Source organism: Peromyscus eremicus, chromosome 8a, assembly GCF_949786415.1.
Source record: "Peromyscus eremicus chromosome 8a, PerEre_H2_v1, whole genome shotgun sequence".
Lineage (NCBI taxonomy): Eukaryota > Metazoa > Chordata > Mammalia > Rodentia > Cricetidae > Peromyscus > Peromyscus eremicus.
Genome location: NC_081423.1, coordinates 66,875,377 through 66,944,881, shown reverse-complemented (window position 1 = coordinate 66,944,881; position 69,505 = coordinate 66,875,377). Strand labels below are relative to the sequence as shown.

Sequence of the window (69,505 nt, the reverse complement as noted above, 5' to 3'; positions counted from 1 at the left end):
AATCTATCTATAACCTTCTAGGCTGCCCTGATTTTCCTGACAACCACTCTGCTTTAAGCCAGGATTCCTGGGAAGGCACAATGGAACAAAGCTTTCTATGATGACTGGTGGTTCTGGGCAGTTTCTACACTAGTCCTTACTAACATGGAATGGTGTGACTGAGAAGCTGAATTCAATTTTATTCTAGTTGCATTTCATTGAAATGTAAGTAGGCACTATGACCAGTGCTAACAATTTGGACAGCTCAAATCTAGACAGAGTAAACCAGAAACCAACGATTCTAAGTCCCCATCCTCTCAGACCTGCTCTAGGTCCCTTTCTATGGAGTAGCCTGGATGCCAGGAGTGGCTGAGGGTGGGACAAGGAAGGAATTGTGCTTGTTGGCCCGAAGAGAATGAGGATCCTGTTACACTTTTATGCAGTAGGCAATGATGAAATGTCTTTCAAGGCCATCTTCACCTTGTCTATGTTTCTCAGGGGATTATCCGTATGTGGGCTACAGAAATGTGTCACTAGGAAAGATACCCAGTACAGTGTACTGACCTGAGGGTTGACATCAGCTGCAATGCCACTCTGCCACCCACTGAGTGGCCTTTCTTAAGTTATTTCTCAGTCTTTAACCTCAGTTTCCACAAAATGAGAGTTATACTGGATGGCCTAAGTGGTCTTTTCCCAGTTCCAACACACTTTCAGACTATGAACCATTGATCAGAACTACTGTTCATTCAATTCTCTCTGTCCTAGGTGGAGTAAGTGTGGCTAAAAATTATTAAGTAGACATGGCTTAGGTCCACGATGTTTTACAACCAAACCAGACACTTAAACTTTGTCATCCCATTTGCTATGTGGTTTAGGTTGCTGACCCATGAGCTAATAGGAACTTCAAAAATCCTTGTTCACACAAGGACACAAGCTGGGGTTCAGAGAAGGAGACAAACCATCTGGGGTGCTGTATACATTCCAAAACAGTGAGTACTATTACCCCATTTACAGGTCAGAAAACTTTAGCTCTAGTAAGGTAAAGTGACTCTTCTAATGTCACAGTGATAATAAGACAATGAAGTCCCCTTATCACTGAACCACATCCCTTCCCTTGGGCTTGTGTTGTCCCAGTCACAGCTTCCCTCTGTATGTCAATCTAATGAACCTTAGGATCACCATTGTTCTTATGGATCCTTCTTTTTTGATGCTTCCCAAGCAAATCTACAAGTCTCATAGAACTCCTTGTCCATGTGTTTGTTTCTTAATCTGTAAAACTGTAGGCACCGGTCCGCACCTTCATACTGGTGTTAGCATTCTCCTTAGAAGCATTGAGAGGAAATGTCTTGATTCCATGTATATAAGAGGACAGGTTAAAATCTCAGTATTTACTCATTCTCACTGACTTTACAAACCGTATTTTATCCATAATAGCACCAGGCAGTTTAAACCCAAATGAAGATCAATTTAAAATCACAAACTATATTGTAAAGAAAGATTTATTATGAAAATGCATGAAATCAATTACATAATCATATCCAGAATAGCTGAGGAACGGTAATGGTGGACCATTCCCATAGGAGATACATGTCCTTTAACTAAATATAAATAGTAGAAATAACACCAAATAAAATAACAATGTCTATATAAAGACTTGATTAAGAAGGGGGAGAGGAATTCTGAATGGAAGGAGCAAGGCACTTCTCAATGAGGAGTGACAGGGCTCAGGAGGCCTTCCCTGAAGTGGTTCCTCTTGCAGCTCAGTTCAGCTCCAAGTCATTCACATACTCACTGACCCAGGGCTGGCTGGGGTCTGCACAGACTTGCTTGCCTTTTCTGGTGAGGAATCTATAGAAGAAGGAGAGGACAGATGAGAATCCCATGGTTCCTTAGAGGACATCTAGCACTGTCCTTTGCCTATGGTAGGCATCTCACTCTGTTGAGCATTGCTTCTATGGGCAACCATGGTGGAGGGGATCCTTCCTGCATAACCTTGACACTAGACTTTCTGAAACTCTGTTCCCTGGGTGTGTATCTGTGCCCAGGGTTCCCTGTATCAGGAAACAGGGTTTCATGATCAATATGATGATGTCTCCCAATTTTTCATTGCTCCTTGAAATGGCCTTTCTATATAAGTATGCATTGTTTTGATTATTTCTGCTTTCATGGACTCTGGATACCTTCATCTCCAAGAGCTACCACCCATTTTAGTGACCATTAATTCACATTAATCAGAACTCAGAAAGTGACCTCATGACCTCACTGTTCTTTGGCACAGCTTCAACCCTTAGAACGCAATCCTTCTGTTAGCCCTTTCACCTGAACCTGGCCCTTTCTGAGTCTGGCCCTCCCCCCAGTGTGTACTTACACCACTGCTGGCTTGGAGCAAAGGCTGCTGGTCTCATAGTAATCTGTCACAAAGTTCCGAGGAAGCTTCTGAGCAGTAAAAGAAAAGCAGCAGGAAGTGGGAGGGTCAGAGCCCACTGGAAGAAAAAGCCAGGGTAAGGTCAAACCTGCTATACATTCTAGATCTTCCCTATGGACTACTAGAACTCTCAACATGGTCCCTTGAATGCATGGTCCTCCACCCAGAATGAGACTTTTACTCTAAAAAGGTATTCCTCGAAAAGGAGAAAAAATTCTAGGAGATTGAAACTGGATTTTTGTCTCAAAACACCTCTCAATTCCTTCATGTTTCAGGTAGGGAAATCAAGTCATAGAGACAGACAAGCTTAAACCAGAGAGAAAGCCAATTCTTTCCAGACCAGCATTTCCCTCTATTAGCTGTTAATTCTTAAGGAAACAGGAGCTTCAATATTAATGAATGTCTGGTAGTCTCTACTGTTAACAGCAGAGTCGGGAATCTTCCAGCTCCCTTTTGTTCCCTGACCAAACCCCACTGTTGGTCTGACCCCAGCTGGAAAACTGAACCCACTGGGTCTCCAAGGGAGCAGCTATGGCAGGGTCCACTTACTTGGTGCTGAGAGCACTGGAGCCCAGAAGGCAGCCATGACCAGCAGGAGAGAGAGAGCAGACACACACAGCTTCATGGTGTGGCTGGGGGAGAGGATGGAACAGAGCTGAGACCGCAGAGCCTAGAAGCTGCAGATGCTGGCTGAGTGTTGTGCTGATCTGAGCTAGGAACCCCTCTTTATAGGGACTCTGGGGCCTGGGACAGAGGTGGGGTGCTGGGAGGAAAATGGAATACCCTAAGAAAAGATGATGTCATGGTATCAGGAAGGAAACTGAAATTGGCTTAAAGTGAGGAGTTCCTCACAGACTGTCTTCCCCCAGCAGTGACATCACGGAAGAGAAAGGAGGGAGTTTGAGGGTAGAAGTGGGGTGCATGCTGGAGGGGGAAGTGGTACACCAAAGATCATGACCGACATGGGGTGTGTGTGTTTGTAAACCTGAGAGGAAGGATGCAATGTTCACACCTGCTGGCACGGGATGTGGATAGGAACTCGCTGCACTGGACACCTCAGGCAGTGGAGCCTTCATGTCAGTCTTTCCAGATTGTCTGGAGTCTCTGGAACAAACATGGGGTGTAACCACAGACAGAAGACACTGACCACTCCAGACTCTTCCACACACAAAAATACCATGTGATCAGCAGCATCCAGAAGGATTGGTTTAGGCTGTGTGAAACAAGGAAGGGATAGGAAGATAGAGAGTCAGAGACAGAGACAGAGAGGGACTGAGAAGAGAGAGAGAGAAAGAGATGGGGAGAGAGAGAGAGACTAGGGGTCAGGATATTTTTTGGAATGTTAAAAGAGGCAGAAAAAGAAACCAAGTTTGGGAGACCTAGACAAAGAATGTTCTAGTACACAAATAAGGATTGATACCTAGTGATGAGTATGTGCTGCAGACACAATGTGTAGCCCTTCTAAGCAGATGCACGTTGTCTAGCAAGTCCCTAGGAAATTCCTCATGTTCCTAGCCTGTGACCTGTGGAGAAGGTGCAGCCTACCAAGGCCGTGGGCACAGTCAGACTAAAAGCAGGACAAGTGAGGGAAACTGGATGATGGAACCAGTCTCGTTCACCTTTAGTTTAATTACTCTGCTTTACCTGCTTGCCCCGGACCTCCCACTGCAGCATGCTCTTGTCGGAAACAGAAAACAAAGGAGTGAAGAGGGAGCCCATCCTCTACAATGCTTCCAAGTGAAAACCTGGGATGGGTAGGGCAGCATCCTGAGATACTTTATGATCATTTCACAAAGTACAAGTTTATTTTTCCTCATTCCTCCTCTTCTCCCAAAGTCCAGGCTGCACTCACTCATCTCTGCTCCTCATTCTGCCCTCAGTCTGATCACCCACCTCCCGGGGTCTTGTGTTCTGGGTTCACTGATGGCACACAAGCTAGTCTTTCTCATGACCTCTCAAGGTGATGCAGCTTCATGGTCACACATCAAGTGCTGGTGTCTTCCTTCTTGGTCCACATGGACCTCATTTTCCATGGCATTTCAATTCAACCAACTTCCTACTTATCCTCTGTTTGTCAGGGCAGAGATGGTGGAGTAAAGCCTCCTCCTTCTCTCAAGGAGCTCTTAGCCTCTTGATGCAGGGACAGTGATGGAAACAACTGTCCCATGAGGTGGAACAAGGTGGCACATGAGAGACAGGAACGGGGCATCCGGGAGGCTGAGGATGAAGGCTGTCAATCATGTGTAGGTAGAGAGTTCTGAGGAAGGTTGGAACTCACTGTGCTAAGGAGGAGCCTCTGCCTACATCAGCGAGAGTGACCATCTCCATTTGAGTGAGGTAATCAGAGCCACCTGCTCTGGGGCACAAATGAATGGCAGATATGAATGAATGATTGGTCTGTGAGGTAGAGTCTTAATGTGAGCAGAGCATGCTCAGAGGAGGTGAAGACTATTCTAGAAGGTTAGAATTAGAGCGGGTCTCAGATTATATCACATTGCCTTCACGTTACAGATAGAAAAATTGGGGCATGCAGAGGACTCTCTTAAACCAGTAGTGTGGGGCAGAGCCTGTCAGCAGTCTGACTTCATGCTGGGCTCTTCTTCCAGTGGTTGTCAACTCTTGGAAAGTGGGAACTTGAGTATTATGACTGTCTACAGTGTACCTAAGTACAGTAGACTCTTGGGAGAGATTAAAGATCCATGGAGGAAACAGAAGATATGTTCATGTGGATAGCCTGGCCTCTCCTCTAGACAGTGGGAGGGTTAGAACTGTTAGGGTGACCACTGAGCATTGGGGGTCAACAGTGGGAGCCTGCTTGGAACTAGGGTGTTAGTACAGGGCAAATCCCAAGATGGGAGAGGTGAGCTGGGACACAGAGCCATTTTCCAAAGACAATACACCAAGAAGAATCATTGCCAGTTTGGTATCTAAGTCACTTTGGGGAAATGGGAGCAGACATTGATTTGTGGTTGGAAGAGACAAGTGGATGGTTATGCAGTGTGCAGGTTCAGAATGGCATCTGTAGCAGAGGGCCCCAGCTGAAGGAACTCATTAGCAACCTCCAGACCCTGGTCACCAGTCCTTAGTCACCACCACAGGCTGCTTCTCTGCTGTCAGGCTGTCTGGGGTAGAGGGCAGTGACTTCAGAAGGTGTTACATTCCTGAGAGAAGCACCAGTCTCACCAGTATTTGGTGAATTCAGGAAACTTTCTGCATTTCTTAGGAAGTCTCTCCCTTTGATCTTGTACATGTGTTTCTGCCTCTTCCCATTCCCCTGAGACAAGACAACAATCCAGTAAACCTTTACTGAGCACCTACCATGTGACAGGCACTGTATCAGTGTTAGAGATCCTGTAAAGGTTTACTGAGCACCTACTGTGTGACAGGCACTGTGTCAATATTGGAGATCCTGTGAAGCTTTACTGAGCACCTACTATGTGACAGGCACTGTGTCAGTGTTAGAGATCCTGTGAAGCTTTACTGAGCACCTACTATGTGACAGGTGCTGTATCAGTGTTAGAGGTCCTGTAAAGGTTTACTGAGCACCTCTGTGTGACAGGCACTGTGTCACTGTTGGTGGTTCCTTTTCTAAATGGTTGTTGACAAGTGTTGAGAGGGACTTTCAAAAATGTGAGTCCTGAGGAGAGGGACAGCAAGAGAATAACAGCCAGAGGGTGGGAGGAACGTGGTGGCCGACATCTTTGCTCTCTTGGTTCCTGCACTCATGAACTCACTGCGATTATGGCTGCCTCCACCAGATCTGCTAAAGGTCAAGCCACCAAAGCAGTTGAAATGTCAGCAGGTAGGCACTCATGGACTTAGAGGACTTCCAGTGGGAAGGAGAGGAGTTGGGGGGAAGGAGGAGAAAGGATTTGGTAAGGGAGGGTTGAGGGGAGGATAAAGGAGGGGAGAGGGGAGGCAATAGTTATGTCGGTTAGGGGAGGGGACATTTTGAGGAATTGTCACAGGGGTAGGGGGGATTATGTGTGGTTAGGAGCCATGTGTCCAATATGACACGTGTCAAATTGTCAAAGAATAAATAAAAGATAACAATATGAACTGTGAAATTTGTTTTAAAGGTTTATTTATTTATTATGTATACAATGTTCTGCTTGCACGTATGCCTGCAGGCCAGAAGAGTGCACCAGATCTCATTACACATAGTTGTGAACCAACCTGTGGTTGGTGGAAATGAACTCAGGACCTCTGGAAGAGCAGGCAGGGCTCTTAACCTCTGGGCCATCTCTCCAGCAGGAAGATGCAATTTTTAATAGAAAATTACATTAGGTTGTTTTTCTTTTACCAAAAGTATGAGTAGTTGCTCTAAAAATTTTAGAAATAATAGGATGACATGAATCTTAAAATTCTTAAGATTTAAGACTTAAGACTTAAAATTCCTAGGAGGAGGGATGAGAGGGGTATCTGTGGTTGGTATGTAAAATGAATAAAAAAAATTCTTAATAAAAATAAATAAATAAAAGACTTAAAATTCTCTATCATTAGGTACCTAGCTGTTAGTACTTAATATTCTTTCTCACATCAGCATATCTGCATATTGTAGTTAATATTCACCAGAGTTACTAAAGACTTAGTCTTTACTGAAATACAGCATTGATGAATACTTGGCATTCCATCGCCTCGAAGTACTAACACTTGTATTTAAAGCGTCTAGTACTTAGATAGGTTCATCCATTCTATTGTTTTGAACTTTTCTCTAAACTGAGCTGAGAACTGGAAGGGTGATTAGCTAGTCAAAGAGTAGGTGTTGGTTATCCAGGAAAAATGTGCTCTTCTAAGTGAGATGTATTTATTATGTCCTGTTTCACAGTAGGGCAGGTAAAGACAATGGTAATGAACTGTATGTTTCAACAGAGTAAGAAGAAAGGATTGTGAATGTTTTCACCACCAAGAAATTGCCTGATAGAGATGCAGACCCTGATTTGGACATCATACAGTTATACAGATTAAAATATTACATGGTGCCTGTAAACATGTAAAGTCTGCGTTTCAATATAAAATTACTTTTAATTAAAAAACTGGGGATTTACAAAAACATGTAAATGAGAGGAATTGTGTTTTACACTTAACACAGCACTTACCATGAGCCAGTACTATCCTAAGTACTAATCTGTTTAATTCTCCTAGTGGTCCTTTGAAGTGGGTGTCATTATTAGTTCCTGTTATACATGTAGGCACTGAGCACAGAGAGGTAAGTAATCTACAGAAAAACACACAGCTGATACACCGCAGATTTGGAAATGAAACCAAGGAAGTCTGGCTCTAATATAAGTAAGTCTGAAAAAGGAAACTTGCTTCATTATAAATTTCTGTAGAAGATTAAAGGCGATGTCCTGTCAGTGTGCTGCAGACTCTCGGGTCACATGATTTTGACTAATAGAATCCATCAACTTTCTCTCTTCCTCTCCTCACCCCCCCCCCCAGCCCATCTTAGAAGTTTGGTAATTTTAATAGTAGTCTTCAAGGAGATGGGGGTGGGGCAGCACACAGACACATGTGATGTGAGAGCAGAGGGACACCAGGGAAGGATGGGGGAGCAGGAATGGGAGAGGAGCAAACTGATTTACATTTAAGGAATGAAGATACTGGGGGCTGGACAGATGGCTCAGTGGTTAAGAGCACTGACTGCTCTACTAGAGGACCCAGGTTCAATTCTCAGCACCCACATGGCAGGTCACAACTGTCTGTAACTGTATGGGGTTAGTTCCCTCTTCTGGTGTTCAGACAGACATGCAGACAAAACACCCATATATATAAAATAAATAAATCTTTTTTAAGTATTGAAATTATATGTAAACTAAAAAATAGAAATTTTCTTTATTGACTTAAATAAGGATCTCCATGGCTGCCATGGGATGGACTTGTGCCCTAGAATTTTCACTCTGCCTTGGGCTTTGCAGAAAAAGGATACTCTGCCTTGTCAAGTTGGCCCTCATCACAGACAGCCCTGGGCAGTTCCCAGGGGCATGGTCTTGGCATTCAGGAAGTCTGAAAACAATTTGAAATCCAGGTAGGCAGGCTTGGGCCAGGTCACAGGAAAGTTTCTATGTCACTGGAAACAACAACTGAATGGATTTGAGGAATGTCACCAGAAGAGCAAACAGTCTGGGGTTTTAGCAAGAGCACTTTGGCAAAGCTGGGAGGAAATCCTGCTTCTAGTTTGTTGATTGTGGCCCTGCTGAGTAACTCAGAGGGCTGACCTCAGCAGTGGGTATGTGAGCAATATGGAGCCTCAGCTTTTTCTTCTTTCTCTCCTCCTCCTCCTCCTCCTCCTCCTCCTCCTCCTCCTCCTCCTCCTCCTCCTTCTCTTCTTCCTCTTCCTCTTCCTCTTTCTTCTCCTCCTCTTCCTCCTCCTCTTCATCTTTCTCCTCCTCCTCCACTTCCTCCTCCTGCTCCTGGTTCTCCTCCTCCTTCTCTTCTTCCTCCTCCTCTTCTTCCTCCTCCTCCCTTCCTCCTCCTCCTTCTGCCCCTCCTCCTTCTGTTTCTTCCTTTTAAAGATTAATAATAACAAGGAGGGCTCAAGTGTGTGTGTATGTGTGAATCTCCCGAGAGGAAGGAAATAGAATAAATAATGAGGATAAGAGATAGATCCAGAAACAGGTTGGGGAGGATAGAGGGAGACAGTCCTGGGAGAGGACAACTGGAATTGGGGAAGGGCTTCTCAGAGAGGAGCTAGAAAACTAGTGCAATGGAAACTCCCAGGAATGTTCAAGGGTGACCCTAGCTAGGACTACTAGCAATGGAGGATATGGGGACTGAACTAGACATCTCCAGTAACAAGGCAAAGCTTCCAGTGGAGGGACTGGGACACTGATCCAGCTACAAAACCTTTGACTTACAATATGGCCTGCCTACCAGATGTGCTAGGTGGCTTTAAACATGTAAACATGGCATTCAAATTGTGGGAGTGGCCAACCCATGACTGGTCTAGCTTAAGACCCATGTCATGAGATGGAGCCTATGCCTGACACTGCCTGGAGGGCCAAACCCAGAGGCTGGATAGTCCAGATACCTAGGATAGAACCAAACATGACTGGAAAAAAGTCAATGAAATGATTGCTATACTCATAGACTGGTGCTAAGCCCAATAGCCATCAGAGAGGCTTCACCCTTCAACTGATGGAGCAGATTCAGGGACCCACAGCCAAACATGAGGTGGAGCTCAGGGAATCCTACAAAGGAAGAGGAGGAAGGAGTGTAGGAGTCAGATGGGACAGCACAAGCAAACACACAGAATCCACTAGCCTGGGCTAATAGGGGCTCACAGAGACAGAACCAATATCCAAGGAGCCTGCATAGGGCTGATCTAGGCCATCTGAATATATGTTACTGTTGTGTAGGTTGGGCAGCTGATTGTTGTTTGGATGTGGGCTTCTAATAGTGTCCCCAACCCCCAGATCATGTAACCCAGTTTCCTGATGCCTTTTACTTCCAGTTCTTTCTCTTGGACACATCCAGTTTTTTGTGTGTAGTCAGCAGACAAAGTAACATGAGACTGTCCCAGCAAATTTCCCTGGAAACTCACTTACTCCCTTGGACATACCTTGAAGGATGTGGGGGTTTGGATGATAATGGTCCCAATGGGCTTATACATTTGCATACTTGGTTCCTAGTTGTTGGGGCTTTTGTAGAATGATTAGGAGTTGTGGCCTTGTTGGAGGAGATGTATAACTGGGGACAGGCTTTGTGGTTTCAAAGGTCCACACTATTCCTAGTTAGCCTGTTCTCTGCTTCATGATTTTGTGTCAAGATGTAAGCCTTCAGCTGCTGCTCCAGCACCATGCCTGTCAGCCTCCTGCCATGATCTCCACCATGATGGTCATGGGCTCACTGTCTGAAACTCTTTCTTCTACAGATTGCCTTGGTCATTTTTAATCAATGCTTTTCTGTAAGCCAAGCCTTAAAAGAAGGCTGAATAGGTGAGCAGAGAAGGGATGGGAGCCACAGGAGAAAATGCAGTGGCCCTAGTCCCCAAGTAGAGTGCCTGACTCTTGCTGTCCCCATTAGAGACTCTCAGAGAAGGAGCTGTAGTAGTAAAACACCAGCAGCTGCAGGAATGCCCCAGTCATTCTGTGGCTGGCTTTGAAGTCATTTCATTCTGTATGGTTACTTCTGAGGGATTTGAGAGGGGGTGTTGTTTGGTCACATGCTTTGCTCCATGTGTTTCTAGTCCTTCCTTCAGATTGAAGAGACACTCCTGTGAGCCTGTAACTCTCCCTCCCCCCTCTGTTGTATGCATACAAATTTACAGTGTCACTATTTCTGCTCTTAAAAGTAAATGAGTTTTCTCCCATGTGGTATGGGTGGTGCCAGACAGTTGGCACCATTCAATGGCCTACCCAGGTGCACAGTCATTCTTCATTCTCAAAATAGAGTCACAACCCACTTTTATAAAAATGGAGTCTCCCCGGACAGTACACAATCTGAAAAACAATTGTTTTACACAGTTTAGAGAATTTAGGATAGATTACAGCCTAATCTGAACACCTTCTAAAGAGTGAGTTTCCAGGTAGCCCTCCAGAGTCCTGAATCTTATTATGATTATAGCCCTTGCTTATTTCTTCTCATCACTGATGGTGGCTTGTTTAGCCCTTTCCTTGTCCCTAGTTGTCATAGCTGGGACCATGCTTGTTCAGAGGGGCTTGAGTGGGCAAGAGGAGCAGAGCAGCAACATGACCTCAGAGGACATGTAAAGTAACTGACAGATCAGCAGGGCTGATCCAGTGTCCCAAAGTGCTGAGAAGCATCTCATCAGATGCCAGCGGAGTCCAGGCTTGTGTGGGAGGAGTAGGAGAAGGAAAGACAGACAGGCAAGAGATCGTTCTCAATAGGGAAAAGAACCAGGAAGCCACCATGTTTATCTTGTCAGCCAGATGAAATTTTCTACCACTCGACGAAATGGAGATGGATTTAATTATGAAAAAAATAAAGTGATATTTTTGTATATTAAAGTTGCTGAGTATAGAATGCAAGAGAATCTCATGAAGTAAGACAGTCTTGTGAATTTACCAAGAATGTTTCTAGTAACTCTTATTTAATGAACTGAATAAAAGGAAGACATAGTAACATTTTAAAGCTTATGTCTAAATTAAATTTTATCACAGAGGGCCATGGGGAGAAGGCCAAACCACGTTTGGACAAATTTGAGAAAGCAAAGCTAAGGCCAGGTGAGTGGTCACTTCTTGTTGCTTACATTGTCCTGGTTGCTGACATTTTGTGAAGGTTTGCAAATGTCTGAATGCACTCCTAAGAGTGACAGCTGTCATTCTCTGGAAGGGCGTCGGATGCATAGGAGATGGAGCTGGGGGAATACATTCTTTTGGTTGGATATACTTTAATTAATAAAAACTGACATGTAGACCAATGGAATCAAATTGAAGATCCTCACATTAACCCATATACCTATGAACACCTGATTTTTTGACAAAGAATCCAAAACTGTACAATGGAAAAAAGAAAGCGTCTTCAACAACTGGTGCTGGCATAACTGGATGTCAACATGTGAAAGATTGCAAATAGATTCATACCTATCTCCATGCACAAAACTCAAGTCCAAGTGGATCAAAGACCTCAACATACATCCAGTTACACTGAACCTGACAAAGAGAAAGTAGAAAGTAGTCTTGAATGCAATGGCACAGGAGACCACTTCCTAAATATAATACCAGTAGCACAGACACTGAGAGCAACAGTTAATAAATGGGACCTCCTGAAACTGAGAAGCTTTTGTAAGGCAAAAGACATGGTAAATAATACAAAACAGCTTACAGAATAGGAAAAGATCTTCACCAACCCCACGTCTGACAGAGGGTTGATTTCCAAAATAAATAAAAACTCAAGAAACTAGACATCCAGATCCTGAACAATCTAATTAAAAAATGGGCTACAGAGCTAAACAGAGAATTCTCAGCAGAAGAATCTCAAATGTTTGAAAGACATTTAAGGAACTGTTCAACATCCTTAGTCATCAGGGAAATGCAAATCAAAACAACACTAAGATATCATCTTTCACCTGTCAGAATAGCTATGATCAAAAACACTGATAACAGCTTTTTGTTGGAGAGGATGTCCAGCAAGGGGAACACTCCTCCACTGTTGGTGGGAGTGCAAACTTGTACATCCACTTTCAAAACTGATATAATGGTTTCTTAGAAAATTGGGAATCGATCTACCTCAAGACCCAGCAATACCACTCTTGGGCATATACACAAGGAACGCTCAATCATACCACAAGGACACATGCTCAAGTATGTTCATAGCAGCATTATTCATAGTAGTCAGAACCTGGAAACAACCTAGATACCCTTCAACCAAAGAATAAATAAAGAAAATGTAGCACATATACACAATGGAATACTACTCAGCGGTATAAAACAAAATGACAGCATGAAATTTGCAGACAAATTGATGGAACTAGAAAATTTCATCCTGAGTGAGGTCACCCAGACTCATGACGACAAACATGGTATGTACTCACTCATAAGTGGATACTAGATGTAAAGCAAAGAATAACCAGACTACAACCCAAAGCTCCAGAGAAGCTAGTTAACAAGGAGAACCCTAAGAGGGCTGCATGGATCGATCACACTGGGAAGGGGTAACAGATGAGATCTCCACGAGTAAACTGGGGGTGATGGAGGGGGCAATGGAGGGTAGGGGATGGGAGATGAGAACATGAGGGAATGGGGTAGTTGAGCTGGAACAGGGACTGAGTGGGAGAGCAATGAAAAAGAAACCATGATAGAGGGAGACATCATGGGGATAGAGAGAAACTGAGAGCTAGGGAAGTTTCTAGTAATTCACAAGGATGACCCTGTAGACAAATTTCTAAATGGTCTTAATAAATAAAAAACATGGAGACAGAAATTTGTGTTTAAAGCCTGAGAGAAAGATTAGAGGAATAGGACAAACTATGAGCTAACCTCACCTCACCAACTCCACAGCTTCCAAAGAGAGCTTCTTCCTGTATACTCACGTTTATATGCCTTTTCTGTTCTGTTCTCTCATTGGCTCTCTTAGCCTAGCTACATCACTTCCTCTTCCTACACAGCTCTGTCACTTTCTGTCTGTCTATACAGACCTCCAGACCTCTATGGTTGGTACTGGGATTATAGGCATGTGTCACCATGCTTGGCTCGGTTCTCTGGTGTGGCCTTGAATACACAGAGATCCTCCCTGCTAAGTGATAGGATTAAGTGTGTGTGCTACCACTTCCTGACTTCTTTGTTTACTTATAATGGCTGACTTTTTCTCTCTGATCTCCAGGCAAGCTTTATTTATTAAAGCACAAATAAAATATCACCACATTTCAGCACAAATAAACTATCACCACATGACCCCACCTTAGACTACTAGCAAGAGTAGTACCTGAACTAGCCTTCCCTGGTAATCAGATTGGTGAATACCCTAACTGTCATCATAGAGCCTTCATCCAGTAACTGATAGAAGCAGATGCAGAGATCCACAGCCAAGCACAAGGCCAAACTCCAGGAGTCTAGTCAAAGAGAGAGAGAAGAAGGATTCCATGATTAAGGGCATGAAGATCATGATGGGGGAATGTACAGAGACAACCAAACCAAACTAGTGGGAACTCATGAACTGTGGACCAATAGCTGTGAAGCCTCCATGGGACTGGACTAGACACTCTGCATAGGCAAGACAGTTGTATAGCTTGATCTGTTTAAGGGGCCCCCTGACAGTGGGATCAGGATCCATCCCTGGTGCATGAGAGGGCTTTTTGGAGCACACTGCCTATGGTGAGACACCTTGCACAGCCTTGATTCAGGAGGAAAGGCTTGGCCCTGCCTCAACTGAATGTATCAGGCTCTGCTGACTCTATATGGGAGGCCTTACCTTGGAGGAGGTGGAATCGGGGGTGGGTTGGGAGCAGATGGCTGGGAAGTAGGAGGAGGGAGGGGAGAGGGATCTGTGGTTGGTATGTAAAATGAACAGAAAGTTTCTTAATAATAAAAAAATTAATTAAAAAAGAAAAATATTTTAAAGAGACAACAATAGGAAGGCTAGACATCAACTGTCCCTATTTGCAGATGTACTGAATCTAGAAAACTCCAGGATCTGAAAACACAATAAAGTCAGAATGTGTGTGTGTGTGTGTGTTTTGTGTGTGTGTGTGTGTGTGTGTGTGTGTGTGTGTGTGTGTGTTTGTGTGTATAGAAAGGATGTGAAGAGAAAGGAACACTTATACATTGTTGGTAGGGTGTGAGAGCCCACAGTGACTCAGTTTCCCACAGTGACTCAGCTTGAGGTTAAGTCTGTTCTGACCCAAAAGACTTCAAGGCTTGCTTGATCTAGTCTCTTCAGAAGCTGAGAGAAAGCTCTGATAAGGCTCCTAGAAAAAGTACAGGGGCTGTGAGAAAGTCTGATTAGCTTATGGGAGAGGAACTAATTATTTAGCAAATGTCCCATTCTAGGCAGGCTGCTGATGTTAGCAGGAGGCACATGTTTGAGATAACAAAACTGCCTGTTCCTTGAATCAAGGACAGGCTAGACTGCCTGTGCTGTGCTTTGTTCCACTTTAGCCTTTCAGTTTGTTTATAAGGTGGCTGTGAAATAAACTCAGGGCTCGCTTGGTATTGATCAGAAGCCCTCCCGGCACTGATTTTCTGTCTCCATCTATTCTTCTGTCTCTGTTTTTTCCTCAGCCTCACACCTACTAGGGGACCCTAGTTGACTCCTTGGCTGGCTCCTACAGTAGGGTTGTAAATTAATATAGATATTGTAAAAATCAATTTGAAATTTCTGAAAAATAAAAAGAAAACTAGAACAACTGTGTGACCAAGCTATTTTGCCCCAAGCATATACCCAGAGAATTCCATGCCATATCATGGGGAAACCTGCACCCCCCCATGCTTATTGGAAAGAGAGTGTGGGAGGAAGGCCCTAAGGGAGGAGAGCAGTACACACTAGCAAGTGGATATTGTGTAGAAGCCACAGGTCCCCTCCCTTACTCTGCCTCCCCTCTTCAGGCTCTACTGCAGACCCAGAGACCTGGAGAAAGTCCATATGTAAAACCAAGCAAGCACATAAGATATCTCATAGTAGACTAAAAAAGGAGGTCACTGGCCAAGAGGAGAAGGGAGAGACCAAAGTTTTACATGACACAGCAGGTGGAGTCCCATCCTTTGTTGTTCCTGGTCGAAGCCTTTCTTCATAGATCTGTCCCAGAATTTCTGGGATCCCGCCTCTGTGGAACTGACTTCCTCCCTCCCTGTTTGCCCCGGGTGTGGCCATATGGGAACAAGAACTAATTATGAAGGAGGAGATCCTGATTCTGGTCCTAACCCTGCTCTCTCAGCAATAATGCCAACACAAATAGGCCATGACTCTACTCTAGGCCTCATCTGCAAGTGAGAGGATGGATTCACCTCCAGGTAAGAATTCGAGATTCCCACTATGCCACGGGAACCTTAAGAGATGTTCTCTCTGAGGGTCAGGAACCCTCAGGGAGGAATCAGCCCTCATCAACACCTGTTGAAACAGAGTCTTGTCTCACTGCAGTCCAACTCTTTGGAGTATGTCTACCTCACCTTGTAGTACTCTTTGGGGATGTTTGGCTTATTTTCTAGAATGTTCCATTCTCCTCTGCGCCTGTGGGGTTGCCACAGTCAGTGAATGACTCTTCAGCTATCAATTGTACCAGTTTCCAATTACTGCTATCACACGTCATGGTAATCTTGATGTCTTAAAACAAAACACATTTAATCCCTTGAACTTCAGGGGGCAGGGATCAGAAGTCCAAAATTAGTTTCATCAGCCTGGGGGAAGAAAACATTTCGTTACCCTTTCCAGCTTCTAGATCTACATTTTTTTTTTTTTTTTTTTTTTGGTTTTTTGAGACAGGGTTTCTCTGTGTAGCTTTGTGCCTTACCTGGAACTCACTTGGTAGCCCAGGCTGGCCTCGAACTCACAGAGATCCGCCTGTCTCTGCCTCCCGAGTGCTGGGATTAAAGGCGTGCCCCACCACCACCCGGCAGTTTTTAAGATTAATAAACATGACTGGGGGGTAATCCCTTTGCGGACCTCAGAAGTGTGTCACTAGGAAAGATACCAGTACAGGGGCCTGATCTGGGGGTTGACATCAGCTGCAATGTCGCTCTGTCACACACTGAGTGGTCTTTGGCAGGTTATTTCTCAGTCTTTAACCTCAGTTTCCACAAAATGAGTTAGACAGAATGGCCTACCAACATGCTACCAGTCTATGAACCATTGATCAGAACTACTGTTCATTCAATTCTACATTTCTCTCTGTCCTAGGTGAAGTAATTTGTGGCTGAGAATTATTTTGTTATATTTTATATTTAATATTGTATTTTACAGCCAAATCAGACACTTAAGCTTTGTCATACCATTTGTTATGTGGTTTAGGTTGCTGACCTATGACCTAATATGAACTTCAGAAATCCTTGTTTCCCAGGGACACAAGCTGGAGTTCAGAGAGGGAGATAAACCATCTGGGGTGCTGTATACATTCCAATACAGTGGGCACTATTACCCCATTTTACAGGTCAGAAAACTTGAGCTCTAGTAAGGTTCAATGATTTTCTAATGTCACAATGATAATAAGACAATGAAGTCCCCTTATGACTGAGCCACATCCCTTCCCTCTGTCTTGTGTTGTTGTCCCAGTCCCAGTTTCCCTCTGGAATGTCAATCTAATGTTGACCCTTAGGATCAACAATGTTCTTCTGCATCCTTCTTTCCTGATGCTTCCCAAGCAAATCTACATGCACCGGTCCCCACCCTCATACAGATGTTCCTATTCTCATTAGAGGCATTGAAGAAATGTCTTGAGTCCATTTAGCCAAGAAGACACATGAAGGTCTCACTCAGTATTTACTCATTCTCACTGTTTCTGCAAACTGTAGTTTATCCATAATAGCATCAGGCATATTCAACCCAAATGAAGATCAATTTAAAATCATGAACTATATTTTAAAGTAAGATTTATTATGAAAGTATATGAAATCAACTGCGTGGTCATATCCACAATAGCAGAGAAACAGTAATGGTGGACCATCCCCATAGAAGATACGTGTCCTTGAACTAAATATAAATAGTAGAAATAACACCAAATAAAATAACAAAGTCTATATAAATACTTGATTAAGAAGGGGAGAGGAATTCTGAATGGAAGGAGCAAGGTACTTCTCAATGAGGAGCAACAGGGGTCAGGAGGTGCTCCCTGAAGTGGTTCCTCCTGCAGCTGAGTTCAGCTCCAAGTCATTCACATACTCATTGACCCAGGGCAGGCTGGGGTCAGCACAGACTTGCTTGCCTTTTCTGGTGAGGAATCTATAGAAGAAGGAGAGGACAGATGAGAATCCCATGGTTCCTTAGAGGACATCTAGCATTGTCCTTTGCGGGTGACAGGCATCTGACTCTGTTGAGCATTGCTTCTATGGGCAGCCATGGTAGATGGGGTCCTTCCTGCATAACCTTGACACTAGACTTCCTGGAACTCTGACCCCTGGGTGGGTGGGTAGCTGTGGCCCCTGGGGTTCCCTATGTTAGGAAACGGTGGGCTTTATGATCGATATGATGATGTCTCCCAATTTTTCATTGCTCTTTTAAATGGTTTTTCTACGTAAGTATGCATCGTTTTGACTGTTTCTGATTTCATGGACTCTGGATACCTTCATCTCCAAGAGCCACCACCCTTTTATTGACCATTCAGTCACTATCAGAACTCAGAAAGTGACCTCATGACCTCACTGTTCTTTGGCACAGCTTCAACCCTTAGAAATGAATCCCTCTGTTAGCCCTTTCACCTGAACCTGGCCCTTTCTGAGTCTGGCCCTCCCCCCAGTGTGTACTTACACCACTGCTGGCTTGGAGCAAAGGCTGCTGGTCTCATAGTAATCTGTCACAAAGTTCCGAGGAAGCTTCCGAGCAGTGTAAGAAAAGCAGCAGGAAGTGGGAGGGTCAGAGCCCACTGGAAGAAAAAGCCAGGGTAAGGTCAAACCTGCTGTTCATTCTAGATCTTCCCTATGGACTACTAGGACCCTCAACATGGTCCCTTGAATGCATGGTCCTCCACCCAGAATGAGACTTTTACTCTAAAAAGACAGTCCTTGAAGAAGAAAAAAAAAATTCCAGAAGATTGAGACTGGATTGAGTCTCCGAATACCTCTCAATTCTTTCATGTTTCGGGTAGGGAAATCAAGTCATAGAGACAGACAAGCTTAAACCAGAGAGAAAGCCAATTCAGTATCTGTCTTCCAGGCCACCATTTTCTACTATTGCTGTTAATTCCTAAGGAAACAGGAGAGTCAGTATTGGTGACTGTCTGGTAGTCTCTACTGTTAACAGCAGAGTCGGGAATCTTCCAGCTCCCTTTTGTCCCTTGACCAAACCCCACTGTTGGTCTGGTCCCGGCTGGAAAACTGAACCCACTGGGTCTCCAAGGGAGCAGCAATGGCAGGGTCCACTTACTTGGTGCTGAGAGCACTGGAGCCCAGAAGGCAGCCACGACCAGCAGGAGAGAGAGAGCAGACACACACAGCTTCATGGTGTGGCTGGGGGAGAGGATGGAACAGAGCTGAGACTGCAGAGCCCAGAAGCTGCAGAAGCTGGCTGAGTGTTGTGCTGATCTGAGCTAGGAACCCCTCTTTATAAGGACTCTGGGGCCTGGGACAGAGGTGGGGTGCTGGGAGGAAAATGGAATATCCTGAGTAAAGATGATGTCATGGCATCAAGAAGGAAACTGAAGTTGGCTGAGTGTGAGGAGTTCCTCACAGATTGTCTTCCCCAAGCAGTGACATCACGGAAGAGAAAGGAGGGAGTTGGAGGGGAGAAGCGGGGTGCATGCTGGAGGGGGAAGTGGTATACCAAAGATAATGACTGAGATGGGGTGTGTGTGTTTGTGAACCCGAGAGGACGGATGCAGTGTTCACACCTACTAGCAAGGTCTGTGGATACGAACTCGCTGCACTGCACACCTAGACAGTGGAGCCTTCACATCAGTCTTTCCAGGTTGTCTGGAATCTCTGGAACAAACATGGGTTGTGACCACAGACAGAAGACACTGACCACTCCAGACTCTTCCACACACTAAATGCCATCCAGTCAGCAGCATTCAGAAGAGTTGGTTTAGCCTATGTAGAACAAGGAAGGGATAGAAAAAGAGAGACAGAAGGAGAGAGGCAGACAGACAGAGGTGAGAGAGACAGAGAGACAGAGAGACAGAGAGACAGAGAGACAGAGAGAGATTTTATTGGAATGATAAGAGAGGCAGAAAATGAAACCAAGTTTGGGAGACCCAGACATAGAATGTTCTAGTAAACAAATAAGGCTTGATACCTAGTGATCAATATGTGCTGCAGACAGAATGTGTAGCCCACATAATCAGCTGTGTGTTTTCTAGTAGTCGCTAGGAAATGCCTCATGTTCCTAACCTCTGGGGACCTGTATAGGAGATGTAGCCTACCGAGGCTGTGGGTACATCTGCTGTGTGTCAGGACAGAGATGATGGAATAAAGCCTTCTCCTTCCCTCAAGGAGATCTTAGCCTCTTGATGCAGGGACAGTGATGGAAACAACTGTCCCATGAGGTGGAACAAGGAGGCACATGAGAGACAGTAACGTGGCATCAGGGAGTCTGAGGATGAAGGCTGTCAATCATGTGTAGGTAGAGAGTTCTGAGGAAGGTTGGAACTCACTGTGCCAAGGAGGAGCCTCTGCCTACATCAGCCGGTGTGATCATCTCCATTTGAGTGAGGTAATCAGAGCCACCTGCTCTGGGGCACAGGAAGATGGTAGACATGAATGGATGTTTGGTCTGCAAGGTGGAGTCTTACTGTAAGCAAGTCATGCTCAGATAAAGTGAAGGCTATTCTAGAAGGGATGAATTGGAGTGAGTCTCAGACTATATCATTTTGTCTTAATGTTACAGACAGAAAAACCAGGATATGCAGAGGACACTTAAACCAGTGGTGTGTGGCAGAGCGAGTCAGCAGTCTGACATCATGGTGGTCCTTAACCCTTTATGAATGGTGAGCTAAGGATGTAATTATTTCTGTGTAGCTCAGCAGCTCAGAATGAGAGTTGATGGCAAACCAGCCACTGAGGAGTGTCATGGTCATCTGGGGCTTCCTGGACATCCAGTTGTGTAAGGATGTGGCATGCTTCTGGGACAAATGGTGGCTGTGTCCTTTGTAGCTCTAAGGATAAGATTCCCTAAACAGGTGTGGAATCTGGACCCCTCTTACCTGCAGAAGTAGGCAATGAAATGTCTCCTGAAAGAGATGGATACTCAAAGATTTCAAAGTGGCTAGATTCAGTTGAAAGTAAAGAGACAAGCTCCAATATGACGGTTGGTAGTCTTTGACTATTGCTTGTCTGTAAATCGGGTCTTTACAGAAGGCTGCATAGGTGAGCAGAGAAGGGATGGGAGCCATAGGAGAAAGTACAGTGTCCCTAGTCTCCGAGTAACGTTCCTGACTCTTTTGCTGTCCCAATTACAGACTCTCAGAGAAGGAGCTGTAGTGGTAAAATTCTAACAGCTCTGGGAATTTCCCAGTCATCGGGTGGCTGGCTTTGGAGTTAACTCATTTTTGCAGCGTTATTTCTGAGGGATAGAGAGGGGTTAGTTTGATCACATGCCTTGCTCCATGTGTTTCTAGTACTTCCTTCAAATTGAGGAAACATTCCTAGGTGTCTGTAACCTTCCCCCCTGTATTATACACATGCTATGACAAAAAGATAGGCAAATATATTTGTGTTTGTTTATTTTGCCATCATTGATGGAATAACCATAAATTAACATGATACAGCAGTGGTTTCATTGTGTTTTGCTTGTTTGTTTAGTTGGGTTTCTTGTTTTCGTTTTTTCTTTTTGTAACCGTATTTTTTTCTCTAACACTGGCTATCCTGGTACTTGCTCTGCAGATCAGGCTGGCCACAAAAATCAGTGATACAATGGCCTTTGCATTCTCAGTGCTGGGGTTAAAGGCATGTACCACTACCACTTGGCTTTAGACACACCAGTTTTGTTGGTTTTTTTTTTGTTGTTGTTGTTTTTCTTTTTTTTTTTTCAAGACAGGGTTTCTCAGTGTAGCTTTGTGCCTTTCCTGGAACTTGCTTTGTAGACCAGGCTGGCCTTGATATCACAGAGATCTGCCTGGCTCTGCCTCCCGAGTGCTGGGATTAAAGGCATGCGCCACCACCGCCCGACTAGACACAAAAGTTTTAATGGAAGCAACAGGCCAGGCAGTTCTGCTTTCCATGGTAACCCTGGCCAAGGCAAACACAGGTTTTTTTTCAAACCTCAACTGACGATATTGACTCTAATATCACTTATCACACAACACACAGTAAACCCAGCTCTCTATCTCTATACACATACATACCTATATACATGTGTTACAGAAATGGCTGTCAGAGTTAATAGGCCACAGCAGAATTCAAGAGGTTTCAGAAGTCCTGAGGAGCAGAAAACAAAGGAATGTAAGGAGAATCTAGACTGATAAGATAATGAACCAGGGCAGATGGGAGAATTTGCAGAAACTATGGTGACTGTAAGTCAGGACACTTCCAGTCATCTGCTTGAAAGCAAAGCTGTGGAGTTGAGTTTGGCTGCAGAAGCCATAGCAGGACTAGACTTAGACAGATGGATGGCAGGTTGAGGTAGGTGAACATGAAGATCGACAGAGGAGAGAACTACATAAAGGAGACAGAGGCCATCAGTTTTAAGGTCAGCTGTGTGACATAGAGGACTAATACTGTGATATTGGCAGATATGGGACACTAAACTATGGTGATAAAGTTGTTTCTGGATTAAATTTTACTCCCAAAAGGATGTGTTCACTTTTCATTACTGATCCTTTAAAAAAAAAAACAACAATGCTGAGGGAACCAGACAATCTAACTTGGACATGGCTTGTAGGCCGTCCAGCTCAGGCCAGGGGAGGAGCAGAAGCACTTCCTAGACACCAGTGCTGAGCCTGAAGGATGTGGATAGCTCCAGATTCCTAGAGGTATTTCAGGTTCAGTTCTAAGTCCTCATGCAGACAGGAACTGGTGCTTCTAATCCATGCTTCTTAATGATTTGAAAATTATTTTCAATTATGTGTATTGTATTGGTGTGAGGGTAGGATATAGGTGACCTGAGGTCAGATGTCTGAGGGGGTCAGAGGTGTCAAATACCCCTTGAGCAGGAGTTTTAGGAAGTTGTGTGCTACCTGTTACAGATGCTGAGAACTGACCTCTGGTCTTCTGGAAGAGCAACATGTGCTATTCACCACAGAACCAGCTCCCCAGCCTCTTAGCTCATGCTAAACAGAACCCACACCCCAGAAGTCATGGTTGTGCTCCTGGGGGTAGAGATCCAGTCCTGCAGGATGTTGTATTGTCTTAAATGGGGAGTTCTTGAGCCCTTCCTGCTTCTCCTGAAATCTGTCCCCAGTAAATGCAGCTCTAGCAGGCCTGCTCTGTGGGACATGCTCAGGTCATTTTGTTTGCTTGGCCAGACTGATGGTCACAGAACGCACCCAGAAAATATTCTTATGTTCTCTTGTTTGGAGGTACAGTGATGGCATGGGAAGAGGAACTATTCAGAAACAACTTGTCCTTGATCTGAGGGGATCCTAGGGGCTCAGTATTATGGGACTCTCGGGAGGAAAAAGGGATGGCTCTGCTAATCAGAATAGTCAATAGGATGTGCAAAGAACTCTTCAACAAGAGAATGCTAAGGATCGTTTATTTTGGACACAGACACTAGGAAGCAGTCACCACATCATAGATCTTCATCTTCTAAGGATGCAGTTCTAGGGCTAGGGAGTCGGCAAGCTTGGGCTCCGTGGACTCAGAAGAAATCTTCTGGGGCTGGTCATCTGCTGTACTTATAAGTATCGAATCCATCTTCCTCTTCGCTGTCAACCATCTACAATGCAAATTTGATCATGATTTTCATCTCTTTAGAAAAGTCTAGCTGTTCAGCCCTCACTCTATGTCTGGCAGCTCATTGCTGTTTGGATCTTTGGCCTTGTTGTAGTATATCCCCAACCCCACCCATCCCCCAGAAATCAAAACTACCCAAGGCAATCATTTTTCCACCTTTTAAAGAGGGACAGCATATCTCCCATCTTCTGAACTTGCCTTCCTCGTCTGGTGGGCTTTGTGTATCCTAACTTAAGCTTTCTCCTCATTGACCTCCACTCTGACATCTCTCTGCCTCCCCCCAGGCAAAGCTAGTCACCATTGTTAGAACTTAGCAGGAGCTGGTGCAGAGCTCATGCTGACACACAGGCCTGCTTCTCTGATCTAGTTATGTTTACCTTTTAATCTCCATTCTAACACTTGCCTGCCTGATGCAGAAGGTGTTCAAATGAATGAATGCTCCCCCTCACTTCATTATCTCTCTGCCTCCCTGGAACACCTCTTTTCAGGGAGACTCAGTCCTTCTAGGCTGGGGGAGTGGAGGAAGAGTGTGCTATGTCCGTTTATGACCATGTGGACCTCAGTAATTGTGATTTGTGTCATTTTAGTCACTGTGGGACTGTCTTTGCAGAGGAGAGGGCCACAGATCATGTAACCCAGTGTCCTGCTGCCCTGTACTTCCAGTTCTTTCTCTTGGACACATCCAGACTCTTGTGTGGAGTCAGTGGACAAAGCAACATGGGACTGTCCCAGCAATGTCCTTGGAACTCACTTACTCCCTTGGACATACCTTGAAAGGATGTGGTGGTGTGAATGATAATGGTCCCGATGGGCTTGTATGTTAGAGTGCTTGGTCCCTAGTTGTTGGAGCATTTGCAGAAAGAGCAGGAACTGTGGCCTTGTTTGGTGTGATCTATCATAGGAGACAGGCTTGGAGTTTTTAAAGTCCCACAGTGTTCCCAGTTAGCCTGTTCTCAGTTTCATGATCATGTGTCAAGATGGAAGCCTTCAGCTACTGCCCCAGCGCCATGCCCATCTGCCTCCTGCCATGATCCCCATCATGATGGTCCTGGACTCAATGTCTGCAACTGTAAGCCCCCAATAAACTCTTTCTTCTATCAGTTGCCTTGGTCAAGCTGTCACAACAATAGGAAAGTAAGACACAGGACTATACTCACTTTGAAGACAGGCCTCAAGCAGACATAACCACACCCATTGCTGCAGCACTTCATTTTACGAGGGCATGATTCATCTCCTGAGCATCTCTTCTTACAAGATCCAACAGTATTTAAGGGCCACTTGGGACAAGCTCCAGGTTTTTGTAATTCTGAAAAAAAAAATGGTGCTTATGGAGCCTGAAGCAGTCAGAAAGACAAGACTGAGAGTTGATGCCAGAGGTCCGAAAGCCTGGTCACCTGCAGGAAACTAGCTTAATCTGTATTCTCCTTTGCACCCGGGGCTCTTCCCTCAGCCTCACCAGCTGCAGTTTCTCTCTTAGGCCTGAGAGATCCCTGGCCATTGGGGGAGTGTGCTCCCTCCCCAAGCCTGTACAGTCTCAGTAGAAAGAACTTTGTACTGTCGCAGCCTCTTCTTTACATCAGAGAAAATGCTATAATCCTCTAGTGACAGCCAGCCCTGTCTCATCCCACCATACCCCAGGCTCATCTCTGAGCAGCAACTCCAGTGAACCCCACATTCAAGGCACATCTCCAAATTAGGGGAGCTCTCCTGATCTCTCCAGGCTTCTGGGAAAAGCAACTCTCTCTCTCTTAAGAAAGATAAGATGATCACTGTTACAGGCCAAAGGAAGTGAATTCGATCCCAGCAGTGGGCACATGGCTTTCCCCTGTTGTAAATGAGCCTCAGGCCCTGGTGTGCTATGATCCCTCTCTGCTTTCAGCTCGGATCTCCTTAATACACTTACCTCCATGAGAAGACATAGCATAGGCCTTGTCCATCTCCATGGTGATCAAAGCCACCAGAACCAAGACTGTGGCTGCCTTCATGTTGGCTCTGGCTGGGCTGAATGCACAAATTAATTTATAGCCTCCATAATGCTAGAAGCATGGGTGTCACTGGAGACAGTCAATGGGAAGTCTATAATAACAAGAGCGTTCCAGAAGCTGCCTGCCAATAGCCTGGCTCCTTTTTCTATTACATAACTGATTTCTCTCCAGCTTTTCCTTGGTAGATGCAAATGATAACCAGAAAATGTCAAGACACATTATAGCACCATGTTCCTCCTTACAGCACAGCTTAACCCATTATGAATGGTGAGCAAAGGATGTAATGATTTCCATGTAGCTCAGCAGCTCCGAGTGAGAGCTGATGCTGAGACAGCCACTGTGGAGTGTCAGGGCCATCTGGGGCTTCCTGGACATCCAGTTGTGTAAGGATGTGGCAAGCTTCTGGGACAAATGGTGGCTGTGTCCTTTGTAGCTCTAAGGATTCCCTACACAGGTGTGGAATCTGGACCCCTCTTCCCTGCAGAAGTAGGCAATGAAGTCTGTCCTGGAAGAAACGGATACTCAGAGATTTCAAAGTGGCTACATTCAGTTGAAAATAAAGAGACAAGCTCCACTATTAAGTTTGGTCATCTTTAACCAAGGCTTTTCTGTAAGAAAAGAAGGCTGCACAGGTGGATAGAGAAGGAATGGGAGCCATATAGAAGAACATGCAGTATCCTAGTCCCCAAGTAGATTGCCAGACTCTTTTTTTTTCCAGTTCACTTTTTTACTAAGAAATTTTCTATTCATTTTACATACCAATCACAGATCGTCCTCTTCCCTCCTCCCACCCCTCCAGCCTCCCTCCTCACCCCACCCTCCATTCCCTCCTTCAAGTATGTAAGGCCTCCCATGGAGAGTCAGCAGAGCCTGGAATCTTCAGTAGAGGCAGGTCTGAGCCTCCTTCCTCTACCTCAAGGCTATACAAGGTGTTCCACCACAGGTAGTGAGCTCCAAAAAGCCTGCTCATGCACTGGGGATGGATCCATATCCTACTGCCAGGGGTCCCCTTAAACAGATCAGGTTACACGACTGTCTTTCTGATGCAGAGGGCCTAGCCCAGTCCCATGCAGGCTCCACTGGTATTGATCTAAATTTCATGAGTTCCAACTAGTTTGGTTTGGTTGTCTCTGCAGGTTTCTCCATCATGATCTTGATGCTCCTTGCTCATAGAATCCCTCTTCTCTCTTTGACTGGACTCTTGGGAGCTTAGCCTGGTGTTTGGCTGTGGATCTCTGCATCTGCTTCTATCAGTTACTGGAGAAAGACTCTTTGATGACAGTTAGGGAATTTACTGATCTAATTACAATGGTAAGGCAGTTCAGGCACCCTCTCCACTATTGCTAGTAGTCTAAGCTGGGTTCATTCTTGTGGATTCTGGGAACTTCCCTAGCACCTGGGTTCTCATTATCCCCATGGTGTCTACCTCTATTTTGGTATCTCTTTCATTGTTCTCCCACTCCATCTCTGTTCCGGCTTGACCATCCTGTTCCCTTATGTTCTCATCTCCCATCCCCTACCCTCCATTGCCACTCCCTCCCCAGTTTACTCATGGAGATCTCATCTATTTCACCTTCCCAGGGCAATACATGAATCCTTCTTTGGATTTTCCTTTTTAAGCTAGCTTTTCTGGAGCTGTGGGTTGTCTTCTGGTTATCCTTTGCTTTACATTTAGTATCCTCTTATGAGTGAGTACATACCATGTTTGTCCTTCTGAGTCTCGATTACTTCACTCAGGATGATATTTTCTAGTTCCATCCATTTACTTGCAAATTGCGTGATGTCATTGTTTTTCACTGCTGAGTAGTACTCCACTGTGTATCTGTATCACATTTTCTTTATCCATTCTTTGGTTGAGGGGCATCTAGTTTGTTTCCAGGTTGTTCTGGCTATTACAAATAGTGCTGCTATGAACATAGTTGAGCATGTGTCCTTGTGGTATGATTGAGCATTCCTTGGGTATATGCCCAAGAGTGGTATTGCTGTGACTTGAGGTAGATTGATTCCCAATTTTCTGAGAAACTGCCATACTGATTTCAAAAGTGGTTATACAAGTATGCACTCCCACCAACAGTAGAGGAGTGTTCCCATTGCTCCATATCCTCTCCAACATAAACTGTCATCAGTGTTCTTGATCTTAGCCATTCTGACAGGTATAAGATGGTATCTCAGAGTCATTTTGATTTACATTTCCCTGATGACTAAGGATGTTGAACAATTCCTTAAATGTCTTTCAACCATTTGTGATTCTTCTGTTGAGAATTCTCTGTTTAGTTCGGTTGCTCATTTTTTTGATTTTATATTTTATATTTTTAAATATAACTGTAGATTAAAAATAGTAATGGTGAGCATGGACTACAATGCATCAAACATGTAAGAATACATAAATTCATAGTAGACTCGAACAAAAATACTCATTAGCTGTCATTGAGTGCATAGTTCCAATTCACCATTTTTTTAGTTTACATTTATTTTTTATTCTCTGTGTGTGTGTGTATGTGTGTTGTATGTGTGTGTGTGTGTGTGTGTGTGTGTGTGTGTGAGAGAGAGAGAGAGAGAGAGAGAGAGAGAGAGAGAGAGAGAGAGAGAGCAGTAGTGGTTTGGAGTACCAGTGGAGGTCTGAGGACAACTGTGGTTTTTTTTTTTTTCCACCATGCAGGTTTCAGGGGTCTAAGTATCACTGCCAGGCCTGGCAGAAGCCCTCGCACAATGTTCTCTATGGAAATTAGACCCTGACCCTTAAGCGGCCTTTGATGTTTGTCTACCTCGCTTACGTCATCAGTGGTTGTAGAACATAGGTGTGTGGGGCTGACTTTCTTTCCATATTTTCTGTGTATTTACTAACTGCCTGTCCTCTGTAGGTTATGTCTCCCGTGCGTGCTTTAGCTCTCCCAATGAACACTTGATGAGGAAATGGGGCTGGCTTCATTTTTTCCTCATTTCACTTCATCTTAGGAAGGTTGAACTAGAGCATTTGGCTCATTTTTTTTATTGGATTGTTCCGTATTTTGATGTCTAGTTTCCTGAATTCTTTATAATTTGGAGATCAGCCCTCTGTCAGATGTGGGGTTGTTGAAGATCTTTTCCCATTCTGTGGGCTGTCGTTTTGTCTTATTGACCGTGTCCTTTGCCTTACAGAAGCTTTTCGGTCTCAGGAGGTCCCATTTATTAATTGTTGCTCTCAGTGTCTGTGCTACTGGGGGTGTAATATTTAGGAAATGGTCTCCTGTGAGTGCCTGCCTCTTGCTGTCCCAATTAGAGACTCTCAGAGAACGAGCTATAATGGCAAAGCACCAGCAGCTTCGGGAATGCCCCAGTCCTCCTGTTGCTGACTTTGAAGTTATTTCACTTTGTACGGTTACTTCTCAGGAATTGATGGGGATTTCTTTGGTTACATGCATTGCTCCATGTGTTTCCAGTCCTTCCTTCAGATTGAGTAGACACGCCTGGGTGCCTGTAACTCTCTCCCCTCTGAGATATGCATGCTGTGTCAGAAATATAGGCAAATTCATTTGTGTTTGTTTATAATGTCACAATTTATGGAATAACCATAATTCACAAGAAACAGCATTGTTTTGGGCTTATTTCCTAGATATGGTTTATCTTTGCAGCCCTGGTTTTCCTAGAACTTGCTCTGTAGTCCAGGCTAGCTTCAAACTCAGAGATCCTCCAGCCTTTGAATCCCAAATGATGGGATTGAAAGCATGTGCCACCAGCACTTGGCTCAAGACACACAAGTTTTAATGGAAGCCACTGTCCAGGCACTTTCCTTGGTAACCCTGGTCAAGGCAAACACAGGTTTTTTAATTCAACATTAATTACTAATATTCACTGTCAAATAGCATAATATACAAAACCCAGTAAATCCATCTCTCTATCTATAAACACATGCATACATATATACATGTATTACAGAAATGGCTGTAAAGTGTTAATAGGCCACAGCAGAATTCAAGAGGTTTCTGAAGTCCTGAGGAGCAGAGAAACAGAGGAATGTAAGTAGAATCTACATTGATAAGATAATAAACCAGGGTGTAGGGAGAATCTGGAGAAACTGAGGTAACTGTAAGTCAGGCCACTTCAGGTCAGCTGCTTGAAATCAAAGCTGCAGAGTTGAGTTTAGCTGCAGAAGCACAGAGCAGGACCAAGCTGGGATGAAGGATGGAGGACAGATAGATGGCAGGTCCAGGTGGGGGATCAAGAAGATAAACCAATGACAGTAGAGTCAGCTATATCAACAGCAGATAAGGAGCCATCCTGAAACCCTGGAACAGTCCTGAATTCTCTGTCTGTTGATCCTTGACACGCAAACCAAGAGCTCACATAACAAGTAGGTGGGGCTTTCACAGTGCTATATGCCCCCCATTTTATGGTTTCCAATGAGGAATTACACTCTTTCATTGGTCTAATGTGTCCTGTAAATTCTTGGTCTTGGCATTCAAATATGGTATATATCATGTGCCCCATAGAGTCGCAATTAAACTGATAAATTTATAGAGTGTCACCATTTATACTCTTTAAAGTAAATCAACTTTTTCGCCTGTGTTGGGTGGGTGGTGCCAGACAGGTGGCACCATTCATGTGCCCATCCAGGTGCACAGTCATTCTTCATTCTCAAAATAGAGTCAAAAGCCACTTTTCCTAGAAATGGAGTTTCTCAGGGCAGTTCACAGTCTGAAAAACAATTGTTTTACACAGTATGGAGAATTTAGGATAGATTACAGTCTGATCTGAACACCTTCTAAAGAGTGAGTTTCCAGGTAGACCTCCAGAGTCCTCGATCTTACTGTTATTATAGCACTTGCTTATTACTTCTCATCACTGATGGTGGCTTGTTTAGGCCTTTTCTTGTCCCTAGTTGTCATAGCTGGGACCATGCTTGTTCAGAGGGGCTTGAGTGGGCAAGAGGGGCAGAGCAGCACCATGACCTCAGAGGACATGTAAAGTAACTGACAGATCAGCAGAGCTGATCCAGTGTCCCAAAGTGCTGTGAGGCCTCTCATCAGATACCGGTGGAGTCCAGGCTTGTGTGGGAGGAGTAGGAGAAGGAAAGAAAGACAGGCAAGAGATCGTTCTCAATAGGGAAAAGAACCAGGAAGCCACCATGTTTATCTTGTCAGCCAGATGAAATTGTCTGCCACACGAAGAAATGCAGATGGGGAGCTGGATTCAACTGTGGAAAGAGTAACTTTAGAATTTTTTTATATCAAAGTTGGTGAGTACAAAATGCATGGGCATCTCCTGAAGTAAGACAGTCTTGTGAAATTTACCAAGGATGTTTCTAGTAACTCTTATTTAGTGAATTGAATAAAGGGAAGAAAAGGTAACATTTTCAAAGCTTATGTCTGAATTAAATTTTATCACAGAGGGCTGTGGGTGAAAGCTGATCCACTTCAGGACAAATTCGAGAAAGCAAAGCTAAGACCCAGGTGACTGTTCACTTCTTGTTGCTTATATTGTCCTGGTTGCTGACATTTTGTGAGGGTTTGCAAATGTCTGAATGCACTCCTAAGAGTGACAGCTGTCAGTCTCTGGAAGGGAGTCGGATGTGTAGGGGATGCAGCTAGGGGGAATACTTACTTTTGGTTGAGTATATTTTAAGTTTTTTAAATTTTATGTAAGGTCCATTATTACAGATTCTTTCCCAAGCTGTCTATCAAGATTTCTGGAAAAGTAAATACATTTTGAGACAAATACAAATTAAGGCAATCTGTAACAGCTACCCCAGCAGTAGAGAATGTTTCTAGTAGGATACTTTCCAGGGAGGAAGAAAGATGGTCCTTCTTCATGCAAACACATCAAAATGTCCACTTCATCAGCACTACAAACAGACAGATTGAACCTATCAAAGAAACAACATTGTCCAATACATGAACTCAGCAAACCCTCAATATTAACAGAAGGATAGGAATAGAAACATCAATAAGCCAACAAAACAAAACAAAAGAATCACCTAACTCAGTTCTAGGAAACAGGAACCCCCTCTCTGTAAATAACAGTAAATACTCTTAACTTACCACAAAAGATACAGGCTAATGGGATGCATGAAAAACCAAGAACCATGTGTCATCTCCAAGATACACATTCGTAAAAAAGAAGATACCAGAAATGTATTATCAATGGATAGAAAACAAACTACCAAGCAAATGGAAAACTTAAAAAGCAGGCATAGCTAGCCTTATATTAAATAAACTTTGAAACTAGAAGAGATTAAAAAGAGACAGTACACATTAATAAAAAGGATAATTCATCAAGAAGGTATAATATTTGTAATATCTATGCACCAAATGTTGGGTCTTGAATTTCATAAAACACACAATAACAGACACAAAGAGGCACATAAATCCTGACAGAATAATGGCGGGGGCTTTAACATTTCAATTTTATACTTACATGGGTCTTCTAAACTAAAAACAAAGGAAGTTCAAAGCTAAAATATACTATGAGAGTGACTAGACACACTTATCTTATATATATTTGGATCCGGTGAGAGGGAATAGGATTTTTTCTTAGCAGGACATGAAACCTTTTCTAACATCGACTGCTTCACAAGACAGAAATTAAGTTTCAACAAATACAAAAAAAATTGAGATAAATCTTTGTTTCTGGTCAGACCATAATGCAATAAAACTCGAAATCAACAATAAGAGGAAGTATAGAAACCATAAAAATATTGGAGACTAAACAATAAATGTTGAACAAACAGTGGGTGATCTAAGACATCAGTGAAAAAATAAAAAATCCCTAGAAACATATTCTATTAGAACCTCTGGGATGCAGCCAAGGTCATCCTAATAGAAAAGGTTATAGTGTTGGGCGGTGGTGGCTCACGCCATCAATCCCAGCAATCGGGAGGCAGAACAGGTAGATCTCTGTGAGTTTGAGGCTAGCCTGGTCTACAGAGCAAGATCTAGGCACCAAAACTACACACACACACACACACACACACAAACCAAAACCTGTCTGGAAAAACTTTAAATAAATAAATAAATAAATAAATAAATAAATAAATAAATAAATAAATAGATGAAAAGTTATAGTAGGAAGTGCCTGTACTTAAAAAGCTGAGAGGTAGCAAATAAATAACTGAACAATACATCCCAAGACTCTTGAAATCAAAAAACAGTCAGTCCAAACCACACTAGCAGGCAAGAAATAATAAGGATTTGAGGAGAAATTAATGAAGCAGACATTGAAAGAACAATATACAACACAAATTAAATAAGGATTTGGTTCTTTGAAAAGGTTAATAAGATTGATAAGCCCTTAGCTAAATTGACAAAAGAAAGAGGAAAGATGTAATGGGTCTTTAGTTTATTCTTTTACTCTTTACTCTTTGGGGGCCCACCACCCAGCTCCCAAATAAATCACACACAGATATAACAAGCCTTTCTTATAAAGAACTTTATAGGGATGTTTGGCTTACTTTAGAATGTTCCATTCTCTTCTGCACCTGTAGGGGCCACCACTGTCAGTGAGTGACTCTTCAGCTGTCAATTGTACCCACTTCCTGTTACTGGTATCACAAATCATGGCAATCTTGGTGTCTTGAAACTAAACACATTTAATTCCCTGAACTTCCGGGAAGTCGGAAGTCCAAAATTAGTTTCATCAGCCTGGGGGAGAAAAAGTTTCCTTACCCTTCCTAGCTTCTAAATCTACATTTTTAAAATAAGATTAAAAAACATTCCCTGTTTGCCTGCATATATATATATATATATATATATATATATATATATATATATATATATATATGCACTGTATATAATGTATATGCTACCTGTGGAGGTCTGAAGAGAAGTCATTGGATCCCCCCAAAAAAGAAGTCAGAGATGACGGTGAGCTGTCATGTGAGTGCTGGGAATGAAATCCAGGGCTTCTGCAAGAGCAGTAAGTCCCATTCACCTCGGGGCCATCTCTCCAACCATTGTCCCACGGCCTCCATTGCCCTCTGCAGAGGCAGCAGCATGACATCTCCTTCAGTTGTCACATGGCTGTCTAGTCCCCTTCTTCCAGTTTCCTTCTGCCTCCCTTAGCAGGGTGCATGGCTACACAGGGGGCCTGACTGGGTCTGTGCCCCAGGATTCTTGCTTAATCCTATCTGCAGAATGCCATCTTCCTTGTGTGGTAACAATGACAGGTTCTAGGGCTTGGGATGTGGTCCTATTGGGAAGTCATTTGTTCAGTCTTCTACAGTGAACTGCACTCACTGTCTCAGTTCTGAGGACCATCCATTTTCTCTCCTGTCCCATCCATTCAGAATGGAGTTGTGTATCTCTCAAGCTATACTATAACCTTCGAGGCTACCCTGACTTTCCTGACCATCACTCTCCTTTAGATCAGGATTGCTGGGAACGTGCCATGTAACGGAGCTTTCTGTAATGACTGGCTGGTTCTGGACAGGTTCTACACTAGTCCTTTTTACATGGTATCCTTCAGTGCTTGTAAATAGTGTGACTGAGAGGCAGAATTCAATTTTATTCTAGTTGAATTTCATTGAAATTTAAGTAGGCACTCTGGCCGGAGCTAGCATATTGGATAGCTCAGATCTACACAAAGGAAACCAGAAGCCAACATTTCTTAGTCCCATCCTCTCAGACCTGCTCTAGGTCCCTTGCTATGGAGTAGCCTGGATGCCAGGAGTGGCTGTGGGTGGGACAAGGAAGGAAATGTGCTTGTTGGCTCAGAGAAGAGGGTCTAATTACACTTTCATTCACCAGGCAATGCTGAAATGTCTTTCAGGGCCGTCTTCTCTTTGTCTATGTTACTCAGGGAATCATCCCTTTGGGGACCACAGAAGTGTGTCACTAGGAAAGATACCCAGCACAGAGTATTGACCTGGGTGTTGACATCAGCTGCAGTGCCGCTCTGTCACACACTAGTGGCCTTTGGCAAGTTATTTCTCAGTCTTTAACCTCAGTTTCCACAAAGTGAGAGTTAGACTGGATGACCTAAGGGGTCCTTTCCCAGTTCCAACACACTGCCAGTTTATGAACCATTGACCAGAACTACTGTTCATTCAATTATACATTTTTCTCTGTCCTAGGTGGAGTGAGTGTGACTGAGAATTAAGTAGTCAAGGCTTGGGTCTATGATGTTTTACAGCCAAAACACACATTTAGGACTCTGTCATCCCATTTACTCTGTGGTTTAGGTCGCTGACCCATGAGCTAATATGAACTTCAGAAATCCTTGTGTCCCTGGGACACAAGCTTGTGTTCAGAGAGGGAGATAAGCCTTCTGGGGTGCTTTATACATTCCAATACTGTGGGTACTATTACCCCACTTTACAGGTCAGAAAACTTGAGCTCTAATAAGATAAAGTGATCTTCTAATGTCACGGTGATAATAAGACAATGCAGTCCCCTTAAGACTGAACCACATCCCTTCCCTCTGTCTTGTGTTGTCCCAGTCACAGTTTCCCTCTGGAATGTCAATCTAATGACCTTTAGGATCAACATGGTCCCTCTGGATCATGTTTTCCTGATGCTTCCCAAGCAAATCTACAAGCCTCAGAGAACCCTTGTCCCTGTGTCTGTTTCTTAATCTATAAAACTGTAGGCACCAGTCCCCATCCTCATACAGCTATTCCCATTCTCATTAGAAGCAATGAGGAGATGTTTTGAGTCCATGTAGACAAGAGGACACATTAAGTTATCAGTATTTACTCTTTCTCACTGCCTTTACAAACTGTATTTTATCCATAATAGCACCAGGCAATTTCAACCCAAATGAAGATCAATTTAAAATCACAAACTATATTTTAAAGTAAGATTTATTATGAAAGTATATGAAATCAACTGCATGGTCATATCCACAATAGCAGAGGAACAGTAATGGTAGACTATCTCCATGGGAGACACATGTACTTTAATTAAATATAAATAGTAGAAATAACACCAAATAAAATAACAAATTCTATATAAATACTTGATTAAGTAGGGAGAGAGGAATTCTGAATGGAAGGAGCAAGGCACTTCTCAATGAGGAGCGACAGAGCTCAGGAGGCCTTCCCTGAAGTGGTTCCTCTTGCAGCTCAGTTCAGCTCCAAGTCATTCACATACTCATTGACCCAGGGCTGGCTGGGGTCTGCACAGACTTGCTTGCCTTTTCTGGTGAGGAACCTGTAGAAGGAGAGGACAGATGAGAATCCCATGGTACCTTAGAGAACATCTAGCACTGTCCTTGGCCTGTGGTAGGCAGCTCACTCTGTTGAGCATTGCTTCTATGGGCAACCACGGTGGAGGGGATCCTTCCTGCATATCCTTGACACTAGACTTCCTGAAACTGTGTTCACTGAGTGTGTAGCTGTGACCCAGGGCTTCCCTATATTAGGAAATGGTGGGCTTTATGATCAATATGATGATGTCTTCCAATTTTTCAACGCTCCATGAAATGGCCTTTCTATGTAGAGTGTAGATCATTTTGACTATTTCTGGTTTCATGATCTGGATATCTTCCTCTCCAAGAGGCCCCCTCCAATTTTAATGACCATCTAGTCACTATCAGAACTCAAAAAGTGACCTCATGACCTCACTGTTCTTTGGCACAGCTTTAACTCTTAGAACTGAATCCCTTTTCTTAGCCTTTTCTTGTGAACCTGGCCCTTTCTGAGTCTTGCCCTCACCCCAGTGTGTACTTACACCACTGCTGGCTTGGAGCAAAGGCTGCTGGTCTCATAGTAATCTGTCACAAAGTTCCGAGGAAGGTTCCATGTGGTGTAAGAAAAGCAGCAGGAAGTGGGAGGGTCAGAGCCCACTGGAAGAAAAAGCCAGGGTAAGGTCAAACCTGCTGTTCATTCTAGATCTTCCCTATGGACTACTAGGACCCTCAACATGGTCCCTTGAATGCATGGTCCTCCACCCAGAATGAGACTTTTACTCTAAAAAGACAGTCCTCGAAAAGGAGAAAAAATTCTAGGAGATTGAAACTGGATTGAGTCTCAGAACATCTCTCAATTCTTTCATGTTTCGGGTAGGGAAATCAAGTCATAGAGACAGACAAGCTTAAACCAAAGAGAAAGCCAATTCAGTATCTGTCTTCCAGGCCACCATTTTCTACTATTGCTGTTAATTCCTAAGGAAACAGGAGAGTCAGTATTGGTGACTGTCTGGTAGTCTCTACTGTTAACAGCAGAGTCGGGAATCTTCCAGCTCCCTTTTCTCCCCTGACCAAACCCCACTGTTGGTCTGGTCCCGGCTGGAAAACTGAACCCACTGGGTCTCCAAGGGAGCAGCAATGGCAGGGTCCACTTACTTGGTGCTGAGAGCACTGGAGCCCAGAAGGCAGCCACGACCAGCAGGAGAGAGAGAGCAGACACACACAGCTTCATGGTGTTGCTGGGGGAGAGGATGGAACAGAGCTGAGACTGCAGAGCCCAGAAGCTGCAGAAGCTGGCTGAGTGTTGTGCTGATCTGAGCTAGGAACCCCTCTTTATAGGGACTCTGGGGCCTGGGACAGAGGTGGGGTGCTGGGAGGAAAACAAAATATCCTGAGTAAAGATGATGTCATGGTATCAAGAAGGAAACTGAAATTGGCCGAAAGTGAGGAGTTCCTCACAGATTGTCTTCCCCAAGCAGTGACATCACGGAAGAGAAAGGAGGGAGTTGGAGGGCAGAAGTGGGGTGCATGCTGGAGGGGGAAGTGGTACACCAAAGATAATGACTGAGATGTGGTGTGTGTGTTTGTGAACCCGAGAGGAAGGATGCAGTGTTCACACCTGCTGGCACGGGATGTGGATAGGAACTCGCTGCACTGGACACCTCAGTGGAGCCTTCACGTCAGTCTTTCCAGGTTGTTTGGAATCTCTGGAACAAACATGGGTTGTGACCACAGACAGAAGACACTAACCACTCCAGACTCTTAACACACAAAAATACCATGTGATCAGCAGCATTCAGAAGGGTTGGTTTAGCCTACGTAGAACAAGGAAGGGATAGAAAAGAGAGAGAATGAGCATGTGAGTTGGGGTTCCTGATATTTTATTGGAATGATAAGAGGGGCAGAAAATGAAACCAAGTTTGGGAGACCTAGACCAAGAGTGTTCTAGTACACAAGTAAGGATTAATACCTAGTGATGAGTATGTGCTCCAGACAGAATGTGTAACCCTCCCAAGTATATGGGTGTTTTCCAACAAGTCCCTAGGAATTGCCTCATGTTACTAGCCTCTGGGGACCTGTGTAGGAGATGCAGCCTACCAAGGCTGGAGTCAGACTCAAAGTAGGGCAAGTGAGGGAAACTGGATGATGGACCCAGTCTCACTCATCTTAGTTCAATTACCCTGACTCACACGGTCAGCTTGCTCCAGACCTCACATTTCAGCATCCACACTCACTGACAGAAAACAAAAGAATGAAGAGGGAACCAGGCCTCTTCAGTGCTTCCATGTTAAATGCTGGGAGGGTTAGGGCAGCATCCTGGGGTCCTTCGTGGTCATTTCACAAAGGACAAGTTTGTCCTTCCTCGTTTTTCCTCTTCTCCCAAAGCCCAGACCACACTCCCTCGTCTCTGCTCCTCATTCTGCCCTCAGCCTCGTCACCTAGCTCCCTAGGTCTTGTGTTCTGGGTTCACTGACAGCACCCAGTCTTTCTCATGACCTCTCAGGGTGATGCAGCTTCATGGTCACACATCAAGGGCTTGTGTCTTACCTCTTGATCCACATGGACCTCATTTTCCAGGGCACTTCAATTCAGTCAACTTCCTACTCATGTGCTGTTTGTCAGGGCAGAGATGGTGGAGTAAAGCCTCCTCCTTCCCTCAAGGAGATCTTAGCCTCTTGATGCAGGGCCAGTGATGGAAACAACTGTCCCATGAGGTGGAACAAGGTGGCACATGAGTGACAGTAACGTGGCATCAGGGAGGCTGAGGATGAAGGCTGTCAATTATGTGTAGGTAGAGAGTTCTGAGGAAGGTTGGAACTCACTGTGCTAAGGAGGAGCCTCTGCCTACATCAGCGAGAGTGATCATCTCCATTTGACTGAGGTAATCAGAGCCACCCCCTCTGGTTCACAGAATTATGGTCGATATGAATGAATGGTTGATCTGTGAGTTGTAATCTTACTGTAAGCATGGCATCCTCAGAGAAGGTGAAGACTATTCTAAAAGGATAGAATTAGAGCGAGTCTCACACTACATCATATTGCCATCATGTTACAGACAGAAAAACTGGGGTATACAGAGGACTCTCTTAAACCAGTAGTGTGGGGCAGAGCCTGTCAGCAGTCTGACTTCATACTGGTCCTTTCTTCCAGAGGTTGTCAACTCTTGGAAAGTGGGAACTTGAGTCTTACGACTGTCTACAGGGTACTAGTGGGCAGTAGACTCTTGGGAGAGATTAAAGACTCCTGGAGGAAACAGAAGATATGTCTATGTGGATAGGCTGGCCTCTTCTGCAGACACTATGAGGATTAAGACTCTTAGGGAGACCACTAAGTATTGGGGTTCAAAAGTGGGAGCATGCTTGGAACTAGGGTGTTACTGAAACAGGAGAGCCAAGGCGAGCTGGGACACAGAGCCATTTTGCAACGACAATACACCAAGAAGCAATATTGCCAGTGTGGTATCTAAGTCACCTTGGGGAAATGGGAGCAGACTTTGGATTGTGGATGCAAGAGACAAGTGGACAGATATGCAGAGTGCAGGTTCAGAATGGTAGCAGAGGGCCCCAGCTGAAGGGCTCATCAGCAATCTCCAGACCCTGGCCACCAGGCCTTAGTCACCAGCACAGGCTGCACCTCTGCTGTCAGGCTGTCTGGGGTAGAGGGGAGTGACTTCAGAAGGTGCTACATTCCTGAGAGAAGCACCAGTCTCACCAGTATTTGGAGGATTCAGGAAACTTTCTGCATTTCTTAGGAAGTCTCTCCCTTTGATGCTCGTACATGTGTTTCTGCCTCTTCCCATTCCCCTGAGACAAGACAACAATCCAGTAAAGCTTTTTGAGCACCTACTATGTGACAGGCACTGTGTCATTTGTGGAGATCTTGTAAAGCTTTACTGAGCACCTACTATGTGACAGGTGCTGTATCAGTGTTAGAGGTCTTGTAAAGGTTTACTGAGCACCTTCTATGTGACAGGCACTGTGTTGCTGTTGGACTTTCCTATTTTAAGTGGTGGCTGCAAAGTGTTGAGAAAGACTCCCAAAAATGTGGGGCCTGTGAAGAGGAACAGCAAGAGTATAACAGCCAGAGCGTGGGGAGGAATGTGGTGCACGATGTCTTGGCTCTCGTACTCACGAACTCACTGCAATTATGCCTTTCTCCACAAGATCTGCTTAGGGTCGAGCCACCAAAGCAGTCAGAAGGTTGTCAGGTAAGCACTCATGGAGTCAGTGGGTTACCAGAGGGAGGGTGAGGAGGTGTGGGAAGAGAGTAGAGAGGGTAGGGGAGGGCAGGTGAGTAGGGGAGAAAGTAGGAGAGAGGGGTGGAGAGACATGACAGGGTTGGAGAAGGGGCATGTGAGGGATTATCACTGGGGTAGGGGGAATTAGTGGTGGATAGGATCCATGTATACACATGTCAAATCATCAAAGAATAAACAAAAGATAAAAATGTGAAGTATGATTTTTTTCAAAAAATTATATTAAGTTGTTTTTCTTTTACCAAAAATATGTGTGGTTGCAGTAAAAATTTTACAAACTATAGGAAGACATGGATCTTAAAATTCTCAAGATTTAATACTTAAGACTGAAAATTCTCTATCATTATGTACCTAGCTGTTAGTACTTAATAGTACTTTCTCACATCAACATGTCTTCACATTGTTAGTTAATATTCACCAGAGTTACTAAAGATTTAGTCTTTACTGAAATATAGCACTGATGAATACTTGGCATTCCACGGCCTGGAAGTACTAACATTTGTATTTAATGAGTCTAGTACTTAGGCAGGTTCATCCATTTGGTTGCTTGAACTTTTCTCTAAACTGAGCTGAGAACTGAAGGGTGATTAGCTAGTCAAAGAATAGGTGGTGGTTATCCAGGAAAAATGTGCTCTTCTAAGTGAGATATATTTATTATGTCCTGTTTCACAGTAGGGCAGGTAAAGACAATGGTAATGAACTGTATATTTCAACAGAGTAAGAAGAAAGGATTATGAATGTTTTCACCACCAAGAAATTGCCTGATAGAGATGCAGACCCTGATTTGGACATCATACAGTTATACAGATTAAAATATTACATGGTGCCTGTAAACATGTAAAGTCTGTGTTTCAATATAAAATTACTTTTAATTAAAAAACTGGGGATTTACAAAAACATGTAAATGAGAGGAATTGTGTTTTACACTTAACACAGCACTTACCATGAGCCAGTACTATCCTAAGTACTAATCTGTTTAATTCTCCTAGTGGTCCTTTGAAGTGGGCATCATTATTAATTCCTGTTATACATGTAGGCACTGAGCACAGAGAGGTGAGTAATCTACAGAAAAACACACAGCTGATATACCACAGATTTGGAAAAGAAACCAAGAAAGTCTGGCTCTAAGATAAGTAAGTCTGAAAAGGAAACTTGCTTCATTACAAATTTCTGTTAAAAACTTTAAGGCCACGTCCTGTCAGTGTGCCGCAGTCTCTTGGGTCACATGATTATGAACTTTAGAATCCATCAACATCCCTCTGTGTCTCTGTCTCTGTCTCTCTCTCTCTCTCATCTTAGAAGTTTGGTAATTTTAATAGTAGTCTTCAAGGAGATGGGGGTGGGGCAGCACACAGACACGTGTGAAGTGAGAGCAGAGGGGCACCAGGGAAGGATGGGGCAGCAGGAATGGGAGAGGAGCAAACTGATTTACATTTAAGGAATGAAGATACTGGGGGCTGGACAGATGACTCAGTGGTTAAGAGCACTGACTGCTCTACCAGAGGACCCAGGTCCAATTCTCAGTACCCACATGGCTGTTCACAACTGTCTATAACTGTATGGGGTTAGTTCCCTCTTCTGGTGTTCAGACAGACATGCAGACAAAACACCCATATATATAAAATAAATAAATTTTTTAAGTAGTAAAATTATATGTACACCAAAAACTAGAAATTTTCTTTATTGGCCTAAATATGGATCCCCATGCCTCCATGGGATGGACTTGTGCTCATGATGTTTCACTCTGCCTTGTGTTTTGCAGAAAAAGGATACTCTGCCTTGTCAAGTTGGCCCTCATCACCGACAGCCCCTGGTAGTTCCCAGAAGCATGGTCTTGGCATTCAGGAAGTCTGAAGAAAGGCTTGAAAGCCAGGGAGGCAGGCTTGGGCCAGGTCACAGGGAAGTTTCCCTGTCACTGGAAACAACAATTGAATGGATCTGAGGAGTTTCACCGGAAGAGCAAACAGTCTGGGGTTTTAGCAAGAGCACTTTGGCAGAGCTGGGAGGAAATCCTGCTTCTAGTTTGTTGATTGTGGCCCTGCTGAGTAACTCAGAAGGCTGACCCCAGCAGTGCGGATGTCAGCAATGTGGAGACTCTGCTGCTGCTGCTTTTTTTTTTTTTTTTAAGATAAATTATAACAAGGAGAGTTTAATGGGAGATGCATGAATCTCCCTGGGAAGTGGAAATAGAATAGATATCGTGGGTGGATGGTGTTGGGCGCAGATGGGGAGCATGGAGGGCGGGCATGGGAAAAGGAGGGATCAGGTTGGGGTGGATGGAGGGAGAGCGTATTGGACAGGGCAACTGGAATTGGAGCAGGGGCATCTCAGAGAGAAGCTAGAGACCTAGTGCAATGGAAACTCCCAGGAATCTATGAGGATGACCCTAGCTAAGACTCCTAGTAATGGAGGATATGGAGCTGAACTGGCCTCCTGTAACCAAGCAAGACTTCCAATGGACGGACTGGGACACCAACCCAGCCACAAAACCTTCGACCTACAATTTGTCCTACTTACAAGATGTGCTGGGGTAAAGGTGGCTCAGAAGTTGCGGGAGTGGCCAAACAATGACTGGTCTAGCTTGAGACCCATGCCATGAGAAGGAGTCCATGCCTGACACTGCCTGGAGGGCCAAACCCAGAGGCTGGATAGTCCAGAGACCTAGGATAGAACCAAACATGACTGGAAAAAAGTCAATGAAATGATTGCATTATTGCTATACTCATAGATTGGTGCCAAGCCCAATAGTCACAGAGGCTTCATCCAGCAACTGATGGGAGCAGATGCAGAGATCCACAGCCAAACATTAGGCAGAGCTCAGGGAATCCAGCAAAAGACATGGAGAAAGGAGTATAGGCCAGAGGGTTCAAGGGCAGCACAAGAAAACCCCACAGAATCAACTAACCTGAACTCATAGGGGCTCACAGAGCCTGAACTGACAGCCAGGGAGCCCGCATGGGGCTGACCTAGGACCTCTGCATATATGTTACTGTTGTTTAGTTTGATCTTCTTGTGGGACTCCTAACAGTGGATGCAGGGGCTGTCTCTGACTCTTTTGCCTACTTTTGGGACCCCTTTCCTCATGCTGGGCTGCCTTGTCCAGTCTTACTATAAGGGAGGTACTTAGTTTTATTGCAACTTGATATGCCATGTTTGGTTGATATCCATGGGAGGCCTGTCCTTTTCTGAAAAGAAATGGAGAAGGAGTGGATGCGGAGAGGGCTGGGAGGAGAGGAGAGAGGGGAAACTGTGGTCAGGATGAATATATGAGAGAAGAATAAATAAAAATAAAAAAAGAAATTATTTGAGGTGCTTTCATTTCATTTTATTTTTGGTTTGTTTTTTAAAGATTTATTTTACTTTTAATTTTGTGTGTGTGTGTGTGTGTGTGTGTGTGTGTGTGTGTGTGTGTGTCTATGTGTGGGTATGTGTATCTGAGAGTGGGTGCTCATAAAAGCCAGAAGCATCTGATGCCCTGGAGCTGAAGTATAGGTGGCTGTGAGCTGCCCAACGTGGGTGCTGGGAACTGAACTCAGGTCTTCTGCAAGAGCCCTTTCTTAACTTCTAAGTCACCTCTCCAGCACACCTTCACACCCCAGTTTTAATATCCAATGTAGACTAGGGTAGGTAACTAATAGATGTAGGAAGTTTGAAGTTGTGGGAGCAGAGAGAGGAGTCAAAGTGACTGTCACTTCCTGGTCTCTGGTTTGGAAGCTGGATAAGACAAGATGTTTTCTGGGGATAGATGATACAGTACTCCAGAGTGGATGGAGTCCAGTATCAAGATATACAACCTTATCTACTGTGGATGAACACATACACAGACCAGAGGAAATGGCAAGAACTTAGGCAGGAAGTGAAGGGCTCACTGCAAAAGGAAGAGATGGCATCATTGAGTCCTTCCTTGTCTCTCCTGGATGTGAGAAAGGGGCCCTCACTCTAGGATGCTGTTTCTGCCTTGATGAGTGATGGGGCCTTGTCTACTGCACCTATGGACAGCCAGAGGTACACCTAACCAGGGAGTTATTACCAGTTAGCCCACCCAGGGGCCACTGCTGCCAAACAAGAGCTGAGACTGATACCCAGGGAAGTGGGACCATGACAGGGAAACTAGAAGGAAACCAATTGGCAGAGCTGGATCATGGGAAGTGTGGGAAGTGAGAAAGGGGAACAGAACAGTTGGAGGCAATGACAAAAATGAATTTCCCCGCCAGAACTCCCTGGACTCATGTGTGGGATACTCTGCTGGACTGTGGTGGGTCCTTGAGAAGGCTGGAGTGAACTGGAAATCTAGGACACCAATTAAGCCCCTCCACACCAAGGGGGGATCCATTGTCTTGACTACTGGCTACTTTCTGTCCCAACCATCTAATCAATCTTGGTGTTTCCCCTAAAGATGAAGATCTTGCCACTATGATCTTTTTTTTTTATCCTTCTCTTCCTATCAGTATTTCAACTCTATGATGAGTTTTAAAGCATAATACATTTTATCCAATCTGCAATTTATTCACTTACCAAATATTTATTAAGCCTGACTACATGTCAGAAGTTGTGACTTGGTTGCAGATGCAGTAGAAATAATGCCCACGATGAAGTGTATTGCTGACCAGTTCTGTGTGTGACCCCAAGCAAGCCATCTTTCCTGGAAACATAGTCTGCCACCTAGAGCATTTCTAAGACTCCTCTAACTCAACCTTTCCATGACTCATCCAATGTGTGTGTGTTAAGCACATACTATACATACAAGCATTTTCCAATCCAAGTGAAAACAGAGTGAAGGGCTATTTCCTGGCTTGGGGATTGATATAAAAACTCTTACAACCCTATAGACACTAAGGATTATATATTCCATCAATCGCCTTCATTTCAAAGAATGAAATTCTAAGAATTAGAGACTAGGTCAGGAGACCCACCATGTTACATTCATCATGTGCTAGGATTTATTACCTAGACCCCACCAAGAAGACATGGTCTGAATTTGTTTAAAACCAACAGGGCATCATTCAAATTTTAAAACGAAACTTTACATAGATGACTGAGGACGCATTGCTGGAAGTGCCGTAATGCTGGAAGTAGAAAGTGTCCATTGCCGAAAAGTGACTGACTTGGCAGTTTTCGTTTCCTCTTCTAGCTCCCTCGGCTCTTAGAATCCAGCTCTCAGAAACTGAATCATAGGTATGAAGGTGGCTTCCTAAGAAGTGAGAGAGTGATGGGTGTGTGTGTGTGTGTGTGTGTGTGTGTGTGTGTGTGTGTATGACTGATGGTTGGGAGACAGAAACAGTAGATAGACAAAGAAACATGGTCTGTTCAGAAGGTCCTGATGAGATTGGGCACATTCAAGGTGGTCTGGGATGACTGTGCGTTGTTTTGAGAGACAGGGTCTCACATACCCAAGGCTAGCCTCAAACTAATTATGTAGCTGAGGATGACCATGAACCTCTGATTCTCCTGCCTCCAGCTTGAGAGTACTGGAATTACAGGCATGTCTAACCACTCTTGGTTTTCCTGGGATGTAGTTTCCAATGAAACAAGTGATTATGACACTTTTCTTTAGAACTGATAGCAAGTGGGAAGGAAGTTGGATGCCCCATCCCCGGTGAAACTGCCATTGCCCTTGATCTTGTCTTTGCTTTACGCCTCTTGCTACCAGCATTAGCAGTCATGGAAACAGAGCCTGTGTGCTTTAAAGACTAAAAGAGCCAGAGGACTGACTAGGACACGTGCTTCTAGAAGCACCAGTCCACAACCCAATGTGAATGGGGGAGATTTCACAAAGCCCCACCTGCTAGATGAAAAACTACAGGCAAGCTGTTGAGAGAGGGACAATCAGTTTTTTCCAGGGATGATCCTCCAATGGGTTATCCAAATCCAAGTGATCAGCCCCAAACACACGTACCTAAGAGCAATGCTAAATGGACCCAGTAGGTTGTATATAATATAATATAATATAATATAATATAATATAATATAATATAATATAATATAATATAATATAATATAATATATATATATGTATATAACAGTAATAATTATAGAAGAAGAGTTCATGAATTTGAGAGGGAGTTGGGGGCCATGGGAGAAGTTGAGGAGGAGTGGGAATGATGTACCACAGTATGTGGGGACCAGTGGAGTGTCAGTCCAAAGGAGGTCGGAAGGAAACCCAGTTCAACACTACTCAACAGCCCATGTTGGTTCAAACTTCTAGAGTCTGACACTGGGCACTTTATTTTAGGCACATTTAAGTATAGTACAGTTTCGGGGCGGAAAGTTTCCTGGTGTGACAATCCCCTGTGCACAAGGAAGCATAATTACATTGAAACTCTTCTCAAAATACATGTCACTTCTTCCATGAAGATGGGTTCTAGAGAGAGGCTACATGTGTTATCTTAAGGGCCCAGGGGAGAATCTGGTGTGGTCTTGGTCACACAGATAGCACAGAGGTCATTTGGGCTATTAGTCACTTCCTGTCATGGTTGTGGGATCTGGGGGAGCCCCTAGACATGCAGATTATACAAAGGTCACCTAGACTATTAAGTATCTCCAGTGGTGGTTGTGGGAGAGTTGGGGGAGCCCCTGGCCATACAAATAATTCAAAGTTCACCTACACCATTCTACCTCTGGTCTTGCTTGTGGGACCTTGGTATGGCCCTACAGAAAGCACAGATCACCAAGCTATTAACTACCTCCGTTCCCAGCCTTCTGGGTGGAAAACAGGTTATACATCTCTCCCATTGAAGAGATAACCCTGTGTGTTTAACATTTCTGGTTTCCCAGAGCTTGCCTGTGAGCACAGGACATCTGTGCTCCCAACAACAGTACTAATGTTCTCAAAAAAAAAAAGTTAAAAAATGCTATATGGTAACAATAAGAAATGTTTAAGGACATAGGAGTGAAGCACATTTTAAACCATTAAACTTAGCCTCTAGTCACTAGTAATTTATTTCCATTCCCTCTTAGATGAGAATTCTTTTTTAAACTTTATTAATTTTTATTGTATGCATATGAGCATTTTGCCTGCACGTATGTATATACACCATGTGACTGCCTTATGCCCGAGAAAGTCAGAAGAGAGCATCCCTGGTAACTACAGTTACAGGTCGTTGTGAGCTGTCATGTGGGTGCTGGATACTGAATTCAGGTCCTTTGCAAGGCCATCCAGTGCTCTTAACTTCTGAGGCATCTCTCAAGCCCCTCCTGATATGAGAATTCCTAATACGAAATCTTAGAATCAGGAAAGTTCAATCTTAGGAAGCCTTTGATGTTATAAACAGCACATCATATTATTGTTCTGATGGTGTTTCATTTCAGGGGACAGGTAGTGAAGTGTACCTCATTTCAAAATGCCTTAGAGGATGGGCAGGAGAGATAGCTCAGAGGTTAAGAGCACTGACTGCTCTTCCAGAGGTCCTGAGTTCAATTCCCAGCAACCACATGGAGGCTCACAACCATCTATAATGAGATCTGGTGCCCTCTTCTGGCCTGCAGGCATACATGCAGGCAGAACACTGTATACATAATAAATAAATCTTAAAAAAAAAAAAGAAGAAGAAAAAAATGCCTTAGAGGGCTGGCAAGATTTCTTAGCAGGCGACATCATTTGCCTCCTATGCTTGACTATCTGAGTTCCCTGAAATGAGGAAAATGATGAATGAATTCTGTCCTCTGACCTCCACATACATGCTTTGGCACATGGCACATGGCTTACACATAAACACACATGTAATATAGTGATAATAACGGTAATAGAATGAAGAATGAAAACCAATTGTAACTCTGTAACACTTGGGAAGGACAGAGTTCCTAAGGTGTGTCCTTGTTTTGCTTATGCCTGAAGCCCTCCACCATTTTCTTCTATCTAATCTACGCACTCCAATTCTTCTGGGGGAGATTTTTGAAGCCTCCTTGGTTCAGCCCACCTCAATTTAGTTTCACCATCCTGCTCCCCCAAAATGGTCTGTCATTCCACTGAACCCACAAAGTCACACCTTCCCACTCCATCCAGGTACATTCAGATCTTGTGTGATTTTTTTTTAAATTTCTTGATATTAATATAATTATATAAATTCCCCGTTCCTTTTATTCCCCCACACACTCCACTTACCCCCTTGTGCTCTCTCTCTCTCTCTCTCTCTCTCTCTCTCAAATTCATGACCTCTTTTTCTTTAATTGTCCTCACATATGTGTGTGTGTGTGTGTGTGTGTGTGTGTGTGTGTGTGTGTGTGTTCTTAAATACATAAATATAACCTGCTCAGTCTATGTGTCACTTGTATGCATGTTTTCAGGGCTGACCACTTAGTATTAGATAACCAGTTGGTGTGCTGTCCCCTGAGGAAGACTCTTTCTCCTCTCTTAGCATTCCTTAGCTGCCTCTAGTTCTCTGTCTAGTGTTGAGGCCTCCTACGCTTTCCTCCTTCCAATGGCTTGTCTATTGGTGTCGTCCTTGTTCAGGTCATGGTCAGGCAGCCATGTTGGTGGGACTTCACTGTAGCTTCTCTGATATTTCTAGGATCTCACTGCAGACTTCTTAGTCCTCTGGCCCTTACCATCTTTCTGCCCCTCTGCTGCAATAACCCCCGAGTACAGGAGCTGTGTGACTCTACAGCTCTACGTTTTGATGAGGTGTGATTTTTCTTTTTCTTTCTTTCTTTTTTCTTTTCTTTTCTTTTTTTTTTTTTTTTTTTGAGACAGGGTTTCTCTATGTAGCTTTGCACCTTTCCTGGAACTCACTCTGTAGCCCAGGCTGGCCTCGAACTCACAGAGATCTGCCTGCCTCTGCCTCCTGAGTACTGGGATTAAAGGCACGTGCCATCACTGCCCAGCCTAATGGGTAATCGTTTTAGAAGGTTGCTTTCAACCTCTGTATTTGCTGCTTTCAGCAAACGATATACATGCATTGTTCTGGATTGGGGACATGGAAGAATACATAATTTAATATTAAAGCTGTGCATCCTCTTAGGATGTAAATGTTGATTACATGGGAAATCCAAGACAAATAATGTTGATAGTTAGATTGTTCTCTTAAAGGCAGGTTAAACAAGCAGGCTGAGTACACAGTAGGAAGCAGTCTGAAGTCTTAAGTGATCTCAAGGTACATTATTAACTCTGGGTGTGAACTCCAGTAAAAGTTCTAGTCTCTTAGAATGTATGAGACATTTTTATCATAATATTGCATTGCCACAGCCTGCCTAATAATTCTAGTCCTAGAAGGCAGATTGGGGATCCCCAGAGCAAGCTGGTTAGCAAGACCAGCCATATTAGTGAGCTCTGGATTTGATTAAGAGACCCTGCCTCAAGGAATAATATGGAAGACTCATGGTGTTATAGTTCCTGACGTTAATCTTGGTCTCCCATATGCACACACATATACATACACTCACACAAAGGCAGACTACACATATACATACACTCACACACAGGCAGACTATACACACACACACACACACACACACACACACACACACACACACACACACTTGCTTTCAGGCATGGTGCCACATGCTTGCCATCCTAGCACTCTTGAGCCTGAGCCTGAGTCATAATTTTGACTACCTAGTGAGACCTTGCCTCCAAAAAACTGAAATTAAAAGTATTTAAAATTAAAACATTTGACAACAGCTTACTTTTAAACTGATGATATTGAAAAATGCTTTAAACTAAAAAAAAAAAATGCTTTAAATGAGTTCATGGGTATATAACTGACCTGGAAGGTAATAATCTCACTAAATAAAATAAGAAAATCTCAAAATATAAGAAAATTAATCACTCACAGGCCCATCACACAAAGTATTACTAATTCTTTAAAGCTTTTATTTCTAATGGTTTTTATTTCCATATTACTTATAATGCATGGGTTTGACATGGAAATCTGTGTATATTTCTAGAATTCTTTGCTTTGTAAAAGTTGTACAATTTTTCTTGACATTTTTAGCACTGATGTTATGGCTGTATTTATGTCATTTTTATTCATTTTAAGAGCTTCATAAATAAGCAATCCAATGAACACACTATAATTTGATTTATAAATCTTTCATAGTGAAAGTTCAGTCTCCTTAGTTCAGAGTTATAATGACACCTGGCCAGCTGTCTCTGTGTTTAAAGATACCTTCATATTTGGGTTGTTTCCACACCTTTCCTAGAAAGGCTTTTTCTAAATTAATGGGCATAAATATTTTTAGGCTCCTCACATATTGACACCCACACCTGAAGTATCATTATGACCCACAACTACTGTTTAACCCAGTGGCCTAGTCACTCTGTGACTGATGGTTGGACAAATATCTGAAGTGTGACCTCATGTTCCCCATCGCTCTAGCTGGGAATGCTTTAACTCCATCCCTCATGGTGGTGGGGGGAAGGGCTGTTGTGCCACCTTCTACAGCTATTCCGTCCGTGTGGTTAGAAAAGCTGAGAAATGACAGAGTTTCCGTTCCATGGCAAGGAACGGGGCTGGAGTGCTCATTCACAAAGTGGTTTTTATGAGAAGGGATCAGCTAAGAATAGCCCTGGGTTGACAGTGTCCTAAGCTCCTCCCGTTCATAAGAGAAACTATTTCCTCACAAGAAGTAAGAATAGGTCACGAGTTGAGAGCTGAGGCTCTATCTCAGTGATGCTATTCTTGGATATCCTGAGCCCCTGTGGTCACTGGGGACCCTGGGTTGTGCAATATTCAACATGACACCATTGCTGTTATTAAAAATTTCCCTCCACACCCCCGGATTCCATTTCCCCATCTGCCAGGGCTAACTATAAAGAGAAGGGGTACATGGCTTCTGACACCAGAAGGACACAAGTGGCAGTGAGGACCAGTCTCTGCTGACGAGCCCACACTCTATCACCTGCTCTGCGTCATGAAGGTCCCTACGGCTGCCCTTGCTGTCCTTCTCTGCACCATGGCTCTCTGGAGTGAAGTCTTCTCTGCACCATGTGAGTCCACACCACTACAGCGGGTGTCCACACCACTACAGCGGGTGTCCCCCACTCTCTGGTCTTGGGAAGACCACAACAGTTTTTTCTGTGGCTTTAGAGTCTACAAGAGAAAAATAAATTGATCTTTCTCTTTAAGATTTTTATTTTCCTCTCTGTGGGGTGGGGATGTCTAACCTTTTGTAGGTACCCGGGACTTGGAGTCACAGTGAGTGAGAGCAGTTGGTAGCATGCGCTTACCAGCCAGCCCTAGGATGCCTAAGGAGCTCTGTCTCAAGGATGCCTTAAGCCATGCCCCAAGTGTCCTTTTTGCTAAATTCTTGTATCAGAGAAAGCTGTGGAAGGAACATGGGGTAACCCACAGAGAAAGAGAAAGCCTACAGGGAAAGAGAGAGAGAGAGAGAGAGAGAGAGAGAGAGAGAGAGAGAGAGAGAGAGAGAGAGAGAGAAGAGACAGAAGACACAGGGGATTTCTGGTCCCAAATGCTGTCAGGGCCCTAGCCTTCCTCACCCTGTCAAGAACTCATTCTGACCTCCTCCATTGCAGATGGTGCTGACACCCCAGTCTCCTGCTGCTTCTCCTATGGCCGGCAGATTCCCCGCAAATTTGTCGCTGACTATTTTGAGACCAGCAGCCAGTGCTCTGAGCCAGGTGTCATGTAAGTTCTGTTCTCCTGCTTTCTCTGATATGGTGGGGTGTGGAACAGGGTGAGGGAGGGTTTCTCAGCCACAGGGAGAAAAAAAAATACAAAGGGAAGCCCAGGATCCTCTAAAGGGGGCCAGTGAGAAAGGCTGTCCAGAGCGTCACTGTGAGGACGAGTGGGATGGAGAAGGACATCCAGAGCGTCACTGTGAGGACGAGTGGGATGGAGAAGGACATCCAGAGCGTCACTGTGAGGACAAGTGGGATGGAGAAGGACATCGGACTCCCCATAGGATGCTCCAGTTCTTGACCCTCATCTCTCTCCACAGCTTCCTAACCAAGAGAAACCGGCAGGTCTGCGCTGACCCCAATGAAACCTGGGTCCAAGAATACATCACTGACCTGGAGCTGAATGCCTGAGAGGCTTGGAGGCAGCGAGGAACCCAGAAACCTCCATGGGCCTTGTGGGGAGCCAGGACCTAAGCCTCAGGAACGTCCCCGCCACCTCTACAGCTCCATCTCCTGCAAGCTGTTTGCTGCCAAGTAGCCACACCCAGGGACTCTTAACTTGAATTTTAATTTAATTTAATACTATTTAATTTTGTAATTTATTTTATTGTCACACTTGTGTTTGTGACTCTTTGTTCTGAAGACCTCAGGGCACTTCCCAATACCCATTCCCCACCCCCCCCCCCTTGCTCAGACTGTGTCTAGTGACAGCAAAGTGGCTGTCACCAGCCTGTTCTGTCTAGCTAGGCGTGGTGACAAGGTGACAAACTGACAAGTAAACAATGGATGCTTTGTCTATACCAGAGAAATAATAAATAAACTCTTTTAAAAGTGACTGGCATTGAGTTTTATTTTATTTTTTCTTTTTCTGGAAAATTGGAATTACTGGTGAAGAGGAATAACAGTAAATAATAAAAAGATGTGAGATAGAAGTTAGGGGTGTTGGCAAGGGTTGGGAAAGGTGAAGATGGGTGGGCTTCCATGGAGGCATTCACTTTGTACTAGACGTATGTTCTGGAACACTGAAGTGGTGGCTATTTTGTGAATCAACTCATAATGAATCTACTCTAGAAAAAGTCCATTTTTAAATAAATATCATCAAAGGGAGTATTAGTTATGCATACCACTAAATCAAGCTTTCTAAGAACAGTTTTGAGGATTACTCAAAACTCCGTGTTTTTTTATACATTGTCCATTCGATCTTGCCTTTCGTTTTTGTTTTGAGACAGAGTCTCACTCTGTAGCCCTGTCTGGCCTGAAACTTAGAGAACTGCATGCCTTTGCCTCCTGAGTGCTGAGATTAAAGGCACCACCAGGCCACACATCCCTCCCCACAAAGCTTATGTACCAAAGGATTGGTCCCCAGTACAGCAGTGTTCAGCGGTGACTGGTTCATGGGGGCTCTGACCTCCTGAACTGTATTGAAGTCAGACTTTACCAGGTTTAGGGAGTTGGGTGCAACTTCTGTGATTAGAAGCAAGACCTATTTCTTGGTTGCTTTTCTTCACATTTCTGCCATGATGAAGCCTCACCATTTGGCTGACAGTACCCTGGCCAACTTCAGAAACCAAGAGCAGAAATAAACCTTTCTTCCTTTAAGGTGAGTTTTTTGGGTGTTTTGTCACAGCAATGGAGAGCAGATTAAAACACCCGCCAGAGCAGTAGGACACCCTAGGCTGCACGATTAGTCATCTCCACCTGACAGAAAGGAATAGTGGGGCTCGGAAAGCTTAAGCAACCTGGCCAAGGTCAGAGCATAAATGATACAAGCGAGTTGCCCAACTCCGCTTTCACTTACAGACTATTCTCTTAACTATTGACCGGCAGCAATAGCCCAATCAAGCAACTAAGTACCCCAGACCAAGCAGAGCCAGTGGTCCAATAGAGAACCATAAATGGGGCTGGCAAGATGGTCTGTGGGTAAAGGTACCTGCCATCAAGCCTCATGACTTGAGTTTAGCCCCAGGACCTATGTGGTAGAAGAGAACCAACATCTTCAAATTTTCCCTCCACATGCACACAAAACAAACAAACAAAAGTATTTTTTAAAAAGGACAGGCTACCATTACGGTAGCCTCCTTGTCCCCGAGTTGGCAGGGTTGTAAATGACATTGTTGCTATCCTGAAGTTCCACCAGCAAAAGAGGCAATTACTTAAGCCTTACTTTACCTGCAAACTATGGAGCTGTCGGTCAACCAGCCATTTCTGTTCTAATCAGGGAAGCTGACATGAACGCTTGAGCTGCTTTTAAATATCTCATGGCTGTCCAGGGAGGCTCCAATCCAGCTGCCCAAACTGTAGGAGACTTCAGTCTACCTGCAGAAACTGCCACAGCCATCATGGCCACTGTGGAAACTCCTGCATAAGCTCCAAGGTTCATTGTGTGCATGTCTCTGTTTCAGTCCACTATGTGCGTGTCTCTGTTTCAGTCACCATCATTCCAGATACTCTGAGATCGCTCAAAAAGATATCAGTTTGCCTCAAGCAGCCCAACAGCTTCAGATGATATTGTCTATCGCTGCTCTGGATGCCCCTGTCCATCTTTAAGATGTCTTTAGGACAAAGGGAAGAAGCACGTGTTCATGACAGCTAGAGTGGACAGGCCCGGGACAACTGTACAGACTGAGGGCAATAAGCAAAAGGTGTGTGGTTAGCAGGCAGGAGGCTATCCATCTGCATGGCTGGTCAAACAAACAGCCCTCCTCACACTTATTTTAGATCAGTCTTAGATACCCTAAAATGTCCTGCTGTTAAGGCCCAATAAAGTCTCATCCAAGTGGTTTTATTGGTGACTTGCGGTCTTTTATCACTGATAAAGTGGGCTCAGCTGGCAACACAAAGCACAGACAAATGCAGGGCTGCCTGCTCTAGGCTCCGCCAGCAGGTAGCGGAGAGTCAGAGGGCTTCAGAGCGTGTCTGGAAGCAGTACCTTTGAGCTGTGTCTTCAAACAACAGCACAAGTTCAGAGAAGGTGAGAGCCCACAAAGAATGGAGAAAGGCCTCAGAAAACCAAGAGGCCGCAGAAGGCAAGAGCTGTGGTGGCAGGGGACTGAGAAAGAGCAGCCACCAAAGGTGACTGACAAAGCTGTAAACTTAAGTTCTAACCTGGTGTGTGGGGGGCCAGGCTTGCGGACACGGAGGGGCTCCCCTGGACTATCTGTGATTTCCATCTGAAGAGAACAAAAGAGTCCAAAGCAGATTGCTAAAGCGATGACGGTTCTCCAAAGGTGGTGCCTCACAGCTGAGTGAGCATCACCTAGGAACTAGAAACACAAATTCCAAGCCTTTCTCAGCCTTTAGGCAGTGGGGCCATCAAGCTGTGTTTTCATGAACCTCTGGTGCATGCTGTCATACACTAGAGTTTAAAAACCACTTAATGGCCCTTTTCTATTCAGTTCGTTCCATACTTCAGCCAGGACCATATTTCTATATGGTAGAGTGCTCTGCCCTTCTCAGGGTGCTTGTTAGCTGTTTTAAGGAGGACGACAATCCAACCTAAGTTGAAGAGGCCTGAGCTAATGAACCTTGACTGTCAGCTACAAAGCGAGCTGTGGCCCCTGGCGACCTGGATGCAGCTGCCTGTTGGAATCACATCTCCCTTAGATGGGTTTCCAGGAAGACAGCCAGAACCTGCCAGAGTTACATGAATCCTTTGTTTGTTTGTTTGTCCTCAGGGAAGAATGTGTTACAAAACGAAACAAAACTTTAGATTCTTTTCAATTTCACTTCCTAACCAATTACTGGTGACGGGTTTTGCTGTTTGCTTAGGTTGATCAAGGTACAGATGTCTACATAACTTCATATCAATTAAAGTTGGAGAAACACAAGGAAGGGTGTCTTCCCAAAGAAAATACCGGCCTCTGTTTTGGAGAAGGATATAGAACAGATTGAGGTGTGGGTTACTGTTGATTTTCTTTGCTGGCATATGAAGGGCATTCACTACTTGTAGGTGATGTATATATTTCTTCTCTTTTGTTCTGTAGATTAGAAAAGTTCAGTCATTGGGGGCCTTTGCTCTTGGAGGTGTTGAGTTGTGTACTTCCTGTTGCCCAAGGAGAGACCATTGTCCATATCTGAGGCTAAAGGAACATTACTACTCTTTATGGTGTTGTGGTAACCACCAGAAAATGATGCTACACACCCACTCCGGAACGCACACAGAGGGGCAGAGCTGGGCTGTCATCAGCACCACCCACTTCCACTGGCAGATGTGGAGGATGGGGGAAGTGAGCGAACTTCAAACAATGAATCACTGGTGGAGACTGCCCATATTGAGGAACACAGGGAGTCCTTTAGTAGTGAATGCACAGAAGGGACCTACCTATAGCTTCTAGTCCCTTTCTTTTCTGGGAACAGCATCTACAAAAAGGGATTGCGTAAGAGTCATCAGATCCCCAGATCCTGGGTAGATGGGTCTTGCTTAAAATGAGCTACAATTTGCATCTTGGGTTTTTCAAGTGTTGTATCATAATGTAGACATTTCTCATGACATCACACCATTTATAAAGGCTACCTCACAGACAACAGAATTTTTCTTAGCCATTTCTATATTGTTGATTATGTAAAGTACATCTAGTTTTAAATTGATGTAAATGTACTGGAAATTAAACATGTTGTGTGCATATGACCCCTCCCTCAGGGTAGGATTTTTCTAGGTAGGAAATAAATTCTCAGGTGCAGACTTCCTTGGTCAAAGGCTAAGAACATGAACTCTCATATCTGACAGGCCTTAATGCCGTTTGATTAGTGTACTTTGTGTGGGAGGCGGGGGTGGAGGGGTGGAGAGTGGGGGGTGCTCCTGAGGAGTCTCTCTGGAAGGAGCAGCCAGCTGAAAGGCTGGCTGTACTCTTGTTGCTTGCTAGCTCAGCACTTTGCTGGCACTGCTCTAACCAGGTCGGGGTGGAATCATATTGTATTCTCCAAGAGTTATGACATCTTTGCTTATTCAAATCTGTGCGGTTAGAACAGCTGTGGAATACGACAGAACTTTCTGCTCTCTAGGGGAAACTATGATTGCAGAACTCTAGTGAGAAGGAGCCCTCAAAGTGTGACTCTGGGATGACACTGACATTTCACCTCCTCGTACTGTGGAAACCACTTCCCTGTAAACAGCCCAAGTTGAGTGAGCACCTGACCTGTGCTTGCAGAAATTCTGAGCCCCGTGGTTACCCAAGACCCCTCTTGCATGTACAAGTCAACAGGATACATCTGTGCTAAAACACTTCCTCTCCATCACCCCCCAGCTCCCACCTCCCCATAGCCCAGGGTTTCCCTATTAAGAGAGTAGGATGCAAGCTGGCCCCAAGATGGACGATGGTGAGTGAGTGCCCAGGCTGCATCTCGTTCTGCCCACACTCTGAAGCCCTTGCTGTTCTCCTCACTCACCTGCATCTCCGTTCCTGGGCCTCCTCAGGCGAGTCTACCTTCAGCTGTGGTTCTTGTCTCTAGCTCGGGTTAGACCACATCACCAAAATACTTAGACAAAAGTAACCATGGGAAACAAGTTCACAGGGGATTTTCAAAATATCTTAGGCTATAGGTTTGGGAGGTTTTCTTTCTGAAATACTTCAGCTTCCTATTTTATATATCTCAGAAGAAAGGTTGAGGTCTTGTCCTATTTGGTACACTTGCATCCCAGCGGCCATCTGCAGATCTGTCAGGGGTGATCTGCAGGGTCGGTCTCTTCTTAGACTGGAGTTCCTCAGTAGAGCTGGAACAAGAGACAGATTATTCACTTAGTGTCATTTCCTGCAGGGGGAGGTAGTGACCAACTGTAAAGCAGGAAAAGAACTGAGAGGGGCCAGACGATTAAAGAGCAATCTCCAACTGCCTTCCGGTTCCCCCCAGTCCTTATCCTTGAGCTGCATTGGTCCCTCTACTTCCTTCTGATTTTATCATTGGCTAATAAAGAAAGAAAGAAAGAGAGAGAGAGAGAGAGAGAGAGAGAGAGAGAGAGAGAGAGAAGGAAGGAAGGAAGGAAGGAAGGAAGGAAGGAAGGAAGAAAGAAAGAAAGAAAGAAAGAAAGAAAGAAAGAAAGAAGAAAATAGAAGTGATTCATTTGTTTCAATGAAAACTGTCTTGTCCTCAGCCTGTGTCTTCCCTCGGAGTTGGCCCAGACCCTCAAGTTTCTGTGACCACACACCATCCCCCAGCTGGCCCCTAACAAATCCATAGGTGACTGTTGTGAATGTAATAGGCAAGGTCAGGTAAAAATGGGTCTTCCCGTCCATCTCTGGAAGAGGAAGGAAATGTAAAGTCACTGGGAATGAGGGTAGGAGAGTCTGAAAAGGCCCACAGGGTGGCTGTGGGTGGTCTTAGGGAATCTTGACCTTTGAGGATGCAGAGAAAGGCCAGGAGGGGACTTCCAGCCTGGCCTGGGAGCAGCAGGGAGTCAGGGAGGAGCTGTCTCAGGCAGAGGAAGAAGAGGCTGGCTTATGAGACTGTCACTACCCCAGTCACTATGGAAAGGTCTAGGACAGGTTAGGGAGACAGCCCTGAGAAATTGAAATGACTCTAAGCTTAGCTTCCCAAGCCAGAGGAGGTGAAGAGAAGGGTGAAACCAGAAATTCCCTTGCCTATTCCTCAATCTTCACAGCTTCTAAGTCAAACACTGACAGTTCTACACCAACTCTACCAGGCACTGGTGTCAATCAAGTACACACAGAACTGAATTCCTGCGTCCTGGAAACAACAAAAATACCGGTTACATCTACAGACAGATTAGGGAACAGAGATCCAAGGATGGCCTGGTTGCCAAGAAACTATACTCTGGATACTTAATGAATATTGATTTGTTTAGCTAAATTAATCAAAAAGTTATGAGTGCATATTAATTGTACAAAACTATGGACTTCATTGGGTCATTTTCATCTATGTGTGTAATGTATTTTGATCATATGCACTCCCCTATTACCTTCTTTTCCCTGATAGTGCCCCATCTACTTTCTTTCTGTCTTTTTCCCTCCCAATGTGTTATACGTGTAAGAGAAAACATGAGACACTTCTTCTCCTGAGGCTGGCTCTTTTCATTTAGCATAATGATCTCCAGTTCTTTGTTCTTTATGGAAGGATAATATTCATATATATATATATATATATATATATATATATATATATCACATTTTCTTTCTTTTTTTTTTTTTCTTTATCCAAGACAAGGTTTCTCTGTGTAGCCCGCGATGTCCTGGAACTCACTCTGTAGACCAAGTTGACCTTTAACTCAGCAATATGCCTGCCTCTGCCTCCTGAGCTGGGATTAAAGGATTTAATCCCTCCTGAGGTGGGATTAAACCTGACTAACATTTTCTTTATTCATTAGCTTGTTGATGGGCACATAAACTGATTCCAAAACTTGACTTTTGTGAATAGTGTTATGATAAACCTGGGTTTCAGGTATCTCTGCTGTATACTGACTTAGATACCTTTGAGCATATACCAAAGGCAGTATGGCTGAATCATGTAATGACTCCTTTTGTTTTTGAAGAATCCTTATATTGATTTCCATCATTGCTATACTCTACAATTCTGCCAACACTGTTCAAGGGGTCCTCGGCCTCCACTTCCTCAGCCGAATTTGTTGTTTTAGCCATTCTGGTGAGGCTGAGATAGAGTCTCAATATCATGTTGTGTTGCAGTTCACTGACAGCTAAAGACTGAACATCTTTTCATGTGTTTATTTGCCACTGGTATTTGTTTTAAGAAGTGTCTGTCCAGTTTATTTGCCCATTTATTGACAGAATCACTTGGGTGTTTTGGTGTTAACTAATCTTACTTCCTTATTTATTCTGGATACTAATCCTTTGTTATATGAAGAGCCAGCAGAGATTTTTATCCCATTCTATGCAGCCTAGTTATTGTTATTATTAATTTTGTTGTTGTTGTTGTCTTGAGGCAAATGTTTTGTGAGATCCAAAGAATGGTCTGTGACATCTGTGCTTTCCATTCTGAATGAGTTTATTAAGTGAAAGAATGCATGGCAAGTAGGCAGATAGAAACAACAGAGAGCAAAATGCTCACTACATCCAGCCAGCTGTCTCCACAGCTGGAGTAGTCCAATGGAGAAGGCACACAAAAGGTAGCATCATCAGCATCGTTGAGCAGAAACAACTGGGGAACCCTTCGAAGCAGTCTTCCTGAAGTTCCCAATTCAGAGTTCTGGGTCCGGGATGAGCCTCTGCCTTCTCTTTCCCTCAGTAGGCACTTTTATATTATAGATTATACAATAGTCATGTTGGTTAGAAATAGTTTACTTTTTAGCTGCTCTCAATAACACAATGTTTTTAATCTGAGACTGCTTTGCTGTTTTCTCCCCTCCCCACCCCTCAGTTAGGGCAGGAGGTGGGGGCCAGCCCAGCCTCAGACCAAGGGTCTTGAAGGACACTTGACATACGCACTCTTGGCTGTGACAGAGGAGGGGTCAACCCTCCTTCCAGGCCAACTTCTCAATGAGCTTAAACAATATACAACAATTTGTCAATATAAAATATATTACAAAGGGGCTCGTGTAGTCTAGATCCATGGTTCTCAACCTTCCTAACGCTGTAGTCCCTTAATACAGTTCCTCATGCTATGGTGACCCCCAACCATAAAATTATTCTCGTTGTTACTTCATAACTGTAATTTTTCTACTGTAATGAATCATAATGTAAATATCTGTGTTTTCTGATGGTCTTAGGTGACCTCTGTGAAAGGATCATTCGACCCCCCCCCCCAGGAAGGGGTCAAGACCCACAGGTTGCAAAACACTGGTCTAGATGAAACTCAAACTTACTATATAGTTTAGATCAGCCTTGAACTCCCAATCTTCCTGTCTTCCCTCCCTAGGTGCACCACAGATCTGCATCCCCACGCCTGGCTTAGTCTAAGATCTTTGTAAAGCGTTTCTGTGTGTTCTAGCCACTTGCTGAAGAGATTCCTGTAACTGTTTACACCACCCACCCCTAGTCCCACCACCAACAGAGTGGTTGACACCTACTCTGCACATAGTTGAGTAATTGTTAGGCTTTTTCTGTAAGACCTTATTCCAAAGCCACCAACCAACAGCTTGTCAGTTGCCATTTCCGAACTCAGATGTGTGAGATAATGACTTGTTTTTTGAATGTCCCACTCCTAAAATGGATGATTCTATTGTCCTTGTCCTGCAAAGTCAGCATCACTGGTAGGAAAAATGGCGGGGGGGGGGGTACGGGGGGGGGTAATGAATGGGAAAGGAGGAGTCGGTGACGAGAAATGGCCATAGTGCCGCTAGCTTCAGACTCCTGAAACAAACAAAATATTATTTTATGAGACAATGATTATCCTACAAAATACTGCATACCTAGTCTATGATGTTTCTGTGCTAGATAAAGTCAATCTTCAAAAAAATTTTAATTTTACATGTTTTGCCTACATGTATGTGTAGTGCCCTACGTTGGCACATGCTTGGTGCCTGTGTGTAGTGGGTAGCCTATGGAGGCCAGAAAAATCAAACCCAGGTCCTCAAAATCCAAGAGCCAGTGTTCTTAACCACCAAACACTCTCTCTAGCCCTGACAAATTCAATCTTGATCTTCACAAACTTGGTGTTTTTTTTTTTTCTTTCAGGTCCACATTTGTTAAGAACCCTGCAACTTTGCTTGGCTTGTTGGTACCTGCCTGTAATCCCAGCACTTGAGATGCTGAGACAGGAGGATTTCACGCTGGACCATATAGCAAGATCTTCTCTCAAAAGGAAGAAAAGGTTTCGTTCCATTTTTTTCAAATTCTAATAGTTCTGGGAAGGACTAAGTGCAGAGTTGATGGGAAGGGAAATGCTGTCTAAGATGTTAGAACAACTTGTCCCTGGTCCACAATCGTGTAGCTAGCTCACTGATAGCATAGCTAACATGTTATGCTTATGTTGCTTGACTGAGACTTCCAGGATCACATGAAATGTTCATTTAAAATACTGAATTTTAAACTGTAGAATTTCTGAAGTTTGGACTTAGGAATTTTTTTTTCAATTTCCCTAAGTGATTTACATGCAGACCAAAGACCAAAAACTACTGTCTTAATTACTCAGGACTTGACTATTTTTTAAAAACAAGGTACCTATAGAAATGGGCATGTTTCACAATATTATTTTCGTAGACTCCATGTTCCACAAAAATCAGTGGTTTACATCAAAGAAAAGGCAATTGGCCAACATATGTGTTAGTCTATGTTCCATTACTGCGACAAAATACACCAGATAATCAACTGTCAAAGGAAGAGAGTTTCATTCTGACTAATTGAGAGATTTCAGTTCATGGTTGTCAGTCCTACAGCTTTGGACCTGTGGCAGCATGGTACATCATGATGGGAACATATATCAAAAAATACTGACTACTCACTTTTTGACCTCAGGAAGCAAACTAGGATTGCAATCCCTTAGGGCATTTCTCCAATGACCTATCTTCTTCTCCTAGGCACCACTTCCTAAAGGTTCCACACCTCCCCATAGCATAATAGGCTGGTGACCAAGCCTTTCATACATGGGCATTTGGGGGAAACTCACTCCACCTATAGTGGTACCCAACAAGACTACTTTTGGTGCTGCCAACTTTTCTATTGAACCAATTGCCTAGGGCTCATCAACGCTGGTCCTCGGAAGAAATATAGCCTATTGTCTGTTTTTTTAAATATAAAGTTTTATTGAAACAGGGTCATGCCCATTCATTCAGTGTTTTGTTCTTTTTTTTTTTTAAACTTCTTCTTCACTAGCAAGATAGAAATGAATAGCTGCAACAGAGACTACATGGAATGCAAAGCTAAAAATACTTACAGGAAAAGTTTGAGGATGCATGGCCTATATTGTGTTTTTAAGTATAAGAAAATTAGACAGAACCAAGATTCCTCTGGTAAAATGCAAAAAGGACAAAGTCAAGAATATTTCATGAAGTACCCATGAGCAACAAGAATACTAAACTGACATCCTATAATAATTAGGGGGAAAGAGAAACAGCAGGAAATGATTCTACTAACGTGTGAGTTCATATTGGTAAAACATTTTAATGAGTAAATAGAAGAGGCTGCTCAGGAGGCTGGTGCAAGACTGTTGAGTGACTTCCCAGGGAGATGGAAAACTAACATCTGTTTCCAAAACGGGATCTCACGGAAAGACCCAAGAGTAACTCCTCATGCTGTATTAGTGACTTTTCTCATTGCTGGAACAAGATGTCTGATGAGAAGCAAGATGAGGGAGCAAGGGTGTATCTTGGCTGAGGGTTTGAGGAGACACAGCCCATCACAGCAGGAAAGACATGGTGGCAGGAGCTGGAGGTGAGTGATCACGTGGCAGCTGCAGTCTGGAAGCCAAGACTGATGCCAGCCTCAGCCACGCTTCTTCTTTCGGTGCTGTTCAGGGTCCCAAACCACGGAATGGTGCCACCCACATATAGGGTGGATCTTCCTGCCTCCACTAACCTAAAGCAGATAATTCCTCACAGAAATGTCCAGAGCCTTGTCTCTTGAGTGATTCTAGATCCTATCAAGCTGGCAATCAATGTTAACCATCATGTAAATTCCTCTTGATAGGTAAAATGAGTTTGTTGGGGGCTCCTTACAGAGCAGTGGAAAACTCCAAATGGCAGTATTTTCCTGAAGTCCCCAACTGCCCTACCTACCGAACTCTTGGTTCAGATGCTGTGACTTTGCAGCAGGGTTGGTGCAAACCGAGGTTCAGAGGTTTTAGCTGGTGTTAAAGTGGCCGAGGTGACAGCAGGCTTAGACAGCACAAGGCCCAGGCAAAGCCAGACTTGAGTCACGTGTCTCGGTGTGCTCTGTGCTTGCCCTTACAGGGGACTTTGCTGGTCTCGGCAAACACTGTCTGACTGTGGGAGGCTTGTTTCGCTTCAGTCGGCCATGTAGGACAGTGGCATGGACGCTTGTTGAAGGCGGAGCTTACTCTGGCTAATATCCGGGCGTTCATCTCACTACCAGGATGCTCATGTGACTAACTGTGGTCAACCAGTGAACTGGAAGCCTACGTGGAATGTGTCACTTCTGGACCAACACAGTTAAGTCAGTGTGCCCTTCCAGACTTTCTCCTCACAGAGTCTACAGGTAAAGACAGAGCATCCTGAAGGCCCAAGTCACCACTTGGAGGAGAGCTGCTATGAGATGGGCATCACACAGCGTAGTTCTTGGTTCCACTGTAGCAGCATCGCCTGAGTGCTCACGAGAAAGGCAGAAGCTTGAGCCATGTCCCCATCCTGTAGACTCAGGGTCTCCTGGGAGAATTCTGGGACTGTGTGGAAACAAACTCTAGAGAGAATTTTGATGCAGCTGAATTTTGGAAACCAATTACCTAACCCACATAGATCATGTGTGAACAGGAAACTTGCACATATAACAAAATCCTGCTGACTCTTGTAGAGTGGAATGTGGGGTGCTTAACTTTCTCCAATCTTTGACTCTTCCTAAACATTTCAACATAGTCATCACTTTCTGGCCACATCCAGTCATAAAATTTCTTTCCAATTAACATTCCGATCTTATTTACCTTTACTACTACTACTACTACTATTACTACTACTATCATCATCATCATGATCATCATCATCGTGTGTGGTACACATGTATGGTCATGCACATGCCAAGGTACATGTGTGGAGGTGAGAGGACAACTTTGAGGAGTTAGTTCTTCTACCTTTCTGTGGATTCTGGGGATGGAATTCAGGTTGCCCTCTGGTTCAGACACCAATCTCCTTTAGAAGCACCTCCCAGATACACCCTGAAATAATGTTTTATCTAAGTAAGACTTAGCCCAGTAACGTTGACAGCATAGAATTAACTGTCACAATGAACAATTGTGGTCTTTGTGAAGGTGCAGCTGGGGAACTACAGTGAGTGAGTAACCACATCGCCCCGCTCTGCCTGTGACATTGTTCTACCAGCAGGGGGTAACGTGGGGACAGAAAGTAATACAAAGGAGACCCTAGAGGGTAACTAGGGCTCAGAAGGCTCCAAACCTGCTGGAGACATACGCTGTGCATGGACATCTGTGCCTCCCGTTAGCCATCCAACAGAGTTAACAAAACCCACAGATCAAAGGCACCAAAACTCAGAAGAGACTGCCCTGACTCAATCCAGCCCATATTTAACTCGATGGTGGTTCTCAGTCTTAACTCACTTTAATATCACGGGGTAAATTTTAAAGTTACTAAATCCAGGTACAAATTAAGTTTGTAACTTTGGGAGTAAGAGCCAACATTGGAGTTGGGGAAAGGTCCTGGCTGACACTAATGTGAACTCAACTCTGGAATTACTTCTCTGCAGTTAAATCAACCCTTAGGCAGGTATCTCCATCAGGAAATAGATGCTTGAATAAAAGGTATTCACTCCAAAGAGGGTAGCCAGGTAAAGTACAGAAAGACCCAGCAAAATTCAAGTTCTGAATAAAAAACAATTTTTGCATGTTCTAAATATACATGAGGAATACTTATCCTTAGAGATAAGTATTCTTAAAGATAAATATAATTCTGTATTTTCATTTGCCACCTAAGCCTCACCACGGAGATGGCCATGGAAAACATTCTCCTAGAAAACAGAGAAGTGGACAGCAGAGGATATATCTAAGCCTCTGGGGCAACCAGCAGGGAGTCCCTGCTTCTGCAGGCAGGCTTGCTAGACTGGCCCTAATATTAGCAAGCACTGAACACAGAACCCAGCACCTCACAAGCTCTCAACAAATGTCAGCTATTGCATATTTGTGAAAATGAGCATACATGTACATGCAGACTACACTACTCTGGTATTCATCCCAGGGGAGCAATTCCCTAGACCAGTGGTTCTCAACCTTCCTAATGATGTGACCCTTTAATACAGTCCTCCATGTTGTGGTGGCCCCCAGCCATAAAATTATTTCATTGCTGCTTCATAACTGTAATTTTGCTACTGTTAGGAATCATAATGTGAATATCTGTGTTTTCCAGTGGTCTTAGGTGACCCCTGTTGAAAGGGTCGTTTGACCCCCACCAAAGAAGTCACGACCCACAGGTTGAGAACTGCTGCCCTAGACCATATCAACTATGATCTGCTTTAGAAAATGCTGGTGTCCTTTTCAATTCCCCAGGAAAGCGTCCTCTGGGAAACATCTGGTGTACTGTTGTGAGCTGCCCATCCCTGTGGCTTCTGCCTCTTCTTGTATTTCCACATCCTCTTGCAGTACCCCTGCCAATCTGTGATTCTGATTTGTGAGGAAAATAAAATCAATAATCATCACATTCTTGTGACATTTGACACATTTGTGAATCTTGCTAACATTTTATTAAAGCACCTTCAGTGTGTTAAACATAGCACCAAGTCAAGCTAGTCAATAGTCATGTGTTGCTTGATATGCGTGGTTCGACATCTCCCTCAGAAACCAATCACACTCATTGATTCGCAGGGGGTATCTGAGAAGAACTGAAGGGAATGGGAAAGGATGAAGAGGAAGTCATGAGATATCCACAAAGAACTCATTGCATAACACCATTAAAAAATGATAAAAGTGCAAAGGCGAAATAAGATACATATGCAAGATTAAAGTCAAGGAGGGATCCAGAGTGTGGGTAAGCTGTAGGGTGGGAACACAGAGGAGATGACCTTCAGAACTGCAGAATAAAGCATCTCCTCCTCATTCGGCCCACAGATGTTACACTTCCTTACTCCCTCCAGACCCTTCCAGAGTTCAGTTCCAGGTCAGTGATGTATTCCTGGGCCCAGTACTGGCTGGGATCAGCATAGATCTGCCAGCCTCTCTTGACCTGGGAACTGCAGAGAAAGGGAGAAGGGTGGAACCTTAAGGCCATCCACAGGGGATGCCTAGTGACCCCTGCATCACTCTCTTCTGATACATCTCAGGGCCTGACTTCATGTTCTCCAAATTTCCCCAGCAGTCTTGGGGCCCATGGATCTACTCTATGTTGTACCCAGAGTCCCCTAAAGACCACCAAGAGACCAAACCCGATGTAAAAGCAAAGAGTCTGTATTACGAGTTAACTTGGGACTTTCCAAATAGCCATGGGGCAGGGTTTTTAAAGCAAGGGTGCTTGGAGTCTACAGACTACATAGAGACAGTCTCAGGATTGGTTTATTCGAGTGGCAATCATGTTATTAACTTTTAATTAGCTAGGGTTAGTTGGGGGTTACAGTTACCACTTTTGGGCAGACCTGGACAAGTCCCAGGCTTTTTCCTTGAGCTGCCATGGAGGCTGGCTGGCCTCGCATGTACTGACTGTTGAGGCTGACTTAGTGGCCCAGGCTCTGTCCTTGACTCATGCATGTAGCTCTAAGTTGGTGAGGGGTCCCAGACAGTAAATAATTGGCTGAACCTTGAGCAGTCAGAGTACATGAAGAAAGGGAGCTACTGCAAGGACTACGTCTTTTGTTCATGGCCCTCCCAGAAACTGCTTGTTCAATTCTCAGGAAACTGAAATTGAGGCCTGATCTCTGAGAGAAGACTGACAGCCTGTTATGGCAGCTGCTGGGTCCTTTCACTCTGAGCATCTACAAGGTCTTTGGAAATGCAGCTTCCTTCTGACACTCCCTATCTTCACAGTGCCCAGGGACTATGCAGGCCCTAGATCAGGTCTGAGCACCCAGGAGCCTTCCTGATGAGTCATAGAGAACCAAGTACAAGGAGAGAGTCCCTCTCAGCGCCACCAGCTTCCTGGTCATATGATAGCCATTCACAATCTCTGTGGGATCTTCCATGAAATCATCAAGAAGCAGCAGGCGGGTCGGTTAGGGATGTTCTCTGTGAGAGACAGAAGAGAAAAACCTAATGAGCTGTGCAGAAGAAAAGCCCAGCTAGCCACTCTGTGCCCTTGCCCCGAGGAAAAGACAGAAGTGTGTGTAGACAGTACTCATGGTGAGGACAAAGGAAATTGACATCTTTCCCCTGACATTTTGATTAGATTTGTGTATTTTCCTTTCTTTGAGTGTTCCTTGTTTTTAGTTTGAGATTCTACATCTCTCTACAGGGAATTTAGTTTTTTGATCAAAATTATTTCTGCTTCTCATTGAGAAATGCCACCTGTAGCTCACAGGAAAGTCGAGGATCTGCCACAAAGCTAGGAGCTAGTTGGACCCAATGTTCTACTTCTTATCAAAATCTGCTAGGCCTCCGTTTCCCATCCAGAAATGAGGACTCTCTCTCCCCGTGCCTCCCAGACTGAATAGAATTGCTAAAACCTTTCTCAAAGGAGAATCCTCTGGGAAGTGATCTAGAAGTCCCTGGGTTTCCCTACTTAGAGGGTGTCAAGCACATACTGTGGCATCGTGGTCCCAGACACAGCCAGACACAGACATGAAGGATAGGGTGCCAGATGGCAGAGCAAATGAAAGAGAAGGGGGTTCCAGTGAAGAACATGCCTCCTGGATCTAAGACATCATCTCTCTTTATAAACACTCTGGGGCTTTGGAAACTGAAACACTGGAAAGACCAAGAGGGACTTTTAACCATGTTACTGGCACCTACACTGCATGGACCAGGAGAGCCTCGGGTCATCACAAAGTTTCAGGCAGTTCACAAGAATGGTTCAGCTGCCTACTCACCGGGGAAATGGTTTCCACAGTGAGAGGAGGTGTGATGTTGTGTTGCTGGGTAGCTGGCGACTTCTCGCCAGAGCAGATCTGCAGAGCAAGCTCTTCCCTCAGAGCTGAGCCTCCTGACAGCCTCCCCAGTTATCCCAACCATGCCGTGTGCCACAGAGGCCGATGCCACGGAGTCTTGACAAGCACGACTCAAGCTGAGACCGTGCCTTGTGTGGAGATGGCGGAACTAGGGAAGCCACAGGTGCAGGAGAAGCAAGGTTGAGGGTGGCAATGGGTGTGCTGTGTCGTGTCTCTAATCCTAGCACTTGAGAGGCTGAAGCAGGAGGACCGCATGAGATCATGGCCAGCCTGTGCTACCTAGTGAATTCCAGGCCAGTCTGGTATATGTATATGTATATATGTATACAGAGAGATCTTTCCCCCAAAAAAATATTTGTGTCCCATGTCTAATGCAGATTCATAATTATAAGGCAGAGTCAAAAACCCACAGCAGCTTATGATAAGCAACTGACTGCTTTCACGAATTAAACAATTACTTAAAGGCTGAGCTCATCGCTCTTTTTCTTGTTTTGAGACAGTCTTGCGCTGTACCCCAGGCTGGCCTCAAACTTGCTCAAACATGTCGTCCTCCTGTCTGTGCCTCTGGAATGCTCGGGTTATAGGCTGAGTTCATCATTCTGGTGTCTTTAGCTTGGACCCCTTACTGATTAACATTTTTTTTTCTTAGAAACATCCAAGCTACATGACGTCACAATCCTTCACCACCCAGGATGTGGTGGAAATGTTACTTATACTGCCGAGGTCATGATGCCATCCTTGTGCATCTCACCCTCTGTGGTCAGAGAAGTGTTTGCCCAGCATAGGTCAGAGTTTGGTTCTGTGGGAGGAAACATTCAATCTGTAGATCTCCTGTGAACCTACTGCCATCACCAGCATCCCACCTCCCCTCGCTGTGGCCATCGTTTCCATACCGTCAGCCTCGACAAGTGAGCAAATGAACTATTCTTGTACGTCCTGAACTCATGGTCCTCACCGTACCCTAGAATGTGCAGCACTCAGCAATTCCTCTGGTTGTGCCTAGCTCTCAACTCCTTCTAGTCCATAGTTGACTAGGGTACATGGCTGGAGCCCCAGGAGGGTGCCGTCAGCATTGAGCACCCTACCTCAATTGTGGGCTTTACCCACAATCCTCTGCTGGCTGGACTTCGCACAGGTCTCCACAGCTGTTTCTGTTGACATCCTCCTCACTGCAGCGCCCAGCTTGGTCCAGTGGTCCTCAACCTTCCTAATGCTGTGACCCTTTAACACAGTTTCTCACACTGTGGTGAACCCCAGCCATAAAATTATCTTGTTGCTACTTCATAACTTCAATTTTGCTACTGTTAGGGATCGTAATGTAAATATCTGATATTCAACCCCTGCGGAATCTCGACCCACAGATGGAGAACCACTGGCTTAGTTTCGTCTAGTCCTTGAAGCTCCCTTAAGCTTGGTCTTCATTTTAAAGTTGTTTCTCATGCTCTGGCCAGACATTTGAACCATATATATTCCTGTGGCTTCAAACTATCTAAGAAGAAAAAGAACTTCACTTCAGGTGTCCAACTGTTCGGGCTGGCCTCCTAGGACTCTTATTTGTCCTGGTCTCTGGGTCTGAAAAGCAAGGGGAGGCTTGGGTCAATTTTTAACTGGGAAAATGAAGGCCTTGAGTTTAATCATA

The 69,505-nt window shown here is 44.3% G+C and overlaps 5 protein-coding genes across 8 annotated transcripts; 1 reads left to right on the top strand and 4 right to left on the bottom strand.

The window, feature by feature from the left end:
• Window positions 1–1,739: 1,739 nt before the first annotated feature.
• LOC131916282 (C-C motif chemokine 4-like) lies at window positions 1,740–3,029 on the bottom strand. 2 transcript variants are annotated; one of them, XM_059269591.1, is made up of 3 exons: window positions 2,954–3,029; window positions 2,348–2,462; window positions 1,740–1,827 (listed from the first exon to the last, which is right to left on the bottom strand). In XM_059269591.1, the coding sequence occupies exons 1-3, from the start codon at window positions 3,027–3,029 to the stop codon at window positions 1,740–1,742; spliced, it is 279 nt and encodes a 92-aa protein (XP_059125574.1). The 2 variants fall into 2 exon arrangements, with proteins under 2 accessions (XP_059125574.1, XP_059125575.1); XM_059269592.1 differs by having other exon boundaries at window positions 1,740–1,815.
• A 14,530-nt stretch (window positions 3,030–17,559) lies between these two features.
• On the bottom strand, window positions 17,560–19,079 carry LOC131916281 (C-C motif chemokine 4-like). 2 transcript variants are annotated; one of them, XM_059269589.1, is made up of 3 exons: window positions 18,875–19,079; window positions 18,260–18,374; window positions 17,560–17,734 (listed from the first exon to the last, which is right to left on the bottom strand). In XM_059269589.1, exons 1-3 carry the CDS (start codon window positions 18,948–18,950, stop codon window positions 17,611–17,613), a joined length of 315 nt encoding a protein of 104 aa, XP_059125572.1. In that variant the 5' UTR covers window positions 18,951–19,079; the 3' UTR covers window positions 17,560–17,610. The 2 variants fall into 2 exon arrangements, with proteins under 2 accessions (XP_059125572.1, XP_059125573.1); XM_059269590.1 differs by having other exon boundaries at window positions 17,560–17,722.
• Window positions 19,080–23,266: 4,187 nt separating this feature from the next.
• Window positions 23,267–25,510, bottom strand: LOC131917061 (WAP four-disulfide core domain protein 18-like). Its single transcript, XM_059270699.1, has 3 exons — window positions 25,241–25,510; window positions 24,495–24,661; window positions 23,267–23,320 (listed from the first exon to the last, which is right to left on the bottom strand). Exons 1-3 carry the CDS (start codon window positions 25,320–25,322, stop codon window positions 23,267–23,269), a joined length of 303 nt encoding a protein of 100 aa, XP_059126682.1. The 5' UTR covers window positions 25,323–25,510.
• A 9,790-nt stretch (window positions 25,511–35,300) lies between these two features.
• Window positions 35,301–36,783, bottom strand: LOC131916278 (C-C motif chemokine 4-like). 2 transcript variants are annotated; one of them, XM_059269587.1, is made up of 3 exons: window positions 36,579–36,783; window positions 35,966–36,080; window positions 35,301–35,446 (listed from the first exon to the last, which is right to left on the bottom strand). In XM_059269587.1, exons 1-3 carry the CDS (start codon window positions 36,652–36,654, stop codon window positions 35,359–35,361), a joined length of 279 nt encoding a protein of 92 aa, XP_059125570.1. In that variant the 5' UTR covers window positions 36,655–36,783; the 3' UTR covers window positions 35,301–35,358. The 2 variants fall into 2 exon arrangements, with proteins under 2 accessions (XP_059125570.1, XP_059125571.1); XM_059269588.1 differs by having other exon boundaries at window positions 35,301–35,434.
• Window positions 36,784–50,474: 13,691 nt separating this feature from the next.
• Window positions 50,475–52,053, top strand: LOC131916277 (C-C motif chemokine 3). Its single transcript, XM_059269586.1, has 3 exons — window positions 50,475–50,602; window positions 51,149–51,260; window positions 51,574–52,053. The coding sequence occupies exons 1-3, from the start codon at window positions 50,527–50,529 to the stop codon at window positions 51,662–51,664; spliced, it is 279 nt and encodes a 92-aa protein (XP_059125569.1). The 5' UTR covers window positions 50,475–50,526; the 3' UTR covers window positions 51,665–52,053.
• The last annotated feature ends 17,452 nt before the right edge of the window (window positions 52,054–69,505 follow it).

What these genes read in the sequence shown, in the direction of transcription:
- LOC131917061 (XM_059270699.1), bottom strand. Translation starts at nt 25,322, where the DNA reads ATGAAGGCAGCCACAGTCTTGGTTCTGGTGGCTTTGATCACCATGGAG. An exon ending in TGCTATGTCTTCTCATGGAG is followed by an intron (nt 24,662 to 25,240) that starts GTAAGTGTATTA and finishes AGGCTCCATAAG; the next exon opens with CACCATTTTTTTTTTCAGAA. An exon ending in GCTTGAGGCCTGTCTTCAAA is followed by an intron (nt 23,321 to 24,494) that starts GTGAGTATAGTC and finishes TTTGCATTGTAG; the next exon opens with ATGGTTGACAGCGAAGAGGA.
- LOC131916282 (XM_059269591.1), bottom strand. Translation starts at nt 3,029, where the DNA reads ATGAAGCTGTGTGTGTCTGCTCTCTCTCTCCTGCTGGTCATGGCTGCC. An exon ending in TCCAGTGCTCTCAGCACCAA is followed by an intron (nt 2,463 to 2,953) that starts GTAAGTGGACCC and finishes TTTTTCTTCCAG; the next exon opens with TGGGCTCTGACCCTCCCACT. An exon ending in TGCTCCAAGCCAGCAGTGGT is followed by an intron (nt 1,828 to 2,347) that starts GTAAGTACACAC and finishes CTTCTTCTATAG; the next exon opens with ATTCCTCACCAGAAAAGGCA.
- LOC131916281 (XM_059269589.1), bottom strand. Translation starts at nt 18,950, where the DNA reads ATGAAGCTGTGTGTGTCTGCTCTCTCTCTCCTGCTGGTCGTGGCTGCC. An exon ending in TCCAGTGCTCTCAGCACCAA is followed by an intron (nt 18,375 to 18,874) that starts GTAAGTGGACCC and finishes TTTTTCTTCCAG; the next exon opens with TGGGCTCTGACCCTCCCACT. An exon ending in TGCTCCAAGCCAGCAGTGGT is followed by an intron (nt 17,735 to 18,259) that starts GTAAGTACACAC and finishes CTTCTTCTATAG; the next exon opens with ATTCCTCACCAGAAAAGGCA.
- LOC131916277 (XM_059269586.1), top strand. Translation starts at nt 50,527, where the DNA reads ATGAAGGTCCCTACGGCTGCCCTTGCTGTCCTTCTCTGCACCATGGCT. An exon ending in TGAAGTCTTCTCTGCACCAT is followed by an intron (nt 50,603 to 51,148) that starts GTGAGTCCACAC and finishes CCTCCATTGCAG; the next exon opens with ATGGTGCTGACACCCCAGTC. An exon ending in TGCTCTGAGCCAGGTGTCAT is followed by an intron (nt 51,261 to 51,573) that starts GTAAGTTCTGTT and finishes CTCTCTCCACAG; the next exon opens with CTTCCTAACCAAGAGAAACC.
- LOC131916278 (XM_059269587.1), bottom strand. Translation starts at nt 36,654, where the DNA reads ATGAAGCTGTGTGTGTCTGCTCTCTCTCTCCTGCTGGTCGTGGCTGCC. An exon ending in TCCAGTGCTCTCAGCACCAA is followed by an intron (nt 36,081 to 36,578) that starts GTAAGTGGACCC and finishes TTTTTCTTCCAG; the next exon opens with TGGGCTCTGACCCTCCCACT. An exon ending in TGCTCCAAGCCAGCAGTGGT is followed by an intron (nt 35,447 to 35,965) that starts GTAAGTACACAC and finishes CTCCTTCTACAG; the next exon opens with GTTCCTCACCAGAAAAGGCA.